This window comes from Vulpes vulpes, chromosome 12 (assembly GCF_048418805.1).
Source record: "Vulpes vulpes isolate BD-2025 chromosome 12, VulVul3, whole genome shotgun sequence".
Classification (NCBI taxonomy): domain Eukaryota; kingdom Metazoa; phylum Chordata; class Mammalia; order Carnivora; family Canidae; genus Vulpes; species Vulpes vulpes.
Genome location: NC_132791.1, coordinates 143978681 through 144050769, shown reverse-complemented (window position 1 = coordinate 144050769; position 72089 = coordinate 143978681). Strand labels below are relative to the sequence as shown.

Here is a 72089-nt window from a genome sequence, read left to right as displayed (position 1 = left end):
CTGATTCTGATCATGATGCAAGGCAGCGGTGCTGTTTAAAGGCCTGGGGTGTTCAGAGGGCCGGGCATACTGTACTAAACGCTCAGGTTGTAGGGGGAACTCACTTTTTGTAGCCCTTCTCTTCCTTGGCTTGTGCAGCCATCTGCCCAAGCTTAGGCAGCCAGTTCCATGGGATTACATCTACATCATTCTGTACCGTACCTTCTTTCCCAGGACCTCCGTTTTTTTGACAGCTTTGCTTTGCTTTAATATGTGAATCATATAGATGTGATCCTGGATGGCTGGTGGAGGGTTTAGTTCCCAGTCCAGCTGAACAGATGGGCCACAAGCCATGGAGGCAGGTGGCTCACATTCCAGGAGTGACATTCTCTTCATTCTGATCTGATCCTTTCCTTTTAGAGTTAAGGACACTGAGTGGTCTGGGTTGTTTTTTTGTTTGTTTGTTTTTTGGTATTTTTCTCTCTTGGAAAACTGCCTTCTGGCCCTACTGTGTGGTAAAAATGTTTCTTTCCTCCTGGTCTGGATGAGCCACACAGGTACAGCATCCATACCCATCTCTATGTGTGTGGGTTCTCCTCAGCTGGCTACCAGAAGGTGGAGTCGTGCACGCTTGGGCCAGATGTTCTGATCCCGAATATTGGATATTGCAAGTTAAGATCATCTGCTGGAGTTCATCCTCTTAAGGCACGAGTTTCCATTTTCCTTGATTGACTTGAGCAGTCTAGATTCCAGCAACAATACCTCGTGCCTCAGTGGTATAGTCCTTTAGGTCACATTCCAGCTCAGACCCAACTTTCTGAAGAAGGGCAGGATGATCTTGTATGCAGGGAGGGGAGGAGGAGGCCAAGGCCAGGCCTGAGTTTGGCTTCTGTGTCCTGGGCCTCAGGGAGCAGGGGCAGTGGGAGGAGGGAGGAGGTACTCCACAGAGTGAACACCCAGGCATCTCCCAGCTGCCACTGATGTTCTGTCTCTGTTGCCAGCAGCAGTGTTACAGGCCATGGAGTTCTTAGGAAAGCCAATCATCACTTAGTAGAGTCGGAAGAGTCCTTTAGCTCAGGGCTATTGAGTTGGATTTTCCGCCATAATGGAAACATTCTGTATCCATGCTGGGTGTTCTGTATCCATTAGGGTAGCCAGGAGCCACAGGTGGCTGTGGAGTGTTTGAAGGGTGGCTCCTGCTCCCAAGGAACTGGATTTTTTACTTTACAATTGTAGTTAATATATACACGGCCTCATGGCCCTTACACTGGGGTGGTACTTTGCAGCTGTTGTGGTTGGCAGAGCCCGCCCCATTCCACCCTCACTGCAGCACTTGGTAAGAGCCAGGGCCTTTGCCCTGTTTGACATGAGGCAACCTGGCTTAGAGCAGCAAGGTCTTTTGTCCTTGGATACAAAGCCAGCGAGTAACTGAGAGGGAACTTGAATCCAGGTCTCTTGACCTCCCACATGTGGTGTGTTGTGTTCTTTTTCCCCACAGCAGAGCTGCCCAGTTAACCAGAGTGCCCGGAAGGAAAGTGTGCTCTCCTGGATATGGCTTTCTCTGAAACAGAGCAAAATGCCGTGTGCCTGTGGAAGTTCCTTGGCCTCTTTGGAACCATCCTCAATATTTGGGGCTACGTGCCTCTGTCCTAATTGGCCTTTACATCCACAGTGTAGAATCCTACTGCTTTCTTTGCTTCCCAAGGAAGCAATTTTTGATTAGCCAAAGGTGTGTTCACCTAGATTGGGGGCGGGTGGGAGGGGGTAGAGGTAAAGTCCAGCACCTCACATATCGTAGGTAATGAAGTGGCCACATGCTTACTAGGTGGAAAGCAACCTGACATATGGACCTAGTTTAATTTTTCACCCACCAGCTCTCTTAATTACTATAATTGTTTTTCTCCTGCCACTCATTTCAGATGAGCTTCCACTAATGTCTGTTGCTAACCTATCACAGTCAGGCCCAGTGCTAGGTGTACTATGGTGAAAACACAGAGCTCCAAATTGACCTCCTTGGTATTTCAGATGGGAGTTCTTACCCTGGCCTGCCTGGGAGCCCAAGGCCCACTCCAGGCAATGGGCCTAAAGCAGGTGCCTCTGCTATAGTTAGGTTAGGTTCTTCTGGTTCTGCCATGACCAGAACGTTATGGTGGCTTGCACGGGGGCCCCTTGGCCAGTGCTGGCTTGAGCAGACAGGGAAATGGATTTTTCCTCCCACTCACTGGCAGGACTGCTGGGGTGTGAGACCAGCGAGATATCTCAGCCATGAGATGCTGCCTATGCCCAGACTCGCAGTGGTGGGCTTATTCCCTGGTATTGTGGGCTTCTCCGCAAGCTTGGAGACACTTTAGAGCCAGTTGGGCTCCTTCCTGCTCACCTCGGCTGTGTGGTCTCATCACCCCATGGGATCCAGGGCTGTTGAGTTTTCTTTTTATGAAAAAATTGAAAATTTTCCCATTATAAAAGAAGCACATGCTCATTTGTTTTCTTCTTTGGAAAATACAGAAACGAATGAAGGAAAATAAAATTTTAGTCCCCTGCTAGGCCACCATCCAAAGAAAACTACTGTTGACCTTTCTTCGTGTACAGCATCTTAAATACTTCCCTCCAGATGTTCTATTTTGGATTTTTAAAAATTGTATGTTAAATATATCAAAAGTATGTTTCTGACATGTGAAAAGCTATAAACTTGCTACCATATGTCTGACCCTTGAAAACATTACACTAAATGAAAGAAGCCAGTCACAAAAGGCCCCAACATGATCTCATTTAATGGAATGTCCAGAATAGGTGAGTCCATCGAGTCAGTAAGCCCCAGCTTGCCAGGGGCTGGGAGGGTCAGGAGAAATGGGGAGCAATGGGATTTCTTTTTGGGGTGATGGAAATACTCCAAAATTGATTGTGGTGTTTGTTGCACAAGGTAGTGAAGGTGCTAAGCCCCTGAATGGTACACTCCAGATGGGTGAATTGTCCGGCATGGACTTGTCTCAGTAAAGCTGTTACTGAAAAGTACTCATCAAAACCACAATGAGATGCCACTTCACACCTGTCAGGATGGCTGCTGTTCAAAACAGACCATTATAAGTATTTATGAGGACAGGGAGTGGTTGGAATCCTCGTGCTCTTTTGGTGGGAACGTAAAGGGATCCAGCCCTGGTGGAAGATAATGTGGTGGCTCCTCAAACAGGTCAAAGTAGAATTACCACATGGTCCAACAATTCTACTTCTAGATGTATGTTTAAACGAATTGAAATCGGAAATTTGAGCCGATAATTTTATACCGTCTTCACAGAAGCATTATTCCCAATAGCTAGAAGGCGGAAGTAGCCCAAGTATGATCGATGGATGAATAAGTGTATAGACGTACGATGGAATATTCTTTATTCATCCTTAAAAAGAAGTTCTGACTCATGCTGTATAGCATGATTGAACCTTGAAAACATGTCAAGTTGAGTGAGCCAATCGCAAAAGGATAAATACTGTATGATGTCACTTATGTGTGGTACCTAAGGTGGCCAGATTCACAGAGACAAAGTAGAAGCATTGGGGACAGAGTTTTTGCAAGGTGAAGCCATTCTGGAGATGGGTTGCACGATAGTGTGAAGGTACCTCGCACTACTGAATGTACGCTTACCTGGTTGGGACAGTGCATTTTCTGTGTGTTGCACCATGATTTGAAGACCGTTAATAAACCCATGTGCTCCCTGCTAAGCTTAAGTAGAAACTAGCATTATCCTGGCCCCATGTTCCCACAGGCACCCTCACTCATGACTTGTCATTTCCTTGCTTTTCTTCATAGCACACAGGAGAACATTCCTAAGTATAGCATATCCTTTGGTTCTGTGTGCTACTGAATGTGTATGTGAGGTGTCCATCAGTGTGTTCTGGAGCTGTTTTCTCCACCTTACAAGTGAGGGATTCAGCTGTACCTCCATTTCCCCTCTGGTGGAGGAACAGCCTGGTTCATCCATCTCCTCATACGGTGCTGCTCGGAACATTTTTGCACCACTCTGACTTTTGGGAGGTATCTCCAGACCTTGGGGATCCCATGTTTGAGACCACTTTTACAATTTCAGATTCCTGGGAATCCCTGGGTGGCTCAGCGGTTTAGTGCCTGCCATTGGCTCAGAGTGTGAACCTGGGATCGAGTCCTGCATCCGGCTTCCTGCATGGAGCCTGCTTCTCCCTCTGCCTGTGTCTCTGCCTCTCTTTCTCTCTGTGTCTCTAATGAATAAATAAAATCTTAAAAAAAAAAAAAATTCAGATTCTTCTGAGACCAGCTTCGCAGTCCCCTGTACAGGGGACCACACAGCTACATGTTGGGCAGGCTGTCAGGTGCACAGAGGGCACCCACATCCGGGGAATGGAGTTCAGCAGGTTGATTCTTCATTATGGCCACCTTTTCACCAGAAAGCCAGTGTTCTGATGACAGTTTCCAGACTACCATCAGCGTGGATACAGAGGAGGAGAGGGGAAGGTCTCAGGCCCGCTCTCGTTGAAGGCAGGGGAAGGGAGGTTGATTCAAGAGCCCTACTCACAAGTGCCCATGATCCTGAGGCAGCATCCACAGCAGCCCCTCCAGCACAGATGCCTTGATGCTCTGCTCCATAGGCTAGTTAAGGGCTCAACATGCAAACTGATCTCAGCACTGGCAGAGGGAGTTTAAGAGCATGACTCTACAGGGGTCCATAAGTACCATGGATCGTGCTAAATTCAAAAGGTTTAAAAGTTATTTGGTAAAAGAGACCCCTTTTCTTTCTGGAGCCACTCCATTCTTCTCCCCAGCAATAGTCCTAATTTTCAGGTCTTTGTATTTTCAGAAATGTTCTGTGCATGTAAAAGTGTGTACCTTTTTAAAAGTACACTAAAGATACCATAATATGATCACTGTCCTGTACTTGTCTTCTTCACTTTATTTCTTGGATACTTTTCCATCAGTGCTCTTTCTCTTTTTTTACATGAACTTTAAAAAAAAAAAAAAGATTGGTTTGAGAGAGAGAGCATGCACGCACACACACCCACACCCACACGCACATGCCAAGTAGTGGGGAGGAGCAGAGGGAGAGGGAGACAAGCAGACTCCGCCCTGAGTGCAGAGCTCAACTTGGCGCTTGATCCCAGGACCCTGAGATCACGACCTGAGGTGAAACCAAGAGCCGGGTGCTCAATTGACTGAGCCACCAGACAGTTCTACATGAACTCTTTTTTATGCACTCTTCTTACTGGTCATTTCACACTTGCTGTGAAAAGCAAAAATACAGTTTCTGAAGAGTCCTTAGGACTCCTATTAGCTTTTTGTTTTGTTTTGTTTTGTTTTGTTTTTGATCTGCATTTGTGTACCATGGCTCTAGTTAGGGCTTGGGTGTTTCCTTCCATAGTTGAGTTACATGTGACCTGGAAACAAAAGCATGCCACATGGGGGTGGGCATTGGAGTAGTTGGGTGGCGGCAGACATAGGTCTCTTCTGGGAGTACTTGCCACCAGGTTTCTGAAGTAACAACCCGTGGCAACCATGCAGACTGGATCCAGTGGTCCAGGCAAATTTAATTTAATTTAATTTAATTTAATTTAATTTAATTTAATTTAATTTATTCATGAGAGACACCGAGAAAGCGGCAGAGACACAGGCAGATGGAGAAGCAGGCTCCCTCTGGGGAGCCTGATGCGGGACTCCGTCCCAGGACCCTGGATCACCTGAACTGAAGGCCGACACTCAACCACTGAGCCACCCAGGTGTCCCTTCAGGCAGCTTTTTTTTTTTTTTTTAAGATTTTATTTATTTATTCATGAGAGACACAGAGAGAGAGGCAGAGACACAGGCAGAGGGAGAAGCAGGCTCCATGCAGGGAGCCCAACATGGGACTTGATCCTGGGTCTCCAGGATGACGACCTGGACTGAAGGCAGCGCTAAACGGCTGAGCCACCCGGGCTGCCCTCGGGCAGCTTTTAAAACGTATGAGACCTCACACCTCAACTGTCAGAGCCCAGATAGAAGGAGTAGATGTTGATTGCTTGATAGGGGAGCCTCTAACAAATTGGGCCTCTGGTGTGTGTGTGTGTGTGTGTGTGTGTGTGTGTGTGGAACTTTTGTGTCTCCTTCCATGTGTAGCATATAGAATCTTGGAAATCTACTTCTCAAGACTTCAGATTATATCCTTTCCCAATTAGACAGTCTCTCCTGAATTTGGGTACAGCAGTTTGGCTTTAAGAGCAGAATTCATGGGCAGCCCCGGTGGCGCAGCGGTTTAGTGCCGCCTGCAGCCTGGGGTGTGATCCTGAAGACCCGGGATCGAGTCCTGCATCGGGCTTCCTGCATGGAGCCTGCTTCTCCCTCCGCCTGTGTCTCTGCCTCTCTCTTCGCTCTCTGAATGAATGAATGAATAAATAAATCTTTAAAAAAATTTTTTTTTAAAAAAAGCACAATTCATGAGTGTCAAGGCAGTGTGTATGGCACTACCTACTGGGCTGGCTTCAGAGGTTGACTTGTTTGAAGTCACCTAGAAAGTTACTTCAATGTGGCTCTTGTTTTTACACTATGGGGGCTGATTCATGGTGACCAGGTGGGAGTGGGGTGACCTGCCCACAGTAAGCTGTTGGGACTTCAGGCAGCTGTGGCATGCTGTGGCAAGGTTGGGAGTATGTATTGGATGAGCACACCTGTGTCTACACATACTTGTCTGAGCTGTGTTGTTTGTGGCTGCCCATAGCCAGAAAGCAGGGGGTGAACAACTGTCTGTGTCTACTCACTGTTCCTGTACTGTTGGGCCTGATGCTGGGCACATGTGACAATAGTGAGACAGGAACCTGTAGGGTACTGGCCTCTCACTGTCAGGCTTGAAGGGGACCTATGGACACACCTACTCATCTGTCTCAACAAGCAGCAGAAGAGTCCCCTGCCCACCATGTCTGCCCCTAGGATGGAGGCCAGCTGGGTTTGCAGAAGGGAGGGCAGCAGGGGGCTGGGGGAGGTGGGGGTGGGATCTGCTCGCTGATGTGTTTCCAGAACGGAACACTCTGTTCCAGACACTAGAGTTTCAACGGGCATTTTCTTTTTCTTTTTCTTTTCTTTTCTTTTCTCTTTTCTTTTCTTTTCTTTTCTTTTCTTTTCTTTCTCTTTTCTCTTTTCTCTTTTCTTTTCTTTTCTTTCTTTTCTTTCTTTTAAGATTTTATTTATTTATTCATGAGAGACACAGAGAGAGAGAGAGAACCAGAGACACAGGCAGAGGGAGAAGCAGGCTCCATGCAGGGAGCCCAACATGGGACTCGATCCCAGGTCTCCAGGGAGGCAGCACTAAACCGCTGCGCCACCAGGGCTGCCCTCAACGGTCATTTTCTTATTGGCCTCAACATACTTTTTCACAACATTCAGGATGGCTACAATCTGCTGGGCAGAGAAGGCACTGTAAACTGAGGTAGATTTTGGGTTTGGGCAGGAACATTCTGTAATCCCAACCTTGACACCCATGTTTTGCTTTAAATGTTCTAGAGGGACTTTGGGGCCAGAAAGGCATCCCTGGCCTCACTTTGCCAGTCAGTGGGACACACACTGACTTGGAAGTGCGTCCTCTTCACAGCTTGAGAGCACATGGGAAGTCTGAGCTGTCTGGGAGCGAGTCCTCTTCTTGGCCCTGTGCACATGGGGGCTGTCAGCCCATTACCAGTACTTCATTTGTTCTGTGACTTATCTAGTCAGCGTGAGACTGTGCCTCTTAGGTTTGCTTCTTTGCTAAAGGTGGCTTCTACAGTGCTGAGTCTTGCCTGGAAGAACTGAAACAAGCTCCATCTCCCCTCCCTGAATTAAACCCAAATGAAAGCCTTGAAAGGGAAAATTGTCCTTTTCCTATTTCATCAACTTCTGGTGGATTCTTCCAGAAACAGGTCATTAACTCATCCTGGAGAGGCAGCCCCAACTACTGGCACACTGTAGGGAGCTGCTTTGGCAGTGTCTCATATTCAGGAGGCTTCTTGTCTGACCCTCAGAGAACAGTTTCTCCCCCGTGCACACCGTTTAATTAGGGCCTGTGATTTAATTAGGTGTCTCAGAGCCCAGCTTAATTACAGTTACTTTTTCAGGATAAAGAATTCCCTCTGCCCAGGTCCCAGCCAGCAGTGCCTTTTGCTCAAGTAGTTCCCACCTGGGCACGGAGGCCCTCCTGGAGGATGCTTCTCTCCCTGCACTTGAGGGCACAGTCAGCCCATTACCAGTGACTTCATTTCTGATGTGAACACAGGAGAGTATTGACCAGTTGTTTTTCTGACAGTGAAACTCTGCCTCTGAGGTTTACTTATTTGTTGTCTAAAAGTAGTTTTTATCGTGCTGAATCCTGCCTGTGAGTGATAGCTGGCAGTGGTGCTCAGTGGTCTCACTCTTTGATCACCTGTCCTTTCTCCTGGAAGTGTGCCCACAACAGTCCAGTTTTCACCATACTTAACATATAATTTCATCTTTGAAGGCAGGCTAGGACCTAGAGGTTCTGGAGGTGGCCTTGTTTTAGAAGCCTTCACTTGTCCTTAATGTGTGCAGTCAATGACGAGGAAACAGCCCAGCTCCCCGTGGCTTCACTCTGCCTGGTGTGCAGGCCTGGGATGTGTGGGGCCGGTGGGCCTCGTGTCCTTGAGCACTTCGGGCTGTGCTACTTGGATAATCAGACCTCAGGTGCGTGGGCTGCCTTCACCTTTGTATGGCTCTATGGCTCAGTATGCCAGTCCAGAGCCCCAGTTAGAGGGGGTTGGTCTGGGGTGGGGGGAGCAGTGAGTACCAGGAGCCAGGTGGAGGGGGGGGTCTCTTTTGTGGTGGTCTGACCAGCCCAGAGACCAGGGGTCGCTGAAAGGAAGGGGCTACTTTTCCTGAGGCATGGGAAAGGTGCTCTGTGCTGCCTGGTGTGTTGGCTTAAGTGGCTTGATCCAGCTTCAAGAGCTGTGTTTAGCGGTGTTCCCCCTCAGAGGCTGGTATGAAGGCTTTTGACCAGATGAACTAAGAACACAAAACTAGGAGAAACGGTATATGTTGGATGACGGTATGGAAATTCAGAAGGATCTGGACAGGCTGAAACAAGCCAAATGGAAATGACAAGGCGTGTACAGGTCTATATTTAGGTTTGCCCATCAGGGGTGTGGAAAGATTCTGCTTTGGATGCAAAGTTTGCACTGAAGAGGCCTCAAATAGAATCCTGAAACCACCTAAAATGCCCCCATGGCCCATGGTCACAGCTCACTCGCTGGCCTTGATGTGCAGCTGAGTCTCTGGCCTCCAGATTTATCTTCCACCGGTGAGGGTCAGGTCACCCATCCCTAGTCCTAGGAGTTGGATCAGCTCAGCCAAGTGAAGTGGGTCTTTGTGAACAGTGTTTCTTTTGTGTGAGAGAGAAACATTTCCTGGCAATCCATACAGAGAGTCCTGGTGGTACAGGGTCAGTATGGGTGGGAACCTCTGGGGGCACTAAATTCCATTGTCCCTGTTCTTGAGGCATCGTCTTTTCCTAGTTGAATCAGAGGGCTTCTTTTCCTAAGCTGTGTGCTGGTGTTCTTGGGGCTGCTGGCCTCGGGTGTTTTCTGCAGCTTGTCTTCTCATGGTGGCCAGAGGAGTTTTGTTCTCTGTCATCCAAGGAAAAGACAACCCTATCTGTCTTGTGTTCTGCAGGCCAGGGATGACTACTTTTGAGCCTTGCAGAGGGTAGAGTGTTTGGCACAGCTAGCCATGGGTCTGTTGGTTTCCATGGAAGATTACTCCTCCACCTGCTCTGGTTAACCAAGACCACGTTTCATTTTCCAACCTTAGGCCTCTGTGTTAACAGGATGCCAGGCAAAACATTCTTCCTCTGGGCTCCTTTGCAAACTTCACTCCACACTGCCTTGGGCTAATCGCCAGGTTTGGTACACCTTGCAGGCAGTCATCATAGAGATCTGGGTACTCCTTTTCCTGTGTCTTTCTACATTTCAGTATTTTACTCTTCCAGAAAAAAAAATTTTTTTTAACTGAGTCACCTTGTGTATTGGGTTCCAAGGAAGATAACATAAGCGAGACATGGTGCCCTCAAGAACTCAGACTCTCTGGTGCCCTCAAGAACTCAGACTCTCTGGTGAGCCTGAGGCCCCAGACTTCAGCCATGGACTTCTCCCCAGGGTCTCAGCACAGAAGTGCGGTGAGTGCTTCTCAGCCTAACTGTCTCCTCTTTCTCCTCCCACCCCCCCAACCCCCAAGGGTGAGCTTGTCGGCCACAGACTGTTACATTGTGCATGAGATCTACAATGGGGAGAATGCCCAAGACCAGTTTGAATATGAGCTGGAGCAGGCCCTGGAAGCCCAGTACAAGTACATCGTGATCGAGCCCACGCGCATTGGTGATGAGACGGCCCGCTGGATCACTGTGGGCAATTGCCTGCACAAGACCACCGTGCTAGCGGGTACCGCCTGCCTCTTCACCCCATTGGCGCTGCCCTTAGATTACTCCCACTACATCTCCCTGCCCGCAGGCGTGCTCAGCCTGGCCTGCTGCACCCTCTACGGGATCTCCTGGCAGTTTGACCCCTGCTGCAAGTACCAAGTGGAGTACGACGCCTATAAACTGTCCCGCCTGCCCCTGCACACACTCACTTCCTCTACCCCGGTGGTGCTGGTCCGGAAGGACGACTTGCACAGAAAGAGACTGCACAACACGATAGCACTGGCCGCCCTGGTGTACTGTGTAAAGAAGATTTACGAACTCTACGCCGTATGATTTCAGTAGGACAGGGAGAGGAGCAAACAGCCCAGCCCAGGAGAGACAAGAGTATTCAGATTGCCACAGTAACATTTTTTTGCTCTGTGAGGCAGCAGAGCCTGGGAAGGTGTTTGGTTTAATATTTGTTATTTTAAAAAAATAACACAGGTCACAGGTGTACCAAGGGTTTTTCAACTCATTACACTAAGATGTGGATTTCCATAACCCACAGGGGGTCTGAGGTGTGGAAGTCTGACCAGGCAATGGAATGTTGATGGCAACGCTACTGAGGGGGTGTGAATGCGCTTGCGGGGTGGGTGGGGGGGGGAGGTCTTTAAGTATATCCTTTAACTGTACCATCCAGAGCCAACCAGAAGCTATTGACCATTAAAATTATGAGAATTTCAACTTCAGGTGTCTTCTCTTTCCGTTACTGCCTACAGCTGCTGCAGTCAGCTCCAGGTGGTAGCTGGCACATGGTAGCCGTGGGCACCATGGGTGCCGCCCTGTTCCTTGTTGCGACCTGGGATCACCATTCGCAGCAAGAACAGTCCTTTGAACAAGGCGGGCCCAGACCCCTTCCAGAGCAGTCGCACAGCTCATGCCAGCCTTCTTTTCAAGGCCAGCACTGCTAAATGCTATTTGGGGACATGGTAGGATCAGGTGATGAGGCCTAGAGGTCACTGGATTTCCACATGGGTCCATGTAGAGTGGAGGCCTGGGACCTCCTGTCCAAAGATTCTCATTTAGGACACACAGGTGGAACATCTGTATTTTTTTCAGAGCCTCGAAGCTCTTCCTGATGTGACCTGGAGTTCAAGCCCACTGCCTCTCCCAGATCTCCCATTCCACAGGAGCCAGCTCCTGAGCCCCTCCCTCATAGCAAAGGGCATGTTACACACCATCCTCCATATCCCCTCTAAGGTGTTAGATAAATGAAAAACCTTCCCTTCCACAAAGATGTCAGGTCCCCTGTCTTACCAGCAACCTTCCTAAGACCTGCTCTCATTCTTCCCTGAAGAACTACATGGCACTTCCTTTTGAAGGGCCCATCTTTAAGAAGCCACCTAATTTTAAAGGATTCGTTGGGAAGATCTGACACCAGAGAATAATGAAGGGGTACATGGAAAGGCGTTCAGGAGGTCGGGGGCGATTGATCCATTTATTACAAGGGGAGATCCAGACCTTTTAAAAGACTTCAAAATGGACCATGGTCTGCAATGAGTTTGAAAAACTTTAATTCCAAGGGGCCTAAAAATACTAATCACTCAGCTGAATGCTGGGTGGCAAAATGGTGTTGGGGCACACTACTGTGTACATGGCAGTCTGGTCATCTGGAACAATGATAAATCGGTAGGGACCCTAGACAAACACCTGGAGTCGCCTGTGCAGTGCACACTACCCTTGGGTGTCTGACTGCTGGCTCCCAAGCCGGCTGGGCAGGAATGGTAAGGTGCTTTTGTAATAAATGGCTCAGATTTGGAAAGGGAGCCCTGTGCTCTGCCTGCAAATCAGACTTTCAAGGGGGAGGTGGCTGGAAGTGGACAAGCAGTAGCCATCTCGGTCAGGTCAGCTGAGAAGTCCTCACCAGAATAGAAGCCAGTGCAAACAGGCTGGCTCCAGCTGCACTGAACAAAGAGATTTTTGTCAGGTGGACGAGCCCAGATTCTGAAATAGCACCTCAGCTACGTGTTCCCTGCCAAGGCGAGGCCTTAGGGCTGCTGTGGAGCACAGGGCAGGAATTTGATGTTCCAGGCCTCTACATGAGCAGTGCCCCAAGTCAGCTGGGAAGGGGAGCGGCAGGACCACACCTGCGCCTGGAAGGCCTTCCCTTCTCTGTGCCACCTTCCGATTCACACACGTCACTGATGAGTGGGATAGCTCCCTGGTGATGTGCCACAGTGCTCTTAAAGAAACAGCCTTAACTGCCAACTGGGAAACAAAGGTCAGGTCAGCTGGGCCCTTCTCTGCAAAGTGTATGTACACATGACTCCTGCGTGTGCCCACATCCATGAATGCATTATGCCATTAATCTAATTACACGAGTCTTTGAGCTGCCCAGTGTCTCGCCCCAATTTCAGAGAAGAGCAAAGAGCCTCTCTAAAAGCTCATCAGGAAATGCAGAGGAGCAGACCCCTATAAACACTTACTCTCTCTTGTTAGCCTATCAGTTCCCTCCAAAGTGTTCACATCTGGTTCAGTAGCTGTCGTCCCCAATGAAAAAGGGAAGGGAGAGTGCTTCCTTGGAGCCTGCTGGGTGCCGGGCAGTGTGCCCAGGCCGCTGTGCACTCACTGCTCCGTCTAATCACTCGAGCTGTGGCCACTCAGCAGTGCACAGATGTGCAGCACTGCTGTCTGGAAACTCGTCTGGTTGTGCTTTACTGACTCTGGTTTGGGCACGAAGCACAAAAGCGCCTGCTTCTGCCCTGGGGCCAGTGAAACACCAGGAGGCCTAAAGAGCAAAGAGGAAAGTGCCTTTGAACGTTTATCTGCAGGCAGGACAACCCAGCGTTTCAACCCTACCCCCATCCAAGGATGAAAGGGGAAAACAAACCCGTGAGGACAGAAAAGAGAAACTGGAACCACAGCACCACCACTAGCCCTGGAGGCAGATGTTCATATTCAAACACTTGTGTGAAAGCAACAGTAGGGTCCTGGCCAGGACACCATGTGGGTGGGGGCCTTGCCCTCAGGGAGGGACCTGGAAGGCTCGGCAAGCCCCATCTTGACCCAAGCAGCACTCTCTCCAGGGAGATGCGCCCAACTCCAGACGCACCCCAGATGCTTTGGGGGCTGCATGGACTTGAAAGAACACTCAAGTTGCTGACCCTTTTTAGTCCTCAACTTCATTTCTGAGGCCAAAAAGAGCATATGTGTGGTTCAAGTGCAGCTTTAATACCTCTCTGGTGTTGCCAACTCCTCAAGAGCAGCTGGGCCTTGGCCTCTGCCAGCCAGCCAGCTGGAGGTAGCTAGATTTTAATAGTTGTGTGAAATTATTTGCTATTTATATGGTAGAATATAAAGTTTCAAGAGTGAGTTTAAGAAAATGAGTTTGAGTCTTTGAAAACGTGAGGTAAATGAACATCCCGTGGCTTTGGAGCTGGCTCAGGTGTCGTGTCTAGGCTGAGACCCTTTGTGTCTGCTCCAAGCTCTGCATGTCAACCCACACCAGAGTCATGGCTTGGTGGCTCCCAGCTGCTACGATGGCCCCCAGAGCAAGAACTGCAACAGTGAAGTTGGTGCCGTCTCTTGAGGACCGACTGTATGGCTGCTAAACATATGTTTAGAGGGCCGCAGGTCACAGGGGTCTCCAGCTGCTGCCCATTTTGTTTAGCAGGGTGAGGACAGCCCCTGGATACGGGCCCTGCTGAAAGTGCCAATCAGTAAATGTCCACGGAGACATGTTCTGTCGTTCCCATTTAAAGGAATAGCTTCCCCTGTTGCTGCCTTTTCCTGAGGACCTGCTATGCACTTGGCAATCATTCAATCTCAGAGTAGGCTTTAGAGGGGCTGCTACTGCTGTCCCAGGTCCAGCTCTTCCCTGCCTCTAACAACCCTGATGTGAACAGTAAGATCTTTCTCTTCCATGTTAGGAGGGAGGGAGACAGTTTATGTGGAAAATGAAAAGCCAACCAGTATATCCATATCCATATTTCAACCATGGGCCCTGGAATGTTCAGGCACTTTTGAGAGCTAGGGAAGATCACCAGGTCTAATGCCCCACTCCTCATCCTTCTGTGCCCAGGAAACTCGAAAGCCTCAAACACTAAGCATAGGTTGGCTTTGGTCATTTTTATTTCAGGGATTGCTGTTTAAAATACAAGCTCCATAGGGCCAGGGTTAGGATATAGTACAAGATGCCAGTAGGATGTGCCAGGACATTTTTATTCCAAGTCTGGGAAGCCATGTAATATACCCACAATTTCCACTTTCAGCCTAGATAATAGGAAAAGTTTCATCCTAAACTTCAGATATGAAGTTGACTTACTCACTGAACCTCAACCATGTATTTTTAATAAAGCAAAGGTGGAAGCAGGAGTCCTTTCTGGCTATGTTCCAATGGGCATGGCTAACAAATGACTGCTCTCACTGGGGGTCCGCTGCTGCTCTAGAATCCCTCTCCACCTGACTGGGCTTCTGGGTCTGGTTTCCTAGAGGATATTGGGACCGTGTGGGGTTTTCTTCTCCCTTTTGGCTGCTGTGTCCTCTGTAAATTCATCTTCTGCTTGGAGTGGGGTCTGGTCTACAGGACTCCAGCTGAGAGTTCACAGGGAAACCAGGGAATTCCTTTTAGTTACTAAAGCATCACTTGGGTTACGTGGAAAGATAGAACACATAGGAGCCCATTTGTTGTGTTGGATGATGGACTGCAGGATCCTGAAAATGGATATGAGTGACAGCTTCTTATGATGACGGCCTTTTCCCTTGAGTACTGCAGGTGACTCTGCCAAAACCATTAGGTGTGTGGTCCAGATAAGTCAAATATGAGAACCAGGTCAGGTGACATTAGGAAGTCTTCTGTCTTTAAGACTGAAACACTTTCTAGGAGCTGGCTAAGGCTGGAATTCAAAGGCATGGTGCTTTCAGCCCTTAAGGACTACAATTCTTACCATTCATTCATTTCAGATTCTTGGTTTAAACCTAGCTCCACACTTGTTCCTTATGGTTTACCCCTCACCCCTGAGAAGGCTATTGCCTTTTCTGTTTCTCATTCTATCAGCAGGGATCTTTAGAAGTGTGTGTTCCATCTTTCCCACCTGTATCTCAACAAATGCAGCTGTCCCCTGTCAAGCAGCTGCATTCAGGCAAGTGCTGCCCCCCAATCCCAGCTCAGATGCACTACTAGCAGTTCTTGGATTTCCGCTCCTTTCTGGCCCTGGAGGCCATGAGGCTGAAGAAGAGCCCAGGAGCCAGAGTTCGCAGATAAATGGCCAAAGAAGGCAACAGGTCAGCCAGGATCACATCTTTCTTTTTCTTCCCCACAGCAGCCAGAACATCTCGGGCCACCTCCACAGGGCTTCGGCCCTGAGCCGTGGTCTTGTCCATAACTAAAATAAACAAACAAAAAAAGAAATACATGAACTAGAAGCAGAAGTCCCTCTCTCAAGGACTTGAGCTGACATGGAGCAATGTCAGCTGGATTTGCACAATTTCCCACCATGAAGCTCTTCCTGCTATCTGTTGGGAGGCAGGTGGTATGCCACCATCCCTGACTATTCTGTACTCCAAAGACATGAGGAAGCCATTGGCTCCGTGCATGTGAGCAGGGAAAGGGGGGACGTGGGTGAGACGTGGTAATGACGTAAACAGGGGTCCCCCACAATGCTTAGGATCTGGTGGCCCACGACAAAGGACAAAGGCCAGCCCAGATGCGGTCCCAAAGGGTGAGCCCTTCACACATACCAATTCCAGACCTTGGTAATTGTCTATTGGAACAAACAATGAAGGATGGTGTGGCACTGAACTTGTTTCGCGTAGCTTGGCCTGAGGTCTGCCAGATGGGGGATGGGAGAAGACTATGACCCCCGACTGCAGCAAGAGTGAAGTGACACAGGATTTGATGTCACAGGTCCCCACATCATGTGTTAACTGGATAAGGACCAGGAAGAAAGCCTTGGTTTGTTTGAGGTGTTACATACAGCTGCGGGGAGTTTAGGAGATATTAGGCTGGTTAAGACCAACCGCCGTTCCTTCTTTTCTGGTAATCTGACAATTTTGCCGACAATGTAGAACCAGCTGGCAGGTGGAGAGGAGAGGCCACTAGCACAGGCCATTTGAAACCATCAGTATGCTGTCCAAACTGCAGGAGCTTCCTCACCAAAATCGGTTCTCATTGTGTTTTTGTTAACACAGAATAGGAGGTTTCTGATTATTGCCTATTTTAAAATGCCACAAAGAGAATTTTTTTAAAAAAGATTCTTCTGGGTATAAATAAGTATGAACTTCTCTGGCTCTAGGCTACTGTATGAGTGAGCTTGCTGAGTGAGCAACTATCCAAGGCACACGCACTCATGGTTCAAGGCTTCCTGGGGTGGAGCAGAAGGCCTGCAGGTGCCCAATGAACACCACAGCACAGGCCCAGGAGGGCACATCCAGGGAGGCAGGACATGGCAAGCCACTTTTCAAGAGGTGGGGTCATGCAAGCAGGGGAAGGTAGTGCCAGTTCCCACAGCAATGTCACGCACAGGTCAGCTGACCTGGAGCCAGGCTCCGGCCCACTAGTGCTGACTCTGACTCAGCTCGCCATGTCATTGGCTGAAGCAAGGAGACTGAGCCTGGCACACCTGACCGCATGCCAGAAGACTGTGCACTTCTGCTTTGAGCGCTCTGAAATCAGTCATTTCTCAAACACACGGGTGGGGAATCTTTTGGGTCAAGCAACCCATACTTTCCATGAAGTTAATCCACTTTAATTTTACTTTAATTTGGAAGCTTGGCCTCAGGACTCCAAGTCCTGGACCCTGTTCCCACAGCTGCAGTGGTGACACTCAGGCTAAGAACGGCTTGTAGTAAATGACCACCATGCAACAGTATGTATAACCAACACTCACACATCACGGTTTTTAGTTTTAAAAATTACGTTCCAAATGAAACTGACCAAAGAATCATCAGATAAGAGAAGCACATCTCACTGTGGCCAAACAACAGCTTGTCACGGAAGGAAAGACAAACCAGGGCCTCACCTCCGTATGTGGACCCGTCCGCAGTGACGGCATTTAGAGAGAGGTTGGTGTGGATGTAGCCAGGGCTGATAACGGTCACCTCAATCTCGTACTGCTCCATTTCGGCACGAAGACAGTCAAAGAATGCCTGGGTTGCATGTTTGGAGGCTGCATCTGCAAAAGTTCGTGGCCAGACAATGCAAGTGAGGGAGAGGGCCTGGGACAAGCCCACATATTCATTCCCTTTCATTTAAAAATTGATAATACAATTTAAGTTACAGTATCATGGCAATGTTCATTTCCTGATTTAGAGAAGTGCACTGTATCCTTGTTCTTAGGAAATACCCTGAACTGTATAGGAGTAAAGGAGTGTTGTATCTCCAACCTTCTTTCAAGTGGCTCAGGAAAAAAAAATTATAAATTATATATTAAAAATTTTATATATACACATAGGTACATACATACACACAGCACACATAGACTAGGATAAAGCAAATATGGTCAAATGTTAACAACTGGGGAATCTGTATGAAGGAGACAAGGGAGTTTTTTGTACAGTTCCTGCAACTTTTCTTTAAATCTGAAATATTTTTTTTTTAAAGATGTATTTATTTATCCTAGAGAGAGAGAGAGAGCCAGAGAGCACACATGTGCATGAGTAGGGGGACAGGCAAAGAGAGAAGGAGAGAATCTCAAGCAGACTCTGTGCTAAGAATGGAGCCCAATGCAGGACCTGACCTCACAATCCATGAGATCACAACCTGAGCTAAAATCATAAGTCAGTCACTCAACTGACTGAGCTACCCAGGCACCTCGGAATCTGAAATTATTCCAACGTTAAGAGTTAAAAACAAAAAACAAAAAACAAAAACAAAAACACAATTTAGTGCCTAGTGGGTAAAACATTCACACAGGACAGGATATGAAGTAAAAAGTGAAAGTCTTTTCTGGCTTCCAGCTCCATTCTCCAGAAGGTAACCTATGCTAATGGTTTCTTAGGATGTACTTTTTATATATCCATGTATATATATGTGATTTTACACTTACTGTTTTTTTCTACAGAAATGAGCTCATAGTGTTTATATTTTTCCTGCAAGTAGCTTTCTTCAACTAGTGACACAGACAAAAAGTCTCTGTGCTGGCCATGCAGGTCCGTCATGCTCCCCATGGGTCATGAGACCACTGAACGGACCCCATCAATAGAACTTCATAGGTTGTTTCCAGGTTTTGTCACTGAAACGGTGCTACCAGTGAGCATCCCTGCATGCATGGGAATGTGTGTATAAAATCCATACTCATTTTATTATGTATTTTGTTTGACAAACTTCCATGAAGTGGCTATTCATCTGTTTTTATTTTATTTTATTTATTTATTTATTTATTCATTCATTCATTCATTCATTCATTCATTCATTCATTCATGAGAGACACAGAGAGAGGCAGAGACATAGGCAGAGGGAGAAGCAGTCTCCCTGCAGGGAGCCCGATGCAGGATGTGATCCCAGAACCCTAGGATTATGACCTGAGCCAAAGACAGATGCCCAACCACTGAGCCCTGGGGGCCTGCTTCTCCCTCTGCCTATGTTTCTGCCCTTCTCTCTGTCTCTCATGAATAAATAAATAAAATCTTAAAAAAAAAAAAAAAAGGAGCTATCGAGCTTGTTCCAACTTGGTAGAAATAGAGCCACAGCTACTCTTCAGTCACAGCTCCACAACATGGGGAAAGGTGCTCTGAGTGGGGACACTGTGACCCGACAATGACATTCTTGGAAAACACACAGCATCTCCACTGAAAGTCAGTTTCCTCCAATTCAGAGTTCTAAATGTTTTGGTCTTAGTAAAGGGGCATTCATCAGCCAAAAAAACAGGAAGAGAAGAAGCAAGGAAACGTCCCAGCAAGTCACAGTGTTGGAACTCACTGCAGAACCTTTCTGAGGCCAGCAACTTTGGTTTGGGCCAAGTTTCTGGGGGCTGGATGAGTAGTTTGAGGGTAGGCAGGTGGACAGAGATTCTGCTATCAGCTGTGGTCTGCTAGCAGCTATCAGCTGCTATCGGGTACAGCCCAGGACCAAGGACTGAGAAGAATCATCCTACTCCCCAAAATAGAACGCTGCACCATGATGACTGGTCTCCCAGTCTCATGCCGTAGGTCAGCAGCCAAGCTGTGCTGACACCCTCACCACAGCTGTCAACAGTAAGCCCCTATATCCGCAGGGCACGGGGTTCAACACACCACCCAGATCATCTTGCTGGGTCCTCACAACAGCAGTGGGAGGCAGGTAGAGCTGCTCTCCCATTTTGTAGATGAGAAGACTGCTGTTCACCAGGATTAATCCACGTGCTCAGGCGCACTGCCACATTCTGTCTGGTTTTTATAAAGTGTCCAGACCAACTATGTGTGACCTACTGCAGGCACAGGCCCAAGTGGAGAAGAAAATTCACTGAGACTAAATCAAAGTAAAGTTTGGAAGTAACTTAGTAGAGAGCACACCGCAGAGCCTTTACTCTGATGTACCTGTCATTAGCATTGTACCTCACTTGCTTTATCATTTGTGATTATATTTATTCCTGTTACAGCTGCCTTCAGTGGCTGTCCTGCACTGCTGGGAGCCGAAACAATGCTGGCAAACAGGAAAGTACCAACCATAGAAACAAACAGAGATAGAGAGCTTCACAATTCACAAAGGACTCTCCATCTCCAGACGTCTTCTTTTATCTTAAACACAGTTTGGTGGAGCGTGTATAAGAACTGTCAGTCTCTTCACCAGCCAGGAAATGGGGGGTCAGAGAAGCTAAATTACTTGCCCAAGAACATGCAAAAGGCAGAGCAGGGGGTCATATCTTGAGAGAAAGAGGATGTCTTTGTGACAGTTCCAGTTCAGAGAGCTGGCTACACCATGTCATCCAGCTGGGTGTCTGCTACTCTCTTCGCCAAGTGCTGACCCAACTCTGCTCTCTCTTCTATCCCTGCCAAGTCTGCAGCTGAGTGAGGCTGAGGCCAGCACTGGGAGGTGGTGAGAGTAGATGAGGCTGCTACATGTCACAATTGCAGGGGGTGGAGCAGAGAAAGGAGTTACTGGGGAACTTTGTGAAATCACCTTTAAAGTCTTTTCTTTTCTTTTTTTTTTTTTTAAGATTTTATTCATTTATTCATGAGAGACACACAGAGAGAGAGGCAGAGACATAGGCAGAGGGAGGAGAAGCAGGCTCCCTGCAGGGAGCCCGATGTGGGACTCCATCCCGGATCCCAGGATTGCTACCTGAACTGAAGGCAGACACTCAAACGCTGAGCCATCCAGGCGTCCCACCTTTAAAATCTTTTAACAGAACAAGACCAGGCTTCTTTGGTTGCTGGTACAACATGATGGCAGACAGATGAGTGAAATGGTATCTCAAACATCTGAAACATCTGACGCAGTCACTCGTACACAGAGGTGAGAGTGTGAACTGGAAGTCAATTTAGCAGTTTTATTTTTTTGGTCCCATTTACTATTTCCACTTTTTGGAAACCCTCCCATGAGTGCCCAAAGATGTAAGTATTTAAGGATATTCTAAATAGCACATCATTGCTACTGGTCAAGAACTGAAGGGAAAATAATCCTCATGTGCCCAGGGAAATGGCTAAATAACTCATATCACATCTGTTCAATGAATTACTATGTACTCACTTAAAAGGATCATGTAACCTGCATATGTTGATGTGGAAAGCTGTGTTGTCCAGTGGAATAAGCAAGCCATGGAACAGTACATAAAATGCGATCCCATGTTTGTATGTTTGATCACATGATAGAAGTTTGGAGGTGTAGGCTGCAGAGCAATGCAGTGGTAGTGCCTGTGTCCACAGTGAAAACCAATAATGAGACATTAGCTGCCACACACACTGGCACTGCACTTAATGGTGCTCAGACTACCTCCATCTTCCAGCGGCCCTCCAAAGCTGGGACTGCCCTTATCTCCCTTTTGCAGATGAAGACTGGGGTACAGAGCACAAGGAGGACATTTGCACAAGGTCACGAGGAAGGGGTAAGGAGTAGAGCTGGGATTTGAACCCAGGCATTCTGCTCAGGAGAACACATTCTGATCAAGTCCCTTCATATTCTGTGTTAAGTATTTATCTAATGTCTGAATTCTGTATACTAAATGTGCTATTTTTATAATCATGAGAAAACAATAAGGAAAAGCACTTGGGGGAGGGAGAAGGGAGTACTCACATGCAGATCGAAAAGGAATGCTGATCTTGCCCTGGATGCTGCTGATCACAACAATGTGGCCTTGTCGCCTTTTGATCATGGAGGGTAGGAGTGCTAAAGAAAGAGAGCAGAGGCTTTATTGGAGGATTTTTCTTCTGGTCACTGCAAGCTATGCTGAGAGGAGGTGACCTTGCTTATTACAAGCAGTCAGAGCCAGGGAGGTAAGTGGGAGAAGCTTCTCAGTGGGGCGTACCATGCCTGGTTAGAACTCTCAGGCCTCCTGCACCCAGCAGACTGCCAGCAGGAGGGAGGAGGCAGAGAGGGAGGTAGGCAGAAGCCTACCCACTAGGAACAGTCAGGTTGGTCCCCTTTTCTAGGGAGAGCCTCTCCCCTTGAGTGGTATCTGTGCCTGGGCACAAAAATAGCCCCGTTTTGTATGGGTTTCCAAACACCACTGAAAGGAAATGGAGGCATTGCTGTAAAAATAAAGCTGTCACTGAGGAGAAAATCTTGATTTAAGGCTACAAAGCAGATAAAGAAAATGCAAATGAAAGCCTGGAGAAAACAAACACCCAAGCTGTAATGACAACACCTATTCCAAGGTAAAATAGATGGAGACAGACAACATCTACCTAAAAATGAATCAAATAAAGTAAAAAGAATGCCAACATATAGTGCTCTTTTTTTCTTTTAATTCAGGACTGTTACCTTTTGTTAGAGCAACTGGGCCAAAGTAGTTTGTCTCCATGACTTTCTTATCCACATCCGTGGTGGTGTCCACAATGGCGCCTCTGTAGCTGATGCCGGCATTGTTGATGAGCACATCCACATAGCCAAAGCACTGCAGGATCTCAGCTGTTGCTGCTATGATGGCCCCAGGGTCTGCGAGGTCAAAGGTCACCATGTAAGGCTTGTGTGTCTGCACCTGGTCAAATTTGACAGAAACCAAATGCACCTTCAGAGTGACAGGCATGTGAACCACATGTCCCCTGCTTTTCAGAGTGCCAGGAGTGGCCTCCTGGGCATGACATGACACAGGCTCTAGCATTGCTCTTCCAAAGAAATGTGGCCCCAAGGATCCTGCCTACAGTGCTCACAACCTGACCTGGACAACTTTTCCCCTGAATTGAAAATGACTACTAGAGCCAGACTCCCCTTGCTGCCTTATGCCAGAACTGTGCTGTATGTTGTAATTACATTAAATAGTACCCTTACTGAGAGGTGCTATCCTTCTCAGGTTGTCACTTTTGTTCATGAAACATTTTTTACGTATCTCCTACGTGCCAGGCACTGGGGACAGAGCAGAAAGCAAGACAAAATACAGTTCTTCTCTTCCAGAAGCATACTGTTTAGTGAGGAAGACAAATTCCATAACTGTAAAGGATATCATGAAGAAGTAGAAGATGCTAGAGAAATGAATAACTGAGCAATCTAACATATAGGGCTTCCCAATGGAAGTGAGTTTAACAAGAGATCCAAAGGAGGAATGGGGATATGAAATCAGAGAAGATGGCAAGATGGCAGAGTAGGAAGTGCCAGGAATCTGCCCTTTTTTTTTTTTTTTTTTAATCTGCCTTTCTATCTGGATGATATACTGGCAGAAACTCTCCAAAGTGACAATTTTGGAACTCTAGAGTCTACCTGAATGCATGCAGCTTCCAGGGCAATGCTTGGCTGGAAAATTATAGATAATTGTGGTCAGTTCTAGTCATCACCTTGGTGGTAGCTTTCTACCTCCCAGTCCTGCATCCTTGTGGCAGGCAGCTGAGGGAAGGCAACCAACGTTTCTGGTACAGCTTGGGGGAGCCAAGGTAGACAATAAGGATCTTGTCTTCTAAAAATCAGGGTTCTGTTCTGATGGATCACTGAGGGGTGGCATGGAGGCAAGATGCATTATTTTAACCACCACTGGCTAAAATGGGTTCCAATAGATTCGAAGGAGTTACACCTGTTGTTCTGATATTCAAAAATATAAATAAATCCCCAGGAAATATACCTGAGGAAGCCCCACATGATGGACTTACTAGACAAAGATTTTTAAAACAAATATCTTACAAGATCCTCAAAGTTCTAAAGGAAGACATGGATGAAGGCAAGAAATTGATGTATAAACAAAGTGAATATTGTTAAAGAAATGCCATCAAAGGAACAAATTATAAAAAAATTCTGGAGCTCAAAAGTACAATGACTGTAATAGAAAATATACAAGTTCAAAAGCACATTTGAGCAAGCAGAAGAGTGAATCAGTGGAACTGAAGAGAGGATGGCTGAAATTACTGAGTCTGAGAACAAGAAAAAAAATGAAGATAAGTAAACAGAGCCTAAAAGATCTGTGGGATACCATCAAGTGGACCAATAGACACACTGTGGGAATCTGACAAGAAGAACAGAGATAGGGGAAGAAAGAATATCTTGGGCAGCCCTGGTGGTGCAGTGGCTTAGCACTGCCTGCAGCCAGGGGTGTGATCCTGGAGACCCAGGATCGAGTCCCACGTCAGGCTCCCTGCATGGAGCCTGCTTCTCCCTCTGTCTCTCTTTCTCTCTCTCTCTCTCTGTCTCTATGAATAAATAAATAAAATATTTTTTTTAAAAAAATCATAAGAGGGATCCCTGGGTGGCGCAGCGGTTTGGCGCCTGCCTTTGGCCCGGGGCGCGATCCTGGAGACCCGGGATCAAATCCCACATTGGGCTCCCTGCATGGAGCCTGCTTCTCCCTCTGCCTGTGTCTCTGCCTCTCTCTCTCTCTCTCTCTCTGTGTCTCTCATGAATAAATAAACAAAAATCTAAAAAAAAAAAAAAAAAAAAGACAATCTACTGAATGAGAAAAAATATTTGCAAATCATAGACCTGATAAAGGATTACTATCCAGAATATATAGAGAACTAAACTCAACAACAAAACCAAACAACCTGATTTAAAAGGACAGAAAAGGGACTGGAAAAGACATTTCTCCAAAGACATATAGTCAGTAAGAACATGAAGAGATGCTTGACATCATTTGTAATTAGGGTAATGCAATCAAAACCACAATGAGATACCACTGTATATCTCCTGGATGGTTACAATTAAAAAACAAACAAAAGAACAAGTGTTGGCAAGGATGTGGAGAAAGCAAAACCTTTGTGTGTTGCTAGTGGGAATGTAAAATGGTACAGCTGTTGCAGAAAATAGTTGACAGTTCTTCAAAATGTTATACACAAGACCCAGCTGTTTCACTTTTAGGTATATATTCACAAAAATTAAAAGCAAGGACTCAAACAGATAATGTGTATAGTTATGTTCACTGTACCATTATTCACAATAGTACATCTACACGTACACATGTACATCTAGTGTACATCAACAAATTAATAAACAAAATGTTGCATATATGTACACTGGAATATTACTCTGCCATAAAATGGAATAAAATTTTGATACATGCTACAATAATGGATGAACCCTGAAGACCTAATGCTCAATGAAATAGCCAGACACAGGGGGATTTCAAAACTTACTGCAAAGCTACAGCAATTCATGGACTGGAATGGCTGTAGTCCTGGGTGGCTCAGCGGTTTCGCGCCTACCTTTGGCCCAGGGCGCCATCCTGGAGTCCCGGGATCGAGTCCCGCATCAGGCTCCCGGAATGGAGCCTGCTTCTCCCTCTGCCTGTGTCTCTGCCTCTCTCTATATATATGTCTATCATAAATAAATAAAAATAAATCTTTAAAAAAAATAGCCAGACACAAAAGACAAATATATTTTCTACTTATATAAGGTATCTAGAATCAGCAAATACATAGAAAGTAGAATAGAGGTTTCCAGGCACTGGGGAGAGGGAAGGGAGAGTGAATTATTAATAGGTACAGAATTTTATGGGAGATGATAAAAAGGTTTTAATATAGAAAGTAGTGATAGTTACACACATTCTGAATGCGTTTAATGCCACTGAATTGTATACCTACAAGTGGTTAAAATGATTAATACTGTGATATGTATATTTTACTTATATGTATATCTTTATATGCACATAAGTACTATGTTATGTACACTTTTCCACAACTAAAATTTTAGAATTCATGGTCAACCTCCTCCCATTTCCCCACCATAGAAAGATGAATATGTATTAGCCAGGTAAAGAGGGAGTGGAAGCATTCACGGAGGGAACTGCCTAAACTCAGTGACTCAGTGCCACTAAGTGGCAGAGGTAAGATCTGAACCTTGTGACCATCCCCTATCCTCAGGCAACGGAGATCTGCTGCCTCTGCTGGCACAAAGTGACCATGTGAATGCCCCATATGTGCAGGACTGGCCACTATCTCCTTGGACACATGCAGATGATGGACTGTGCCTCTGGCCCACAGAAAAACACCCCTGGGCTCACCTTGGTGGCTGGAGAAGCTGTAAGTTCTTTGGTGAGCTCTTCCAGGGCCTTCCGGTTTCGGCCACAAAGCACCAGCTTAGCACCCGCAGTATAGAAGACTCTGGCACATTCTATAGAAAAGAGAAAAAAATCTTGACAGCTGAAGAAATTCAATGCCTTTCTTCCCCAGTGCAGGTCAGACCAAATTCATTTGATGTTTCAGAGTATGAATTTGTTTCTTTGTGCACTGTGCACGTGTGTATTTGCCCTTGCTGTGGACCAGGTGTGGAGCTAGGAGACAAGCCTCCAGTGATAAATGAGCCCTGTTGTAGCCCTAGGAGAGTCCACATCAGTGGTATGGCAGACGCCAAGGCAAGAGGAAGTCTGGGACTGCTGGACAGGTTTATTAGGTACCACACTCAGCTTTTCCACAATGATCTTTAGCTCTGAACAATGCTGGGAGCATTACCCCCTTTTTCACAGCTGAGGAAGTCAGAAAGGTCAAGCTATGTGCTCAATGATCGGGCAGCACCGGCTACTGTGAGGCTGGGGTCTGCCGAGGCCTGCGTTCTGGCACAATCCAGGCTGTTTGCCAAGGTGCTGCAATGCAACAGGTACAGATCTACAAGGGTAGGTGAGTGCTTACATGGTCTGTACAAGCACAGGGGACACAGGGCTCTGTTGAGAAGGGATTGGGGGCTCCAAGGAGCTGTTTCTCTGGAAAGGGCTCGAGGCTAAGGGAGCGGAGTTTACAAAACGCCTGAGGGGCCATGGACAGATACATCTGGGACACAAAGTGGAGAGTCTTGTAGCCTTGCTAGGCTGGGAAATGACAAACAAGTTTGAAGAGTTGAAGCGTACGGAGTGCCCACAATGGTGAAAGATCAGGGTTTTTTTTGTTTTTGTTTTTTATTTTTTGAAAGATCAGTTTAAAAGGCTGGGGATGGTAGAGAAGGAAGGGGACTGGTGGAGATCAGGCTCTGGTGAACCCACTCCAACTAAAGGGCATCAACTGGAGACCAGGGTAGCTCTACCACTCAGTGTTCTTTTGGTGGCAATAAAAGAGACACAATTCACACTGGGGCAAAAAAAAAAAAAAAAAAAAAAGAGATTTATCAGGAGGATGCCAGAATTAAAAGCGCTAAGTGGCTAAGACTTGGAGGGACAGGCATGGTGGCTGCCCAGGGCCGCTGGCAGCAGGAACCAGGGTCTCAGCGCTGGCATTGCCTTTTCTCCACTTCATCTCCCTGACCTGGCTTCCCCCAAGATGAGAACAGGGCTGCGGGCAGCTCTGAGTCACATCAACACAGCTCCCCTGCCAGACAGGAGAGGGGTCACTTAGGCAAGCTCTGCTGTCAGAATCCCAGGGTGTGACTGTGACCTGCCATTGTGGGGTGGCATCTCGAGGACTAGCCCAGCAAGGGTCACAGGCAAATCCCATGAGGCCCAGGGGGAAGGGCAAGGAGGGGAGACCTCCAGAACTGGGACTTAACCTGTGGGGGAGAGGGTAGAGGAGGATCTCTTGCTTCTTGCTTGCTCTGAGCCCAGACATGGCCTAACTAAATGTTCACTGCCCTGAAAACATACAGCTTGTGAAAAGCAGTGCAGCCCAGCGGTCAAGGGAATGGACTCAAGCTAGATCTCCTACACCCAATGTCGACCTCGGTCACTTCCTGGTTCTATGATCTTGGGTAAGTTATAACCTCTGTGCTTCTCATTTTCCTCTTTTATAGAATACAGGTAGAAATAGCACTGGGACTGAATGAGTAAAAGTAGATATAATACAGTAGAGAAAAAGCACTATAGAAAAAAGTACCATAGAAGTGTTCATTGTTTTCATATTTCTAAGCTGCCTTTTTAAAATGTTCTAAAAACTGTTGGAGAAAACTAAAACCCAAGGGTTAAAAGAGGCACTGCCTGTCCACACCTGAGGGTTGGTCTCCCTCAAACACCCACAGGCAGATTTGCACAGACCCCTTTGGCCCCTAGCCAACCAAACAGCCAGTACTCCACCCGCTGTGTCCTGGACTGAATCTTACAGGCTCAAGCAGTCATGTGTGGTCTAGTACCCAGGCTCAGAGAAAGGACAGGCCTGCCCTGGGAGCTGTGCAGCAAGTGGTTGAGGGATTAAGCCTATCACTTCCTGGCTGGGAGGGGAAGACATTGTAGGGTCCAGTCAGGATGTGCTGGCCTGGCAGCCTTTCCCCCACAAAAGTGCCAAAAGCTAGAAGGGTTCAAAACAGGAGGGGAAAATAAACTCCAGCATCCTTCAGGAAAGCAGAGAAGAAGTTCTTTGATGTCTGCCCTGTCTCATGGTGAGAAGCCCTCTCTGTGCCCTCTACAGCTCCTCCTTTAGCTCCTCTTACAGCTTTCACTTAGCATTCCCAGACCGGCACCTCCTGGCATGTATCCAGATGGAGTTTTCTGGAAGGGCTAAGGAGACTAAATCAAGACATTTTCAGGTGTCCTGTATCACCTTCTTTGAAGATTTGGTTGGTGTGTTCAGTGGCTCATCCTGACACAGAGCACAAACCCAGACAGAGCTGTAGCCCCTGCTCTGCTTGTCCCTGGATGGTCCAGTAGAGGTCCCAGCCCCTGCCCAGTCTGCCTTGCTGTACTTCCTCAGCAGAGCAGCTCATGCCTTACAGGGATGGGGGTGGTGCCTGCACTCAAAGCCAGACACCGGCATTCCTGAGGCTACAACTGCTCATGTGGTTTACTAAATCATTCCCAAAGAGGAGGAATCTCAGGCACTGTTGGCCTCCTCAACCCATTTCATCCTGACCTGATACAATGGACATTTTGTGAGGTGTCACCAGAGTGCAGAGACGCAAAACCCAAGGTGGGGAGAGGCACACTAGCCTCTAAACGGCTTCTGGAAAATAGTCACGTACATTCTGCTTAAGCTTTACTTCCTAGCACAGCCAAAAAAGGGAGGAAATTGAAGTCTGTGTAGGGAGTGACAGAAATGAAAACAACAGATTGCAAGGATTCCATTTTCATTTCTTGAAAAAGCTGACACAGGGAGGCAAGGGTCAAGGGAAAAAGGAAAACAGTCCCAAAGTACCATTTATCTAGCTAGGTCTGCCAGACGATTCTCCAGGGCTGTCGGCATCCTGGCTTGTTAAATCAAGAGAGTTATTCACGCCCTCAGGGCTTATGCTGGCTAAAGTGGGTATCCAGAACATTCTGTTCCTTTAGTCAATGGTCTTACTGTTTTACAAGGATAAGCCCATGTAGCTTAAATATACAAAATAAGAGACAAAACAGGAGAAATACAGAAAGCTATCTGAAGACTTATCACATAATCCAGGCTTTCACAGCCGCTGACATGGCAGGCAGAGCAGAGCCTGGGCAACTCACACTCTTCTGCGGAAAGCTGAGGTGCAACAGCGCCTCCTCAGCGGTCACCCACAGAGGCATTTGCACTTGAGACGGCTAGTTAAGAATCTGTTCCTATTATATCTGGCCAAAGGGGAAAGAGATCCAGTCTCAGATGTTAAACAGGGAGCATATAAGCAGAGTGATTTGGAATCAGGAAATGGCGGACCTAATATATGACATAAATACACACACACACACACACACACACAAACAGGTTTTGTTTTTCTTTCAATTGTATTTTCTATTCCCCGCACAATCTTGGTTTCCAGAAGAGGAAATGTAGAATGACGAGGACAGTGTCTTTCTCCAATATTCACGTATTGAAGCCCCTGCAAGTCACCATCTCCGCCAGCTCTCAAATACTCTTCAAGGACTTAAAAAAAAAAAAAAGCTTCTCTCTGAGATCAAGAGAAGTGGCTGCTGACTACCCTATATATAGTAGCTGAGTAAGGTCAGAGGACTGACCATGGCAAAGCTGGAGGCAGCTGTCCCCATGCAGGTCTGGGTATCGAATGACAGGCCCAGGGTTCACCCCCGGAGCCCTCACCTAAAACATAAGAGTGGCGTATAAATGAATCTGTGCTACGTAAAGCCTCCCCAGGCTTCCCTTAGCCAACTGCAAGCAGACAAGGCCTCGTCTGTTCTTTAAGATCTTGTGACACCCAAGTGCTTTCCAGCCCTGCATGACCGTGTTGCTCCCTGCCCTGGGCTTGTCTGCTATGCCCTCCTTGCTGGACCATGCTTCTCCTTTCCCTGACCATCTCCCCCAGAGGGGAGATAATACTGAGTCCTGCAGTCAGATGTGGGGCTGGCTTGAATCTAGAAGTCCTAGGGCACATCTGCATCATAGCTGTGAGAGTTCAGTGAGATAAAGTGTAAGCCCCCTACTGGGCCTGGATGGAACACCCATTACTGAAATATCAATATACTGACATAAGTCCTTGCCACTCCCCCTCAGATGTGAACTCCCTAAGGGAAGGGACCCTGTCTTTCCTTTGTGTGTCCCAGCATTTGGCCCAGAACCTCACAAATGGCCCAGATGCTCAATCAGCATTGGCTGTGGTACTACCAACCACAAGATGCAGCAGGGATGGGTTTACTGCAATTCTGGGTGCCTCTCAGCTTTCTTCCATGGCACCAAGAGCCAGTGTGGATGGAAGACCAGTCCTAGTGTGGTGTGGGATGGAAGCAGATGCTGAGGAGGAGGAAACTCCATTTGACGCGCCTGCATTGGCCCCTGGTACTCTGCCAAAATCAGCGTACGTGTGTGGAAGGGAAATGACAGCAGCTCTACAAACCCACCTGGATAAGGTCAGGGGTGGTGACTGACTCTGGGCCTGTATTCCAGCATACAACCCCAGGACCAAGAGGCTTGACATGTTTACTAAAACAGAGAGAACTAGTGATGCCTGGGTGGCTCAGCGGTTGAGCATCTGCCTTCGGCTCAGGGTCTGATCCTGGAGTCCCAGGATCAAGTTCTGCATCAGGCTCCCTGAATGAAGCCTGCTTCTCCCTCTGCCTGTGTCTCTGCCTTTCTCTCTCTGTGTCTCTCATGAATAAATATATATAAAACTTAAAAAAAAAAATAAAACAGAACTAAATTGAAGAAGTGAGGTAAGGAACAGCTGAAATGTCACTTACTCTGTTTCCAACCTTGCCAAGGCCAAACTCAAGGTATAGCTGAAGGCAAAGCCCCAGGGAGAGGAAGGTGAGGGGGAGGGAACGCCAAGGCCATGGACTGGGGATGCTGACTGAGTCCAGGAAAAAGCATGCTTTGGCCCCTCAGCGGTAAAACTGTTTTTTAAATTAGTGGCCATATTTGATAATTGGGAGCCTTCATATAAAAACCCCTATTTCGTCATCAAGACAGTGTGGTACTGGCACAAAAACAGACACACAGATCAATGGAACAGAATAGAGAATCCAGAAGTGGACCCTCAACTTTATGGTCAACAATATTCGACAAAGGAGGAAAGACTATCCACTGGAAAAAAGACAGTCTCTTCAATAAATAGTTGCTGGGAAAATTGGACATCCACATGCAGAAGAATGAAACTAGACCATTCTCTTATACCAGACACAAAGATAAACTCAAAATGGATGAAAGATCTTAATGTGAGACAAGATTCCATCAAAATCCTAGAGGAGAACACATGCAACACCCTTTTTGAACTTGGCCACAGCAACTTCTTGCAAGATACATCCATGAAGGCAAGAGAAACAAAAGCAAAAATGAACTATTGGGACTTCATCAAAATAAGAAGCTTTTGCACAGCCAAAGAAACAGTCAACAAAACTAAAAGACAACCTACAGAATGGGAGAAGATATCTGCAAATGACATATCAGATAAAGGGCTAGCATCCAAGATCTATAAAGAACTTATTAAACTCAACAGCAAAGAAACAAACAATCCACTCATGAAATGGGCAAAAGACATGAACAGAAATCTCACAGAGGAAGACATAGACGTGGCCAACAAGCACATGAGAAAATGCTCCACATCACTTGCCATCAGGGAGATACAAATCAAAACCACAATGAGATACCACCTCACACCAGTGAGAATGGGGAAAATTAACAAGACAGGAAATAACAAATGTTGGAGAGGATGTGGGAAAGGGGAACCCTCTTGCACTGTTGGTGGGAATGGGAACTGGTGCAGCCACTCTGGAAAACTGTGTGGACTTTCCTCAAAGAGTTAAAAAGAGATCTGCCCTACGACCCAGCCATTGCACTGCTGGGGATTTACCCCAAAGATAGAGATGCAGTGAAATGCCAGGACACCTGCACCCCGATGTTTATAGCAGCAATGTCCACAATAGCCAAACTGTGGAAGGAGCCTTGGTGTCCATCAAAAGATGAATGGATAAAGAAGATGTGGTTTATGTATACAATGGAATATTACTCCGCCATTAGAAACGACAAATACCCACCATTTGCTTCGATGTGGATGGAACTGGAGGGTATTATGCTGAGTGAAATAAATCAACTGGAGAAGGACAAACATTATATGGTCTCATTCATTTGGCGAATATAAAATATAGTCAAAGGGAATAAAGGGAAAAGGAGAAAAAATGAGTGGGAAATATCAGAAAGGGAGACAGAACATGAGAGACTCCTAACTCTGAGAAATGAACAAGGGGTGGTAGAAAGGGAGGTGGGCGGGGGGTGGGGTGACTGGGTGATGGGCACTGAGGGGGGCACTTGATGAGATGAGCACTGGGTGTTATTCTATATGTTGGCAAATTGAACACCAATAAAAAATAAAAATAAAAATAAAAACTATTTTCACAACTAGCTGGAGTGGAATAAGGTGGCCCCCTTTGATGAAACACTTGAGTCTTCAGTTTGCCACAGTCCTCCTCAGGGCTTTTGCTTCCCAATACTGATGCTGAAAGTCAGGGGCCATTTCTCATTGCCCTTAAGCTCTCGCCTTTTCCACATGGACCAGAGGCAATAACATACTCTTGTTCCAAGTTACTTAGCCTGTTGCACTTATTTGCACACATGCAGCGGAGCTGCTCCTGGTACCTGGGCTCAGTTCCCTGCCCCCTGGCAGCACTGCCCCCAGGACCTACCTCGCCCCAGGCCTGAGGTAGCACCCGTAATGACCACCACAGCGTTCCGGAGGTAGGCCCTCATGCGGATCCGTTGCAGCAGCTTGAAGAGGCTAAAGATTCCCACACAGCCAAACAGCAGGGGCAGGATGGCCGTAGAGGTAATAAAGTCCATGATCCTCACCTTCAGCAGACTCTTCCTGAAAGAACCCAAATCAAATAATTTTGTGACAAAACAGAAAAATTCCAGGGACTTGCCAGCCCTCCTCCCTCTAGACTAATAATACAGAGCCCAGAACTCTCTTGTGTGGACTTTAGCTCTTAGCCCAGCACTATCTTTTTAGGCCTGTTTTCTATGCCAACGGCTCAGCACCATTGCTTTCTCTCACTTTGACTGACATGAGCAAACAGCAAAGCCACAGGCCTTGAGATGCCTCTGAGGCGCCCAGCGACCCCAGAACAAACAGAGAGTCATTCAGTGAGGGACCCAGTTACCTATGAGTGTGACAGGAGGCTCGGGTATAACCACACTCACCTGATTCTCCTTCAGAAACCTATTTAGGGAGACCTAAGTACATCCATTATCATTTTCAACCCCATTTGTGAAACTAGAAAACATTTTTTAAAAAAGGATAAAGAAAATCATGCCAATCCTTCTGCTCTTCCCTAAGCAGATGGAGGTTTCTGGGTGGGGTGTGCCCTGGATGGTCTCTGTGATGGCCTGTAAATGTCCTCCTGGCCATAGGCCTCACAGTCACCCAACGGGAATTCAGTGCAGAGGGGAGCTGCCCTTTGCCAAGCGTAGGCGCAGACTCAGGCTGTGAAGCAGGATGCCCTGCCATGCACTGTGGCGTATTCTCACTTAGCATTCGCCACAGATCCATGATCAACCAGATGAAATCAGAAGTCTACAGGAGCCGTCTATGTGACAGCGGCAGTCAATTCTTAGGATCCATTCCTTCCACGACTGTCCCAAATTCCCTTACTCTCCCAAGCTTCCTGATTCCTTGTCACTCACCCATGCCTCCATTGAACAAGGTAAGCTAAGAGAGGAGGGAGACGAAGGATTAAAAGAAGGTCAAGGATGAGCCAGTAAGGAGCAACACCATGTCTGTCACTTTGAAAAAAAATGCCCTGTAAGGCTATTTGACAAGTGGGCTGAGTCTATTATACAAAAGGCCCTACACCCACAGTCCTCCTCCAGGACTGAGACATCATGAGCATAGTAATCTTGTTCAGGAAGGAAGAGGCTGGAAACCAAAAGCAGAGCTCCTATGAACCAGCCTAAAGCTTTCAACGCTTCATCAGATTAGGAGTAACTATGTCAAATCCTTGCTCATCTGCTGAATGTACCATGTCCTCAACTTCCTATATTAAAAAAAAAAATTTCTGCTTCCTTTCCAAGACAACATCAACTCTGTGGGTATCACAAAGCCAGAAACCCACTGAACCCCAACAAAGATCCACTTACATGTTGAGCTGCTTTGATCTTGAACCTTAGAATCAGGGTGAGCTGTACCGATCTAAGTTAAACTGCTTAAGTGCAAAAGGGTTCTGCTCAGATTTGAACTGCCAACTCAACTATTTATTTATTTCATCTACCTTTCTAAATATATCCAATTTCTTGGTCACCATAAAAAATTAACATTCTTAGACCAACGTGTAAAAATGAGTTTCCCATCAATCTCCACTTAATCCACTTCTGAAAAATCCCCAACAACTGTCTGCTAAGTGGTTACATTTCTCTCTCACCCTACATTGTGCCAAGCCTATACTCAGATGAACTGGCAATTAAAGTGGCTTCTAAAGTGCCAAGCTCTTTACCTGGGTACTATTGGCACCACCCCCTGCCCACAAATGGAAGCTAAGGCCAACTGTTCTAGCCTACAGGAAGGGCCGAGTCCCAGGGGAAACATTAGAACTCAAGGACACCTGGGAAGTACTCAGAACTGTGTAGAACAGGTACCAGTACCTCTGCAGTTCTGTGGGTCTGCAGGTACTGCCTTGAGGCCTTCGTAGGACCCACCCTCTGAAGACTGCAGGGTATAGGAGTATTTCCCAGGGGTGGGAGGGTGAATTCTGGGGAACAGGAATGATTGCTAGTTTGTTAGTATAGCTTTAGCAGAAAACTACAGCAATTGATAGAAAACACAGGTAAGGCCCCAAGGTAATTATAGCTCAGAACTTTCATGTAATGAACTTGGGGGGTAGGGAATTTTCAATCCAGCAGGATGGCTATCTAGGAAGAGCTTTAGCCCACTGCAATCCCAGATCCTTATACCAGGCAGGTCCCAACGTGGATCACCCTGCTTGGCACAGAATCACATGGGGCCCGGCCACTGCCCAGGATGACCAAGGAGGTGAGGAAAGGACTCTGAAGGCACAACAGGCCTCAGTCCCTGGGTGGAGGTGCAGAGCTCCATTAGATCAGCTGGGTGGAAACAGCTCCACACACTCCTCCACAGGCCCCCAGAGACCAGAGCTTTGTGGAACCTGCCTGTTTCAGACCTTCAATCTGGGGCTGAGCCAGAATTCCACTGAAGGCTACAGGGGTGTCATGTACTATGCAGCCTATTGCCCCCCCCCCCCTTCAAAATTCAGAGGTTGCAGAGACAACAAGGAAAACACTAACTGTAGCCAAGTGACAACAGTGGAGGAGTTAAGGATGAGCCCTTGAACCAGCCTGGCTAGGTTCACATCCTGGCTCAGCCACTAACTTACCAGCCTGGGTAAGGGACCTCCCCACACTGGGCCTTCGTGTCCTCATCTATAAAATGAGGGCATGTGAGTACCCACCTCACATGTCTGTTATGAGGTCAGATGAATTAATACATGGAAATGTGTGTACAGTCCCTAGAAAAGTGTAAGCACTCAGTAAATGTAGTTGCTATTGGCATCATCATGACCCAGAGAAAAAGTTCCTGGCCCAAGAATTAGTTTCCCAACAGTTAGATTTCTAAGGTTGTCTGAAAGAGTCCCTGGTTTATGAAAACTGGTTTCTTCCAAATGAAGCATAATCATTAAACATAGTTTGCTGGTGTTTAATTTTTATACCTTCATAAACCATTTGGTTGAATTACATTAATAGGAAAAAAAGAAACCCCAACTTTGTCAGAAGGAGTCAGAATCTCATATGCCACAGTGTATATCAGAAAATGTGGCCACCAGAACAGTCATCGAAGCAAACACAACAAGGAGAGAGTAGACAAGTGCCCAAAGTCCCTGCTCCCCTTTTTTCACACCCAGTGAGGAGCAGGATGAAAACAAACCCACCTAGCAAGGATCCCCCACCCCCACCCCCTGGGGAAGACAATGACAGCTCCCAACAAACTGCATTTTCATGCACCTATTTCCAACACAAGCCAGCAATCTAGGACACGAAGAAAAGAGAGAGATCTACACACCGTCTCGTATACTTCTGGGATTCCTTGCGCACCTGACACAACAGCGCATGCCAGCCTTGGTCTCCTGGCCCTGGGGACCACTTTGCCTGAGGCAAATATGGCACCAGGTTAATGGGATCCATCCTCGGCCCGTGGGCCGGCTTTCTGTGGGGAGAGCGCACATCTGCATTCAGTCTGGCAAGTTGTTAACAGAATCAGAATGCAAAGTAAATTAGAAATCAGCACCAACTGTGCCCAGGTAACTCAGGATGATGATGGTGGGAAAAGACATTCCAGAGCAAGTCGTTTATTTGAGAGTATTATGCTCAGTTTCAGGGTAGGTATTCAGGTCACTTTCCTGACCAGGTGAAACTGGTCATATTGACAATCCCAATTTTCTGGGAGTTTCTCAAAATTCCTAAAGACTTTCCCCTTTTAATCCACTCTACAGTGCACATGGGCATACAGATGGGGTCCTGGGCTGCTAGGCCTCCCCTGTCTCTGAATGCTAGTGGGGCCAGCCCCTCTGTGTCTCAGCTTCAGCAGCGGGATGGCCAAGAAAGCCAAATATGAAGGTAACGTAGCCCTATCATCTTGCTGTGGTATCTGGGGGCATTCTCCAAGCAAATAGACAGGTTCAAAGTGGAAGAAAGGAATTGTGTCCTGACTGGCCACATTTCCAGATTAGAAAATAAATCTCCTATGTAAAAGAAGATCAAGGGGGTCTGTTTTCTTGAAAATGGAATATAAGAAGGACTTTACAATGTTTACAAATTTTGCATTTTATGTTGAAATGCTTAACTGCTAGTTTCAGATAGAACTGGGAAGGCAAGATTGATGGTATAAAAAGGCAGTGGGAAAAAAAATTTAGCTCACGATTTCTCTCATTTGGAGATCACTTATACATAGAAAGGACAGCCCAGCATCACTGTGAGCTACAGCAGAAAGTAGGACAAGTGACAAAGAGAGAGTGAGATCAGAAAAGGAAGAAGGTGAGAGAACCCCCCTCAAATAGAAGCCACAGTTCACACGGGGTCTAGAAGTACAAGTGCACTGCGTAACAGAAAAGTGTGCACTCACAGTTGTGTCTACTCTCGTAACTGACAGGGAAGTGACCTGAAGCATGACCTTACACTAATAAGCCACATCAAGTGGCGTGAAGAAGTTAGAGTTCAGGCATTCACACACAAAGCTTGTCTGCTTGTATTTTCATATACCACAGACTATGGAGCTCTAGACCTAAGTTAAAAGAGGGTAAAGGGTAGAAAAATCCCTTCCTGGGTGAGGGTTACTTCAGTCTGGACAGCCAGAAAGTTCATGGGTTCTCACTGTGATTTTGAAATTCAGCTGTTCCCTATTTCCACTGAGAGGTTCTTTAAAAAGACTTTTGGAACCTCAAACTGGAAATAAGACTATTTCCAAGAAATCAACTCTGAGCAGAAATGTCACTTCAATGTTATTCCATTCCTCATCCTTTAGCTAAAATTCTACATTGCATTTCACAGATGGAATCTGTTCCTAAGATTCCTTTCTTCTCTCAACCAATTACAAAAAATAAAGTAAATGGAACCATCAATAAAAAAAAGGTTATTAGGAATCTACTCAGAACCACAGAAATTAAACCATTAACAGCCACACCCTAAAATCACCAGAGGGTATCTGAAAGCCCTTCACAGTTAAAGAATAAAAGTGATTTCAGGTCTGAAAGGAGCATTAGTCACGAAATAATTTGTCATGTTATGCACAAGAAAATCAGGCTAAAGGGCAGAGTAGAGTTCCAACTGGAGGGCAGGTTGCTGAAATCATGCAGCAAGGAGTGGCTGAGTATCACCAAAAGCAGTTAGGATCCCGTTCCCACAAACCTATGCCTCTTCTTGTATTTCAACTGATGACCAGCTCTATTTAAGAGACCAGCTGGTCTATTAAAGGTGACATAAGCTATGGGTCACGCTTATGACCCATATCTGAAAATACATATCTATTTTCAGAAAGTAAAAGCAGAGTAAAGCTGCTCTTTTTTGGTCTCAGGCGTAGGAGAAGCAGCAGCTAAGGCCGTCTTTGACTGGAAAGAAAGAACAATATCCTACCTCAGATGACAGCTACTTTGCCAGTGGTGGGTCCTGGTGCCAGCGTCTTCTCTGGGCTCTTGACCCGGGGCAGTGTGACTACAACTAGAGGCCAGAGGACACCTGCAGGTCAGCAAGCCCTCCCTGGACTGCTGGAACAAGCCACCGACAAGTGGCTTCGAGGGTGTATTTCAGGATGCCTGCCTTAGGGCCCCCAGTTGAAAGGAGTGCAGGCTGGCATTAGGAAAGCTAAAACCCAAAAGCAGTCCTGAAACTGTTTCAGATGGAGCTCCTGAGGGCCCACTCCAGGGAAGAGCAACTACACTGAAGCAAGCCCTGCTCTCCAGTGAAACGCTGAGCACACACTGCAGAGCAGCCCCAGCCAGGGAGGGCGGGAAGAGAGATGCCAGCACAGCTCCAGACCCTGCCGTGCAGGCTCCCCACACAGGAGCTGGGCACCAGAGTCTAGTTGTTTATTGTGGGCCAAAGGCTTAGCTCTGCTTTTAAAGACAGCACTCATGATGTCTACGTAGCACCTTGCCACAAAAGAAACAATTCTGGTTTCTAATGTGCTTTATAGAATGAATTAAGTCTTACTGGAAGATGCAGGGGTGATCTCACCCTCTTTCCTAGGAAACACACAAGTAGCTCTGACAGAAATCAAATGGCACATTCACTGTGACGGTGAAGCAGAAAAAACACTACATTGGCACTTGGGGAGCTGGGTTAGAGTCCACTATATCATGTATTTGCTGTATGGTATAGGAAAATTTACTTATGATCTGCAAATATGTGCCCTGATTTCAAAATGTGGATGATTATTCCAATGACAAGACACAAAGGAAGCACCTCATACATGCTGACATCCTGAACAAACATGCTACTGATTCCTAAACTCACGGAGGAAAGGCAGTTCTGAGAGGATCTGGGAAAGGAACGAAGCATGGCAGCCAAGTGGGTGGCATTAAGGGCAATTCATGTTTAAGCATGTTTGGTAAAAAGACCAAATGTATTACTTTATATTCACATTTCATATATCAAGTGCCATCTGCTACCAGACTCGGCTAAAACTGGGATGTAAGGCAATGAATGAAGTAGACATGGTTTCTGACCTTGTGGAGCTGACAGCCTACATGGGGAGACTTACAATGAAAAAACACAAAAATTAAATGATTAGAATTGTGATAATGAAAGAAACAATCATGGTAAAACCACATAGAGGTGGCCTGTCTAAGGGACAAACCGTTCCTCAAGCTTTAATCCAAAGTCAAAACAATTCAAACCACTATGCTGGCCACACAACACACAACCTGGCCTAGGGCAGCTACTAGTTTCTGACTCCTGAGTTTTAGATTATTACCTTAAGGTCTTACATATAATAATGAATATGACAGACGAGATACCCATGTAAATGTAAAGTCAAGAATCCAGTATGTTTATGATTTTTTAAAAGATGTATTTATTTTATTTTTAGAGAGAGAGTGGGAAGGACAGAGGAAGAGGAAGAGAGAATCCTAAATGGACTTCGGAGCCCGTCAAGGGGCTGGATCTCATGACCCTGAGTTGAAACCAAGGGTGGGACACTTAACTGACTGGCGCCCCAGGAATCCAGCGTGTTTAAAAGAAGCTGGTAAGGCCCAAACCAGAGTATCTAATAGTAACTGTGTATGGGTATCAGCTCCAAGAATAAGCAGAAAACATAGTAAACAATATTTGTACTCAAACGTGGGTACAATCACGTACTATATCTCCTATAGTATAAATTCATTCCACAAACATTTACTGAGCACCTACTGTGTGTCAATTTTTCCAGTTTCTGTGGTATAGTGAACGAACAGTAAGTAAACTGCTGTGTTCGTGGAGATGACATATCAATGGGAGAGACAAACAATAAAAAGGATAAGCAAATAAAATGTACATTAAAAGGGCTCTAGGACAATGGTGGAATAGGAGGAACCAGGAATCTATCTCCCCGCCTACTCAGTAACTGCATTGGCAGAATCTGTCCCCTAGAACTATGTATTTTAGAACTGGGCAGTCTTTTAAAGGCTTGCAAATTCCCAGAAGGCTTGGCTGGGGAGTTGTGGTTAATTTCTGTCAATTTCGGCTGTAGGCACAGTAGCAGCAACACAATCTCCACCCTAGGGGAATGCAGCCATGCACCAGATCCTGGAGCAATTTACATATAGCTTGCTAGAATGAGGGTGGGCAAAAAAGGCCCGCCCCTCTGATTATCAGGGATTTGTGCCTGACTGCTTTATAGCTGCTTCTGATCACAGAGGTGCAGACAGAGGTGGGCAGCCAGTGTGGCTGCAGCTCCCTCCATTGTAGCAAGCCTCTCCACCTCTGGATGAGGGGGCCACCAGGGTGTTTATAGGGCTAGCAGCATTTTATCCTCCCTTCATTTTCCTCTTTTTCTCCTTTTGGAAGCCAGTAATTAGAGTAAGACATTCAAAAGCAATTGAATACATGGGGAAAATTAGAAAGTGACTGAATATCCAGGAAAAGGCACATGCTCAGAAAAGACCTGAGAAGACCTTAAATTCAAAGATCGTGCTGATCCTCAGCACAAAGTCAGCCTATAAAAATAAATACTTGAATTAATTAATTAACAAAAGACAGCAAACACTAGGGAACAGAGAAAATCTGATTTCAGAGTTACCATATTATTAGATTAAAATGTCCAGTTTTCAACAAAAAAAGTCAAACAGCATACAAAGAAATAGGAAACTGTCTCATTCAAAGGAAAAAAATAAACAACAGAAACTATCCCTACAAAAGAACTATAAATTTACCTGAAGAAGATATTAAAACAATCATCTAAAGCTGCTCAAAAAACTAAAGATGTAGAGAACATCAAGCAAATAATGTGTAAAAATAATGGAAATACCAATAATAAGACAAAATCTAAAAAAAAAAAAAAGGAAAAGGAAATACTGGAGTTGAAAAGAATAACATAAATGAAAGTCACTAGAGCCATTTAAAGGGAATTTAAGCAGGCAGAAGACAGAATCAGTGAACTTGAAGATAGGGCAATGGAAAGTACTGAATCTAAGAAACGGGGAAAAAGACTGAATAAAAGTGAACAGAACATAAGGGACCCATGAGACACATCAAGCCAACCAGCATATACACTGCAGAAGCTTCAAAAACAGAAGAGAGAAAGGGGCAGAGAGAATACTTGAAGTAGTGGCTGAAAACTTCCCAACTCTGCTGAAAGACATGAATATAAACACCCAAAAAACTCAATGAACTCCAGGTAACATGAACTCAAAGAGACCCATATGAAGACATATTATCATCAAACTATCTAAAGGCAAAGACAGAGAACCCTGAAAGTTGGAAAAGTGACTTGTCACACACAAGAGCTCCTCAATAAAATTATCGACACATTTCTCATCACAAACTTTAGAGAATATAACACACACACATACACACACACACACAAAAGAGAATATAACGCAGTGGGCAATATATTCAAAGTGCTAAAAAAAACAAAAACAAAAAACAAAAAAAAAAAAACAAAAAAACACCAAAAAGCTGTCAACCAAAAATCTTGTATCTGGCAAAACTGTCCTTCAAAAGTGAGGGAAAAATTAAGACATTCCCAGATAAACAAAAGCTGAGATAGTTTATCACTACATTTACTCTGCAAAAAGTATCACAGGCGTCCTCAAGGTGAAATGAAAAGACACTACACAGTACCTCAAAGCCATGTGGAGAAATAAAGATTTCAATAAAGATAAATACATGCAAATTATTATAACAACAGTTTGTAAAACCACTTTCTGTTTTCTACATGATTTAAAAGGCTAATACATCTTTAAAAAATAATTTTTAGTTTAAAAGCTAATATTATTTTAACTTTGGTCTGTAACTCCAAATCTTGTTTCCTACATAATTTAGGAGACTAATGCATTTAAAATTAGTATTAGTTTAGTCTTTGGGGCATGCAATGTATAAAGATGTAATTTTGCAACATCAAAACCAAAGGGATGGGGACAGAGTTGTAAAGTAGAATTTTTGTCTGTTATTGAAGTTAAACTGGTATAAAATCAAATTACAATGTTATAATATTAGGATGTTAAACATAATCCCAATTGTAACCATAAAGAAAATAACTAAAAAATAAATAAATAAATAAAAATAAATAAATAAATAAAAATAAATAAATAAATAAATAAAAAGAAAATAACTATACAACGTACACAAAAGGAAATGAAAACAGAATCAAACATTTCACTACAAAAAAAAAATCAACTAATGTAAAAGACAGTAAAAAAAGAAATGGGGGGGGGGGGACAGAGAACAAATAGCACAACTGCAGAAGTAAGTCCTTTCTTACCTGTAATTACTTTAAATGTAAATGGATTAAACTCTCCAAAGAACAGAATTTGGCAGAATAGATAAAAATCACATGATTCAACTATATGCTGCCTACAAGAGACTCACTTGAGATCTAAAGACACAAACGGGTTGAAAGTGAAAGGATGGAAAAAGATACCCCACGCAAACAGCAAAAGAGAACAGGGTGGCTACATTAATATCAGATAAAATGGACTTTAAATCTGCTTTTGGTTTTTTAAAGATTTTATTTATTATTTATTTGACAGAGAGAGAGGCAGAGAGGAAGAGTGTATGCACAAGTAGGGGGAGTGGCAGGCAGAGGGAGAGGGAGAAGCAGAACCCTGGGATGTTCTCAAGTACACATAGGACAATTTCCAAGATATACATACATTAGGCCACAAATTTCCAAATTAGTCTCAATATTTAAAAGACAGATATCATATAAACTATCTTCTGTAACCACAACAGGATAAAGCTGAAAATCAGTAACAAGAGATATTAGAAAATACTTAGTGATAAATAAAAACAAAAACATAATATATTAAACTAAAATATACAACAAAAGAGTGGTAAGGGGGAAATTCATAACTATAAATATGCACATTATAAAACAAGAAAGACTTCAATGACCTAACTCTACAATTTAAAAATACTAGAAAAAAAACAACTAAAGTCAAAGCCAGCAGAAGAAAGGAAATAATAAAGATTAAAGCAGAGATAAATGAAACAGAAAATAGAGAAATCATTGAAACCAAAAGTTGATGCTTTGAAAAGATCAACAAAATTGACAAACCTTTACCTAGATGTACTAAAAAGAAAGAAAAGACTCAACTTACTAAGATCAGAAAAGAAAGTGATGACATTACTACTGATTCTACAGAAATAAAAAGATTACAAGAGAGTACTATGAACATTATACACCAACAAATTGGATAACCTGGATGAAATGGACATATCCTAGAAACATAAAACCTACCAAAACTCAATCACTAAGAAATAGAATATCCGAATAGACCAATAACTACTAAAGAGACTGAATCCATAATAAAAAAATGTCAAGAAAGAAAAGTCCTGGGGGTGCCTGGGTGGCTCAGCACATGATCTCAGGGTCATGAGATTAAGCCCATGTCAAACTCTGTGCTGAGTGTGGAGCCTGATTAAGATTCTCTCTCTCACTCTGACCCTCCATGCCACTTCAAGTACACTCTCTATCTCTTTCTCTCTCTCTAAAAAAAGGAAAAACAAGTCTCAGGTCCAATGGCTTTATTGGTGCATTCTACCAAACATTTAAAGAACTAACACTAGTCCTTAAACTTTTCCGAAAAATTGTAAAGAACACTTCCTAACTTATTCAATGAGATCAGCACTGCCCTGATACCAAGGGGAAAAAAGAAAAAACACCATGAAGAAAAAAAAACAAAAACATAAACAAATACAGACCAACATCCCTTTTGAAAATTGATGTAAAAATCCCCCCCAAAATATTAACAAATTCAACTCAGCAGCATATTAAAAAAATTATACACCATGACCAAATGGGATATGTCCCTGAAATCCAAAAATAGTTCAACAAATGAAAATTGATCATTGTAATATGCCACATCAGCTAGAGGAATAAAACCATGTAACCATCTCAACTGATGCGGAAAAAGCACTTGACAAAATTTAACACCCTTTCATGATAAACACACCTAACAAAATAGTAATAGAAGGAAACTGCCTCAAATTAATAAAAACTACATATGAAAAACCCACAGCGAACCTCATACTCAACTGTAAAAGACTGAAAACTTTTCTTCTAAGACCAAGAACAAAAATAAATAAATAAATGAGACCAAGAACAAAGCATGGGTGTCAACTTCCCCACACAGTATTGGAATGAGGCAAGAAATAAAAGGCATCTAAATTGGAAAGGAGGAGGTAAAATTATCCGTTTGCAGACGGTATGATCTTACATAGGAAACCCTACACAAAAATGTGTGAGGATAAATAAATATAGCAAAGTAGCAAAATACAAAGTCCACACACACAAATCAGTTGGTATTTCTACATGCAAACAATGACCAACTGAGAAGGAAATTACAAAAACAATTCTATTTAAGATACAGCTGAAAAAATTAAATACTTAATAATTTTTTTAAAGATTTTATTTATTTATTCATGAGAGACACAGAGAGAGAGAGGCACAGACACAGGCAGAGGGAGAAGCAGGCTTCATGCATGGAGCCCGATGTGGGACTCGATCCTGGAACTCCAGGATCATGCCCTGAGCCTAAGGCAGACAGATGCCCAACTGCTGAGCCACCCAGGTATCCCTAAATACTTAATAACTTAACCAAGAAGGTAAAGACTTGTAAAATGAAAACTACCAAATATTCCTAAAAGAAATTCAACAAGACATAAATGGAATATATCCCATATTCATGGAACAGAACACTTAACATTATTAAAATATCAACACTACCCAAAGTGCTCTACAGATTCAATGCAATTCCTATCAAAATCCCAGAGATATTTTACAGAAATAAAAGAATTCTTCCTTAAAATTAATACGGAATCTCAAATGTCTCCTAATAGCCAAAACAATCTTGAGAAAGAACAAAGCTGGACGACTTCTATTTCCCGATTTCAAAACTTACTACAAAGCTACAGTAACCAAAACTGTGTGGTTTGGGCATAAAGATAGACATATAGACCAGTGGAATACAGCAGCAAGTCCAGAAATAAACCCTTCCACATATGGTCAAATGATCTCTGACAAGGGTACCAAGATCATTCAGTGGGGGAAGGGATGGTCCTTTCAACAGACAGTGCTGGCAAAACTGGATATCCACATGCAAAAGAGCAAAGTTGGACCCTTCCCTTATACAAAAGTTAACTCAAAATGAAACAAGAACCTAAATGTAAAGACCTAAAACAATAAAACTCTTTGAAGAAAACATAGGGCAAAAGCTTCACAATGTTGGATTTGGCAATGATTTCTAGGATCAACTCCAAAGGCAAAAGCAACAAAAGAAAAACTAGATAAACTGAACTTCATGAAAATTTTAAACTTTTTCTCATTAAAAGACACTATCCACAGAATAAAAAGGCAACCTACGGGAGAAACTATTTTCAAACTATATACCTAATAAGGGATCAATATCCAGATTATAGAGAACTCATACAATGCAAAACAAATCAAAACAAAAACAAACAACCCTATTCAAAAATGTCCAAAGACTTGAATAGATATTTCTCAACAGGAGATATACAAATGGCCAATAAAGTACATGAAAAGATGCTCAATATCACTACCTAATGCAAATGAAAACTATGAGATACTATTTCATATCCATTAGGATGACTACTACAAAAAAAAAACAAAACAGAAAATAACAACTGTTGGGGAGGATGTAGAGAAGTTGAAACCCTTGAGGACTGTGGGTGGGAATGTAAAATGGTAGAGATGCTGATAAAACAGTATAAAGTTTTGTCAAAAAATTAGAAGCAGAATTATCATATGATCCAGTGATTCCACTTGTGGATATATACCCCAAAAAATTGAAAACAGGCCCTCAAAGAGAGATGTGTGCACCCATGTTCATCAAAGCATTATTCACCATAGATAAAACATGGAAGCAACCAAAGTGTCCATCAACCAATGAACAGATAAACAAAATATAGTATATATACAATGGAATATTATTCAGCCTTTAAAACAAAGGAAATTCTGCAATATGCTACAACATGGATGAACCTTGCACACATTATGGTAAGTGAAATAAGCCAGTTACAAAAGGACAATCACTTTATAATTCCACTTATATGAGATACTTGGAGCAGTCAAAAACTTAAAGCCAAAAAGTAGAATGGCAGTTGCTAGAGGCTGGGGTGGAAGCAGGAAAGGATGGGAGTTACGTTTTAATGCAGGAAAGCAGGAAAGGATGGGAGTTTCAGTTTTGCAAGATAAAGAGTTTTGGAGATAGGCAGTAGTGATGGTGGGTGGCACAACAATACAAATGTATCTAATACTGCTAAGCTGTACACTTAAAAAGTAGAGGGTTTAGCTGTCTCAATCTGTGGAGTGTGCAACTGTTGATCTCAAGGGTTTTGAGTTCCAGCCCCATGTTGGGTGTTGAGATCACTTAAAAATAAAATCCTTTAAAAAAAGATGGTAAACTTTATTATGTGTATTTTATCACAATTAAAAAGAAAGAAAAAGAAGTATGTCATTCACAAAGAATTAAACACTAAATGTTGCCCAACTTCAAGTAGGCTCATGGTTGAAATCAGATTATCTTAAATTTTAACAAATGACTCGGTTTCCTCATGGATTTAGATAAATCATCTGCCCCTGTCTACTATCTCTCTTAGACAATTTGCCTTACAGTAATTCATTTAGGATGATGCTTCCTCTGAATTCCAAGTTATTTTTAGAATTGAAAAACATTATTGTGAAATTTAACTAGGAAATGCCCTTTATTCTGAAGCAGTTTTTACAATGCTTATTATACTTAAAACTTGTAGTGCCCTGACTTTTATGCCAGAAAACATAAAGGAAGAAATTTCACAAACTGAAAGGGCAAAAGGAGAAGGAAAGCATAATAACCTGAGAGGGGTTTTCCATAGCCAACTTCTAAGCTTTCATTTAAAAATAGCCTAGCGAGTGCCCTATCACTTTATTTTCAGTGTCCTAGCAAACTGCTCCATGAGCATAGCTATGTCTCCTCAGGACAGACCCATGGCAGGGAGCCAACCAAACTATTTCAACCTCAGATTTCCCACTTTTCTCCAAGCATATTTTCCCCCTTATTTCTCTCTGAGACTTTTCGGTCTTCAAAAATATATATTTGGCAAATTCCAGAGTCTATATGAAAAGAAAAAACAGGGACCCCTGGGTGGCTCAGTGGTTGATCTGCCTTTGGTTCAGGGCATGATCCTGGGGTCCCAGGATGGAGCCCCATATCAGGCTCCCTGCACGGAGCTTGCTTTTCCCTCTTCCTATGTCTCTGCCTCTCTGTCTCTCATGAATAAGTAAATAAAATCTTTAAAATAAAATCAAAGTAAAAATTAAAAGAAAAACACTTCCAATTGAAATAATCTTTTAGGGATCCCTGGGTGGTGCAGCGGTTTGGCGCCTGCCTTTGGCCCAGGGCGCAATCCTGGAGACCCGGGATCGAGTCCCACGTCGGGCTCCCGGTGCATGGAGCCTGCTTCTCCCTCTGCCTGTGTCTCTGCCTCTCTCTCTCTCTCTCTCTCTCTATCACAAATAAATAAAAATAAAAAAAAAATTAAAAAAAAATGAAATAATCTTTTATACATACACTGTATTTGTTGGTGGTGTCTAACAGTATAAGGGCTATCTTTTAAACTGCATTTAAATATACAACATCACATAATGAAACTTTTTTTTCTGGTAATATAAGAGTTATTAAAGCTTAGCCACAGAATGAGGTGAAAGCAAACCAACTTTAAAGCCAATTTTAGGAGTCAAGAAATGAAAGATTTAAGTTTCTTTCCTTCCATAGCAAAATGCTGATGGTTGTTGAGGTTGTATACAGGGTATATGGGGACTCACTGTACTATTCTAGTTTTGTGTATCTTTGAGCATTTCCTTAATTTCTACTTCATGCTCAACTTTGCTAAAATGAAGTTGGAAAAGTGAACAATTAGCTATACTGAAAGTATTACTTTGTAAAATAAGATTAGCTAATACCATCAACTAGAACACCAAAAGGGACAAACTGACTAATGTTAAGTTATAGTGGCATCTATGGGGGGCAGCACGGTGGGTGGGGTTTTGATTTGGACCTTTCCTGGGCCTTGAGACCAGGTGACTGACTACAGAGTAAATCACCAGACTTCCAGGCTTCCCTTGCTGATGATTTTCCAAATCAGCTGGTTCTAAACCACATTACTCATCCTCATCTAATCATGACCTACATAAGAAGCACCTCTTAAAATCCAGATCCAGGGCCCCACCCACTACAGACCTTTGAAATCAGTAATCCCAGAAAAGGTGAGATCTGGGAATCTGGACTTTTGATGCCCTCCTCTGATAATTTTTAACAGATACCAAAGTTAAAAGCCCCTGAAAATCTCTTTGTCTACAAAGACAGATGTGCCACTCTGGGGGTCATAAGGGCTATCTGCCAACCTCCATTCACAAGGTCAGGGGTAACTGCTTCTTTTCTAGATTTCATCAACAGGAAAGCTAACAAGGTCCTCCACCGCCACCTCTACCACAAAGACCAGCCCCGCCACCCCCAACTGCCCAGAAACCACCAATCTCATAATTTTTATCCCTGTTTACATCAGTCACCACAGGAAGTCTGGGCCTCCTGAGACATCCTTGGACTCCCAAACCACTCTGTGCACTCCCTTTTCTGACCCCACTTCCCAGCCTTCCTCATATTAACCTGGTAGTACTCTTGATCAGTCAGCAGCAAAATCACTTGCATCTTCAACTCTTGCATTCTCTACTCTGAACAGCCCCTTCACTGTCCTGTTCCAATGATGTCTGGCTCATCCTGAGGACAGATACCCCACAAACCTCTGCCAGTGGCGGCTGTTTCTCCCTCATACTCTCACAAACTGGCTCAAATTCCTCACTATTCCTCCCTTTCTCCCTAAAACTGCCCAGCTTTGACTCTTCCTTGTCAGACTATGTCACTCACTGCCCCCCTCCTTATAATCACCTACTTTCCTCTTGGTCACCACCACCTCCCAAGTCCCCCAGCATTACTTAAAAAGATGTTTAGCTACTTACTGTCATTCCTCCCAGCACATTTCCTGTCATCATAATTCTTAGAGATTTTATATATACATGGGTTCTCCTACCTCTGCCTTAGTTCTGTGACCTGTCCTCCATTATCTTGTCCTCCACCCTACTTCAGCCACTCCCACAGTCAAACAGCAGCCCTTTATAATCTTTGAATTCCACGTTAGGCTTCCCCTGGGAGCCTGCTTCTCCTTCTGCCTATGTCTCTGCCTCTCTCTCTCTCTGTCTCTCATGAATAAATAAATAAAATCTTTAAAAAAAAAAAAAAGAAAGAAAGAAAGAAAGAAAGAAAGAAAGAAAGAAAGAAAGAGGCCTGGAGATGATGTTTTTTTTTTAAGATTTTATTCATGAGAGACACAGAGAGAGAGAGAGACAGAGACAGAGACATAGGCAGAAGGAAAAGCAGGCTCGGAGCCTGCTGCAGAACTCAATCCCAGGACCCCAGGATTACGACCCGAGCCAAAGGCAGATGATCAACCACTGAGCCATCCAGGTGCCCCTGGGCTATTTATTTCTACCTGCAGATACAACACATAGTCCGGAGTTATTTCCTTTTGACCTAATTAGAGGACTTCCCTTTATATTTCTTTTTTTTTAAATTATTGTTTAATTAATTTTTTAAAAGATTTTATTTATTGATGAGACACACACACACAGAGAGAGAGAGAGAGAGAGGCAGAGACACAGGCAGAGGGAGAAGCAGGTTCTATGCTGGGAGCCCAATGTGGGACTCGATCCTGAGACTCCAGGATCACACCCTAGGCCGAAGGCAGGCGCCAAACCACTGAGCCACCCAGGGATCCCCTTCCCTTTATATTTCTTGAAAGATAAGTCTGTAATCCATAATTACCGCATCTTTGTTTACATGAGAATATATTTTACTTTCATTTTGAAGGATAGTTTTAGATATAAAATTTAATATAGAACTTGGTGTTGACAGCTTTTTCATTGAACATGTAACTCCACTGTTGTGTGTCACTTTTTTCAATTATTAATACTTTATTTTGTAGAGCTATTTTAGGTTCACAGCAAAATTGAGCAGAAAGTACAGTTCCCCTATACCTCATATCCTCACAGGTACAGAACTTCCCCCATTATCATCCCCCACCATGGTGGTAAATTTGTTACAACTGATGAACTACATTGATATATCATTATCAACCAAAGTCCATAGTTTACATTATGGTTTACTGTTGGTGCACATTCTATGGGTTTTGAAAAATGTATAATGACATGTGCCCACCACCATGGTATCATATAGAATAGTTTCACTGCCTTGAATATTCTGTCTGGAACATAAAGACTCCTAACTCTGGGAAACGAACTAGGGGTGGTGGAAGGGGAGGAGGGCGGGTGTTGGAGGGGAATGGGTGATGGGCACTGAGGTGGACACTTGACGGGATGAGCACTGGGTGTTTTTCTGTATGTTGGTAAATTGAACACCAATAAAAATTAATTAAAAAAAAAAAAGAGATGAGAAAAAAAAAAAGAATATTCTGTCTGTTGATTCATCCCTTCCTCCCCTGCTAACTCCTGTCAACCACTGATATTTCTAATGTCTCCATAGTTTTGCCTTTTCCAGAATGTCAGATAGTTGGAATCATACATTATGCAACCTTTTCCGGGGGCCTCTTTCACTCAGTAATATGCATTTAAGGTTACTCCATGTCTCCTCATGGTTTGATAGCTCATTTCCTTTTCACATTGAATAACATTCTTTTGTACCACAAAAAAAATATAGTATTCCTAGATGTACCACAGTTTATTCACCTATTCCCCTACTGAAGGGCCTCTTGGTTGCTTGCTGGTTGTGGCAATTACGAGTAAAGATGCTAAAAATATGTTTGCAGGTTTTTGTGTGGACTTAAGTTTTCCATTTATTTGGGTAAATTCCAAGGAGTGCAATTGCTGGATCATACAGTAAGAGTATGTTTAATTTTGTAAGAAACTGCCAAACTGTCTTCCAAAGTGGCTGTGACCTTTTGCATTCCTACCAGCAATAAATGAGAGGTCCTTTTGATACATATCCTTGCCAGGATTGGTGGTGTCAGAGTTTTGGATGTTGGCCATTCAAATAGGTATATATATCAATATCTCATTGTTGTTTTAATTTGCCATTCCCAGTGACATATGAAGTTGAACATCTTTTCATGTTTACTTGCCATCTGCATATCTTTTTTGCAGAAGAGTCTGTTATTCTTTTGCTCAAATTTTGAGCTGTTTATTTTCTTACTATTGAGTTTTTCTTTTAAGATTTTATTTATTTATTCATGAGACGCACAAAGAAAGGCAGAGACACAGGCAGAGGGAAAAGCAGGCTCCCTGGGGAAAACTGGATGTAGACTCAATCCCAGGACCCAGGGATCATGCCCTGAGCCAAAGGCAGATGTTCAATCACTGAGCCATCCAGGTGCCTCACTACTGAGTTTTAAATTAAGAGTTCTTTGTTTATTTTGGACAACAGTCCTTGATCAGATAGGTTTTCTTTCTTTTTTTTTTTTAGATAGGTTTTCTACAAATATTTTCTCCCAATCTGTGGCTTGTCTTCCCCTTTTATTGACATTGGTCTTCCCAGAGCAGAAGTTTTTCATTTTAATGAAGTCTAGTTTCTCAAGAATTTCTTTCATGATCATGTCTTTGGTGTGGTATCTAAGAAGTCATCACCTCCCCTCAGATCATTGAGGTTTTCTCCATCATTATATTTTAGTTTTGTAGCTTTGTGTTTTACATTTGGGTCTGTGACCTAGTCTGAGTTAATTTTTGTGAAGGGTATAAGATCTGTGTTTAGGTTCATATTTTGGGTGTGAATGTTCCAGCATCATTTGTTGAAAAAACTATCTTTGCTCCATTGTATTGTCTTTGTTCCTCTGTCAACAAACAAGTGACTATAGCATTATGTGTCTATTTCTTGGCTCTCTATTCTGTTCCATTGATCTGTTTGTCTGTTCTGTCATCAATACCACACTGTCTTGATTACTGTAGCTTTATAGCCAGCCTTGAGGTTGCATAGTGTCATCTTCCAACTTTGTTCTTTTTCAGTCATCACATTGGCTATTCTGGGTCTTTTCCCTCTCCATATAAATTTTAGGATCAGTTTGCTAATATCCACAAAATAACTAGCTAGGGTTTTTATTAAGATTATGTTGAATCCAAAGATCAAGTTGAGAAGAACTGGTATCTTGATGATATTAATTCTACCCATGAACATGAAATATATATTTAGTTCTTTTATTGGTAGTTTCCCTCATATACATCTTGTATGTATTTTGTTAGACTTATACTTAGGTACTTCATTTTTGCTGGGGGGTAAGGGAGGATGCTACCAGAAATGATAGTCTTTAATTTCAAATTCCACTTATTTATTGCTGGTATACAGGAAAGTGACTGACTTTCATATATTGAATTTGTATCTTGTAACCTAGCTATAATTGCTTATTAATTCCAGGAGGTTTTTTGCTGATTCTTTTGGATTTTCCACATAGACAATCATGTCATCTGTGAAAAAACACCAATTTATTTCTTCTTTCTCAAATAGTATAATCTATTTCTTTTTATCTTACTGCATTAGTTAGGACTTCCAGTACTATGTTGAAAAGCACTGGTGAGAAGAGTATTGCTTTGTTCCTGATCTCAGCAGGGAAGCTTTGAGTTTCTCACCATTAAGTACATTAATGGTGGTTGTGGGTTTATTGTAAATGTTCTTTGTTGAGTTGAGGAAGTGTTCTCTTCCATTCCCATTTGCTGAGAGTTGATTTTTGTGTTGTTGTTGTTTTTAATCATGAATGAGTATTGGATTTTGTCATATGCTTTTTCTATATCCATTGATATGGTCACATAATTTTTCTTCTTCAGTATGTTAACGTGATGGATTACATTAATTGATTTTAGAATGTCCAACCAGCCTTACATGCTGAGATAAATTCCACTTGGCCATGGTGTATATAATTCTTTTTATACAATGCTTGATTCAATTTGGTAATATCTGGTTGAGGATTTTTGTATATGTTCATAAGAAATATTGGTCTATAGTTTTATTTTCTTATAATCTCTTTGTTCAGTTTCAGTATCAGTGTAATGTTGGCCTCACAGAGTGAGTTGTGAAGTATCCCCTCTGCTTCTATCTTTTGGAAGAGATTGTAGAGAATTGGCATAATTTTTTTTTTTTTTAAGATTTTATTTATTTGTGAGAGACACAGAGAGAGAAGCAGAGACATAGGCAGAGGGAGAAGCAGGCAGAAAGCCCGATGCAGGACTTGATGCCGTTACTCTGGGATCACACCCTGAGTCAAAAGCAGATGCTCAACCGCTGAGCCACCAGGCATCCCATGAATTGGCATAATTTCTTATTTAAATGTTTATCAGAATTCTCCACTGAAGTCATTCAGGTCTGATGCTTCCTACTTTGGAACAGTAATTATCAATCACATTTCTTTCATAGATATTGGTCTATTCAGATTGTCTATTTCCTCTTGTATGAGTTTGACAGATTGTGTCTTTCAAAGAATTGGTCAATTTCATCTAGGTTATCAAATTTGTGGGCACAGAATTGTTAACAGAATTCTTTTATATCATGTCTCAGGATCTGTAGTGATGTCTTCTCTTTCTCTTTTGATATTAACAATATCTTTTTTCCCCCCTGGTAAGGCTTATCAATTTTATTGCTCTCTTCAAAAAATCAACTTTTGGTTTTGATTTTCTTTACTGATTTCCTATTATCAATTTCATTGATTTCTATCCAATTATCATATTATTCTGCTTACTTTTGATTTAATTTGCTCTTTTTCCCAAGGTAGAAGCTTAAATTACTAATTTTGGATTTCTCTTTTTATAATAAATGCATTCAATGCAATAAATTTCCAAACACAGTTTTGACTACATTCCACATATTTTGATAAATTAGATTTTCTTTTCACTTAGTTCAAAATATTTTTAAATTTCAGATTTCTTTTTTGACCCATATGTTTTTAGAAGTGTGTGTTTAATCTCCCAAGAATTATGTGGCATTTTCCAACTATCTTTCTGTTACTGACTCCTACTTTAATTCCAATGTAGACTGAAACCAGACAATGTATGATATCTATTATTTTAAGTTTGTTAAATTGTGTTTTATGGTCCAGAATGTGATCTATCTTGCTGAATGTTTCATGTGAAATTGAGAACAATTTTTAATCTGCTCTTGTTGGATGAAATGTTCTATAGATGTTAATTTTATCCATTGATTGATGGTGCTGTTAACTTCAAATATGTTCTTACTGATTTTCTGGTGGGTGGATTATGTCCATTTCTGATAGAGAGGTATTAAATTCTCCAATTGTAATAGTGGATTCATCTATTTGTCTTTGTAGTTCTATCAGTTTTTGCCTCATGTACCTTGACACACCATAGTTTGATGCATACACATTATGGAACATTACATCTTTTGGAAGTATTTTTTACTCTATCGTTATGTAATGCCCTTCTTTATTCCTGATCACTTTCCTTATCCTGAAGTCTTCTCTAAGATTAATACAGGTACTACTGCTGTCTTTTCATTAGTGTTAGCATGATATATCTTTTTCTATCTCTTTTTTTTTAAAGGTATATGTATCTTTATATTTAAAATAGGTTTCTTATACACAACATTCTGTGGGGTCTTGTTTTTTGATCCACTCTGACAATTTCTTTATATAGACCTTTGACCTTTACAGTGATTATTGATATAGTTAGATTAATATCTATCATTATTTGTTGCTGTTTTCTCTTTGTTCTCATCATTCTTTGCTACTATTTTTGTCTTCCATACTCTTTCTACCTTTTGGAGTTTTAACTAAGCATTTATATGATTCCATTTTCTTTTTCTTAGAATATCAATTATACTTTTTAAAAAACATTTTTAGAGGTTACCTTACAGAATGTGGTATATATATTTATAACTAATCCAAACCCACTTTCAGATAATACTATGTCACACTTCACAGATAATGCAAGTGACAAGATACTCCTAATTCCTTTCTTCCATCTCTTATATCATTACTGTCATTCATCTCACTTATACATAAGCATATACACAGAAACACGCACATGCCCCCCCTCCCCTCCCCACACACACAAATTGATACATGTTTCCCATTATTATTCTGAGCAAACTATTACCTGTTAAGCCAATTAAGCATAGGAAAAAATAATTACTTTCACCAATACTCTTCCTTCTTTGATATAGATCTGAGTTTTTGACCTATACCATTTTCCTTCTCTGAAGAACTTCTTTTATCATTTCATGCAAGGCAAGTCTACTGGCAACAAATTTCCTCAATTTTCATCTGAAGAGTTTATTTCCCCTTCGCTTTTGAAAGATAACTTCCCAAGGTATAGAATTGTAGGCTTTTTGGGGTGCCTGGCTGGCTCAGTCAGTGGAGCATGTGACTCTTGATCTCAGGGCTGTGAGCTCAAGGCCCATGTTTGTTTGCTTAAGTAGAGATTACTTAAAAAATAAAAAGTAAAAAAAAAAATTTTTTTTTTCCAAATTCTAGGCTTTTTTCTCCTAATACTTCAGAAATTTCATACCATTCTGTTTTTGTCTGCACAACTTCTGAGGAGAAATCAGATGTATTTCTTATCTTTGTTCCTCTATGGTAAATTTGCTTTTTAAATTTTTTGTGTTTGTTTGTTTTTGTTTTTTTACTTCTTCTAAGATTTCTTATCTTTGATTTTCTGAAGTTTAACAATAGTATGCCTAGGGGTTGTGAGGTTTTCTTGGTATTACCTTACTTGATGTTCTCTGAGCTTCTTGGATCTGTGATTTGGTGTCTCAGATTAATTTGGGGATATTCTCTATCATGATTACTTCAAATATTGCTTCTAATTTTTTTCCTTTTCCTTATGGTATTCCCATTATGCATGTTACATCTTTTGTAGTTGTTTCAGGTTTTTTTGTTTTTTTGTTTTGTTTTGTTTTGTTTTTTTTATGATAGTCACAGAGAGAGAGAGAGAGAGAGAGAGAGAGAGAGAGGCAGAGACACAGGCAGAGGAAGAAGCAGGCTCCATGCACCGGGAGCCCAACGTGGGATTCGATCCCGGGTCTCCAGGATCGCGCCCTGGGCCAAAGGCAGGCGCTAAACCGCTGTGCCACCCAGGGATCCCTGTTTCAGTTTTTATATATATTTTTCTGCCTTTTTGCTTTTCAGTTTTGAAAGTTCCTATTGTCATATGCTCAAGCTCAGAGATTCTTTCCTCAGCCATGCCCATCAAAGATATTCATTTCTCTTAGTGTTTTCTATCTCTAGTACTTTTTTATTCTTTCCTAGATTTTCTATCTCTCTGCTTATATAATCCATCTGTTCTTGCATGTTGTCTGTTTTTTGTTCTTTGAAGTCTTTAGCATTTTAATCATAGTTTTCAAGTTCTCAGACTGTTAATTCCAACTCTCCTGCCACATCTGACACTGGTTCTAATGCTGTTCAGTCTCTTCAGACTATGTTGTCTTTTGGTATGCCTTATAGTGTTTTGTTGAAAGGCAGAAATGATGTACTGGTTAAAAAGAACTATAGTAAATAGGGCTTGAGAGATGCAGATATAGTCTTTTGGTGAGCTTATCTCCTGAACTGTGAACTTCATCAGTGACTCTCAGGGTTTTATCCCCCTCCTTAGATAGGACAAGACAGGATGACTAGAGGAAACTGGAGTTGAGTATTTTCCTTTCCCTAAATTCCTTGGATAAAATAGTTTCTCAGAGGGCAGGTCTTGTTAAGAACAGAATGATCTGACATATTTCAAATCAGTTGCTTTTCCCTCCCCATACCAGAAGCACAAGGGAATTTTTCTCTAATATTTATTGCAAGGTCTTGGTAGAGCTCCTGGAGTCAAAACTCATGAAACTGTGGGGCCTCCCTGAGACTGGGTCCCTCCAGATTTTAATTCTCAGACTTGTCCATATGGAGCCTCCAGCGATTTGTTGATTACAGTTCAGGTTTTCCTGTAGGAGTACTGCTCCAATTAATGTCATTCTCTCTATCCACCTGTCTTGCCAACTTTGATGGCAACTGTTTGCTCTATGATCTCATGACTCTGATGGATCTAAAAAGCTGGTTGATTTTTCCATTTGTTCAGCTCTTTACTTGTTAGGATGTAAAGGAAACTTCTAAGCTCCTTACATGCTAAATAAGCCAGAAGCTCAAACATCATTCTTTAAGATTAGAAGTTAAGCCATAAATCATATGGTTGTTCCTTGTATGTGATGAGTAATTTTTTTCTTATTATTTCTCAGTCTTATCTTTGGCTTTCAACAGTTTTACTGTGATGTATCTAGGTGTGAATCTTTGTGTTTAACCTACTTGGGGTTCACTGAGTTTCCTGGAAATAGCTATAGCTATAGATATATATTGATGTTTATGGGTAGCCTAAGTAAAATTCCCCAAAGATGTCCACATCCTAATCCCTTGAACCTATGAGTATATTATCTTATTTATATGGTAAAAGAAACTTTACAAATGTGATTAGTTAAGGATCTCAAGATGGGAAGTTTTTTGTTTTGTTTTTTAAGATTTATTTATTTATTCATTCAGAGAGAGCGAAGAGAGAGACAGAGACACAGGCAGAGGGAGAAGCAGGCTCCATGCAGGAAGCCCGATGTGGGACTTGATCCTGGGTCTCCAGGATCACACCCAGGGCTGCAGGCGACGCTAAACCGCTGCACCACCGGGACTGCCCTCAAGATGGGAAGATTATCCTGAATTATCTGGGCAGACCCAATACAATCACAAGAGTCCTCATAAGAGGGAGGCAAGAGGGTTGAGTAGATATGACAATAGGAGTAGAGGTTAGAGTAATATGAGGAAGGGACCCTGAGTTATGAATGTTACAGAAGCTGGAAAAGGCAGGTAAACAGATTCCCTCCAGAGCTTCCAGCAGGAATACAACCTTGCTGACACCTTGATTTTAGGACTTCTGACCTCCAGAACTATAAGATAATAAATGTATGGACTTTTAAGCTATTTCATTTGTGGTAATTTATTATAGCAGCAATAGGAAACTAATACAATATTCTTTATCAAGATTGGGGATTTGGGGATATTATTTCTTTAAATACTTTTTCTGCCCTATTCTCTCTTCTCCTGAGACTCCCAAATGATAGTATACCTGATATTATCCCACAGATTTCTGAGGCTCTAATACTCTGTCTTGAACCTTTGTTCTTTTTGCTATTTTCCCCTAGGTATGAATCACACTTTCCTATTTCTTCAACATGGCTTATAAATTTTTTATTGAAAGCTGGTTATTTTAGATATTACATTGTAGCAACTCCAGATTCTCATTTTCCCCTCTGGAGACTGGCAGAGTAGCTGACTTTTAAAATTTGTTTAATAACTTGTCTCTACTAAACCTATGTATTGATTTTGTTTCACCCACAGTGTGTAGCCATTGATGTCTCTGCTTTTTTTTTTTTTAATTTTTATGCTTAGATTTCTATTGGTGATAAACTCTGTATCTGAATATCTTAATGGTCAACCATTATATGTCAGTGTTTATGCCCAAGCACCTCAGACAAGTACAGCTCCTATCCTTTACAGATGAATCTATGTGTGGTATGGGAAGTACATTCAAAGTTCAAGCAATTTTCAAGTCTTCCTCAGCTTTTACTTTTCATCAAGCTTTCTCCTAACTCCTCTGTATTTGCACACTGTCATCTAAGGATGTGTGGATAGCTTGGGCCCTTCTCTAGTAAACTATGCTCAAACATGTAGCTTTCCAGTCATCCAGGATATGTGGGGGTTTATCAAGCCTATCTATGGCTGTCTTACTTATAGGACCTGTCAAATTTCTAGGTAGTTCTACTGGTCTACTGCTTGCCCAACCAGGGCAACCATCTAAGACTAGAAAGCTGCTGGTCTTCCCTACTAACTTCCCAACAAGACTACTAGCTTTACTGACAAAGCTGCTGGGCATGGTTTTTTGTTTTCTCTCTATTCCACATAGTTAGCCCCCTCAGACAATGAGACAGCTGGTCACCCAGTTGAACTACTGCACTAACTGAGCTGAGGGAATGGGATGGGAGCAGCCCAAACAAGACCACCACAGATTCCCATTGGTCTCACCTAATGTTCAATGCTTTTTCATGAATAAATGCTTCTCAGATGGTTGTGTGTCTTTGGTCAATTTCCAGACCTCTGAAATTGTTGTTTTTGAGAATTTTGTCCTGTTTTATAGTTGGTTTTTTTGGGAAATTTGCAACCTCTTTACCATACTAGAAGTCTTCCCACCCCATCCCAAGAACTTAATGAAATTTTTTCTACCCCTAGAAATTAAAACTGAAGATAATTTCAAATGGAAATTATGTCTCTCAAATAATCCTGTCTTCATAATCAAACTTTCAGAAAAGATGGCTTATAAGATATGGTATGTGGCCAAGTTAAATTTAAAATGTTGAGGGAGGGCAGCCCGGGTGGCTCAGCGGTTTAGCGCTGCCTTCAGCCCAGGGTCTGATCCTGGAGACCCGGGATCGAGTCCCACATCGGGCTCCCTGCATGGAGCCTGCTTCTCCCTCTGCCTCTGTGTGTGTGTGTGTGTGTGTGTGTGTGTGTGTGTGTGTCTCATGAATAAATAAATAAAATCTTTAAAAAAAATTAAAATAAAATGTTGAGGGAAAAAAAGAAATTTAATTTTAACTTCAAGTTTACAGGAGGAAAAAACAATACTACATCACTGTGAAATTTGCTTCTTGTTGTAAGAATTCACATTTCCTCACTTTATCCAGTATCCCTGGCCTAGTGTCAGTTGCTATAGTTGTCCAACCACACTTTTCTTCTGATACAATTCAGAACCAAATTTTGTTTCTTAAAATTCAGTGGGTTTTTTTTTCCAATAAATAATTTCTCTTGGTTTTTACCTAAGGTCAAGTTTTCTATTGAGATATAAGTGATAGGTATGATGATAATTTCAAATTATTTATATGATATAGCAAACTGTCTTTGGAACCAGGAAGACCTAGATTCAAATACCAATAATCAAAAACAAACAAACAAATACCAATAATCAGACTAACTTGGTAAATATCTCTAGACAAGTTACTACTTCAGTCAGTTTCCTTATCTGCAAAATACGTATAACATGGGACACCTGGGTGGCTCAGTAGTTGAGTATCTGCCTTCAGCTCAGGTCATGATCCCAGGGTCCTGGGATTGAGTCCACATCAGTTTCCCTGCAGAGAGCCTGCTCCTCCCTCTGCCTAAGTCTCTTCCTCTCTCTCTCTGTGTCTCAAATAAATAAATAAATAAATATTTTGAAGGGAATCCACAAATCCCCTGAAGTCCATCTGGACACCACAAGTTAGATTACCTACCTTTGCTAGAAAATTCTTCTACAATGCAAATATTCACCTCTTAAACCTGACTGAAGTAGTATATCTGGATCTTCATAAGTCTAGATTCCTTAAACAGAGGCAGTCCAGCATTAAAAATGAAATGCAAATCACTGTAACTACTACATGATGGAGCAATGTTGCCACCATTTACTTCCTATTCTACAATGGAACTTATTTTCCACGTTGGACCCCAGCTTCCCTACCTATAAAATAAGGAAATAATCCTCATCCTATACATATCTCAAGACAATTAAGAGATAAAGAGGTAACAGTTCCTCATATATTATAAAGTGATGAGTGGGGTCCATTGGAATTACTTACTCCAGCTGCTAGAAGGATCCTCTGCTGTTACATATTTACCTCATGTGAGTGTTTCTCAACCTGAAAATCAGATCAAGAAAGCTCAGAAATGTCTGGTTCCTCATGCCAGAGTCCTTGGGATACCTGGTTGTACTTGCTCTGTCCACATGTGGACTCCCTCTGGTAGCCTAAGCCTCTCAATTTTCTATGTTTCTTGTGCCAGACACAAAGTGTATGTTCAATAAATATTGTTCAATGAATAATAAACAAATGGACAGCATACATGAAATAAGCAAACTGAATACCGATAGTGCCCTGGGCTCCCTCAAGGTACTCTTATTCCTAATTTTCAGGAGCTGGAACTTCAGGCCCCAATCACTATCCCAAAGAGTCAGCGGAGAGCAAAAACTGTAACGCTTTTGTGCAACCTACTGGATCAGGCCCTCGGGAGGTGCATGCACAGTATGTAAGAACTACTATTTGTCACAATTTCTAAATCTCCAGGTCAAAAGAGAAAAAAGCTTACCCTTTGTAAAGACCAGGCAACTAACAGGAAAAGAGGAACAGTGCTGCTTTCAGATACTTGTTATATATTATAGAAGGCTACAAGATAGAATGTCACAATCCTTCAATCCCTGGAAAATGTGGTAGAAATTACTAGATGTCCCAACTCCTCAAACCAGACGTATATTTGTTTCTAATATAATTAATCTTTTACCTATTCTGTGACCCTTTCTAATACACATGACAACTTTAATGGAGTAAAACAATAATATTACACAAATGTCCAAATTACACTTTAAAAAAGTAACTTTTAGCTTGTTACCATATATGGCTATTGTGTAAAGAAAAATATTAATAACAATTACTAACTTTTTTTTTTTAGTGTTTGCAACATACTGGACTACATACTCCATACCAATGATCTCATTTCATCCTCATAGCAATCCTATGAGGTAGGTATGATAGTTATTTCCATTTGCTAAATGAGAAAAGCACTTGAAGTCACATAGCTAGCAAACAGCAGAATAGAGATTTGAACCAGGTATTTAGACTCTAAAGTCCATATTAACTGTTAAGCGCATCAAATAGGGGGCAAACAATATTCGTAATCCTTTAGTTGGAGCTTTAAACAGGAAGAATTTTAATACTGTCTAGGAGATGAATAGATCCCCATATTCAGCTGCAATCACCCAAACAAAATACAAAGGCTTTTATGCAAGAAGTGAATGTAAACAAGCTAATCGCTTAACAGGAACTCAGTACAATTTCCTTGATTCCATTTAGCTAATGTTTTAGGCCTATCTGGACTATAATACCACACTCCCAGAGAATTTTGAAGCAATAGTAGTTTCCTAATACACTCTCCAATTTAACAGCTGCTAAGTACTACTCACATAGACTTGGAAAATCTTACATCTCCCTTCAAAACTTAGTGTTCCTAGTACAAACATGACCTTACTTAATGAAGTAAAGCTCTAACTACAGCAAACAAGTTCAAACTACTGGTAAGCAATGTTCCATTAATTCAGCTGCTATCAGCAGATCTCTCCCTCCACAAAGTAGATGAGTAGACGAGTCTCAAGTTACCATAAACTTAAGAAGATGGGAGGGAGAGCTCAGGCACAATGTAAACGAATTTACTCAATTTCCTATTTTGGTGGGTGGCAAGAAGCTTTCAAGCTAAATTTACATGCCATTCAATCTCAATTTCCATCCTCATGTTTATAGCTTTCCAGAATAGATTAATGGAGAGTTCATTTCTGCATTAAAATCTTAACATGGGGCGCCTGGGTGGCTCAGTCGGTTAAGGGTCTGCCTTTGACTCAGATCATGGTCCCCGAGTCCTATGTAGGGCTCCCTGTTCAGTGGGGAGCCTGCTTCTCCCTCTCTCTCTGCCTCACCCCCTGCTTGTGCTCTCTCTCTTGCTCACTCTCCCTCTCTCAAATAAATAAAATCTTAAAAAAAAAAATCTTAACATTACCTGGCAAAAAAAGGTTTCATATGTGTATAACTGGGGTTAAAAACAGGACAGTAGACCCAAAACAGTCACATATGCTAAGCCCCACATCACTGAATCAAGTCTTAGCTTAATTACAGTCTCAGACTCTGCCAGAAGTGGAATCTTAAACCAGTCAATCAGGAATCACTAATCAGCATTAGTGAGGTAATCTGTCTGATAGACCCCTGTCATCCCCTAAACGAAAGTGAACTTGCCAAAAATCAATCCTCTTTTTGCTAGCATAACTTTCTTGTTCCACTCTTATACTTATAAAAGGCTTTCACTGTGTACAGTTCCTTGGAGCTCCTTCCTGTCTACTAAATGGGATGTTGCCTGATTCATGATTCACTGAATAAAGCTAATAAAATCTTTAAATTTTACTTATTTGAATTTTGCTTTTTAACACCTGGTAGACTAAGAAATGACAGTACTGACATTAAGAAGGATAAGACAAGCCCTGGAAGGGCTAACTACAAGAGAAAAGAGTTTTGGCTGGAAACTACTGGCAGGACCCAGATCTACATTTTTCTTTAAATCAATGTACAAGAAATTATGGAAAAAAGAAAGAAAGAAATTATAGAAGTGAATGTAATGGGCTAGATTTGACCATTTGAGGGCATTCTAACTATGCAAAACTACATGGAACTAACTTCCATGATGTTCTGAAGATGACTATCTTCAGAATAATCCCCATTCTGTGTGTGCTCCTCCCCAACATTTTACTGTACCGTAAATATAAGTAAATTTTAAAAATTGACTTTTCCCTGTTGCCAAAAGGGAAGGAAAGAGACTGTTTTTCCCTCCCTCCTTTTTCTTAAAGCATTTCTTTGAATAATCTAGTATTTATAAAATTTTCCTCTCTATCTTTGATATATATGCAAATCTTTTTAAAGGTTAAATAAGTTAGCTGCAGAACTCAGGAGTATTTTTCTAAAGGTCCTAGATGCCATCTTAAATGCCATCTTAATGTAAATGCCATCTTAAATGTAAATATCAAGGAAGCCAGCCCCCCACTCCCAGTCGCTGTAGGAGTTTAGCCTACACACCTCATTACTTGCACACAGAGAATGGAGAGGTTTTACTTTTCCTTCAGATAAAGGCAATTAACTAGTACAGGTGGCCACCCCAATTACCATTTGTATTTAGGAGGAACAATGAAAGCATGTACATCAAAAGGTGCTGTCAAGTCTTCTTACAAATTACCATCAATCTTGAGACTGTATGTAATGGACTGTAAATGGTAAAACCTCTTTTTTTGTTTTTGTAATCTCAATAGCCGATTATTTGTGATGTATTTCAGTCTGGTTTAATGCTTATTCAATAATAGAACTAGTTTCTTTCATTCCACATTTGTGAAGAGCATTTCTTAGGTGAGCAGATCTTAACTTTTCCCCAACATAAATGTGGAGAAATTCAACTCCCTGCTGGGCTACCTCACTGTCAAGCCAGACCTTGATGCCTCCCTCAAGATAAGAAGAAAAAAAAAAATCCCACCCTGACAAGGGTTTTTTTAAGGGACTTAGCCCATTACTGTTATCTGAGTACCAGATCCTTCTATACTATTCCCTTCGTGACACTTCCACTTGGATTTCAAAGACATCTTTTTCAAAACTGAACTCATGTTCTTCCTCCAGAATTTCCTAACACAGAAGCACAAGCCAGAAAATGAAGAATTGGCCCTACCACATCCCTCTCCCTTCTCACCCCAAAGTGAATATATTACCAAGCTCTATTGATCCTACCTCCTAAATAGCTCTCAAATCCATTGACTTTTGCCTCCATTGAGGAGCCAAAGTGATCTTTTAATAACATAGACCTGCTGATGCTACTCTCATGCCTGAAATTCTTCAATGGCTTCCCACCATTCTTAGGATAAGCCTTAAATCCTTGGCGTGACCTATGAGGCCTGCATGGTCTGATCCCAGCCTACCTCTTCAACCTCATCTCCCTCTCTCCCTCCCTCTCTGCCCTCCAGCCCCAAATGGGAGCTTAAGCTCCACAAGGACTGAAACCATGACTATCTGCTCATGCTATATCCCTAGCCAGCACCTACCATATAATAAATGCTAAATAAATATATGTTGAAGAATAATGTTGATAAAGCAACTGCAGCATCTTAGGAGCACCTGGGTGGCTAAGTTGGTCAGGTGCCCAACTCTTGATTTCGGTTCAGGTCACGACATCAGAGTGGTGGGATCTAGTCCAAGTCAGGCTCCATGCTCAGCCTGGAGTCTGCTCATCCCTATCACTCTGCTCCTCCCTCTGCTACTCCCCCTGCTCATGTTCTTTCTCTCAAATAAATAAATAAAATCTTAAAAAACAAAAACAAAAACACCCTGCAATACTAAATAGAAGGCAAATAAAACATTAACTAAATTAATGCATGGTGAAGGAGAAGAATGTCCCTATGCATCCTAGGTGCATCCTAGGTGGCTAACATAGGGTGTGGACTATAGTGGGGCTATAAAATGTTTGTTAAAGCATTTTGCAAACCAGAGACAATATGATGGAACAAAATATTGGCACTCAGTGCCTATTTATCTTTGTAGTACAAATCATCAATGCCAATTAAGTCTCTCCTTTAGGTATTTATCACTTCCCTTATCCCCAGCCTCCATCCTGTGGGCAACCAGAGGTCTAACCAACCACATGTTTGAAGGAGGCAGGACTCCAATCAGAGCTAGAAAATAGATATGGTGTGTGGGAGTTGATTATAAATTCTGAGAAGCAAATAATCCAAGACGGGGGAGCAATACTGCTCTTTGGATAAGATCCCTACCTACATTTTGTATTAGACTTGGGCGACATTCCCCAACCCTTGGCCACACAGGACTTTCAGTAACTATAAAACACAACCTCCTCCTATTCTCCAGGCTTCACACATGCCCCTACTTCCCCCTGGTAGTTCTTTACCCTTCTCTTTGCCCAAATTAACTCCAACTCAGTCCTTTTTAAGTCTCAGCTAAATATTTCCTCAGCAGAGCCTTCTTCACTCTCTCCCTCTACCAAATGGTCCCATTATCATTCTCATAGCTCCCTCTACTGTCCTCCATAACATGTGCCATAATCAAAATTAATATTTAGTTTATAATTCTCTAGCTCCACTATTAGACTTATAAACAACCTGACAATAGGGAATATGTCAGTTTTGGCAATTACTATATTCCCAACACCTAGCACACTGCTGGTAGAGTAGATGTGTTCAATAAATATCTGCTAAATGAAGGAATGAATGAAATACATAGATAAGCACTAGCTTTTTTTTTTTTTTTTTTTTAAGATTTTATTTATTAGAGAGAGGGAGGCAGAGACACAGGCAGAGGGAGAGGTAGGTCCCATGCAGGGAGCCCAATGTGGGACTCGATCCAGGGTCTCCAGGATCACACCCTGGGCTGAAGGTGGCATTAAACCATTGAGCCACCCGGGCTGCCCAAGCACTAGCTTTTGGAGGACATAGAATTGGCTCTGTCCTTACTAGTTCTGTGCCTTTGGATAAATTTCTTACCATCTCTGAGCCCATTTCTTTCTTATAAATAAAGATAACTATTCCTACTTCACAGAGTTATTGTGAGAATTGAATAATCCAATAAAATGCTTAGCATTAAGTCTGGCACATTACACTCATTGAATGTTAACTATTATTATTATGGAGAAAAAGAGGAATGTATGTTAGGGAAGGCACATTCCATGCTCTTGACTAGAACACAAACACAGCTCCATTTATACAAACATAGTTTCAAATGTGAATAAAATATTTTAAGTATACTATGACTGTATTATCTCAAAGAATACTGAAGAGAGCACAGGCAAGCAGTAATTTCATTCACATCGGCCATAGCAACTTCTTTCAAGTTATGTCTTCTAAAGCAAGGGAAACAAAAGCAAAAATAAACTATTGGAACTGCATCAAAATAAAAATCTTCGGGCAGCCCCAGTAGTGCAGCGGTTTGGCGCCGTCTGCAGCCTGGGGTGTGATCGAGGAGACATGGGATCCAGTCCCACACCGGGCTCCCTGCATGGAGCCTACTTCTCCCTCTCCCTCTGCCTGTGTCTCTGCCTTTCCCTGTGTGTCTATGAATAAATAAATAAAATCTTTTAAAAAATAAAATAAAATAAAAATCTTCTGCAAAGTGAAGGAAGCAATCAACAAAACTAGGAGACAACCTAATAAATGGGAGAAGGTATTTGCAAATGACATATCCAATAAAAAGTTAGTATCCAGGACTGCCTGGGTGGCTCAGTGGTTGAGACTCTGCCTTTGGCTCAGGATGTGATCCCAGGGTCTGGAATCGAGTTCCGCATCACGTTCTCCGCAGGGAGCCTGCTTCTCCTTCTGCCTATGTCTCTGCCTCTCTCTCTCTGTGTCTCATGAATAAATAAATAAAATCGTAAAAAAAAAAGTTAGTACCCAAAATATAGAAAGAACTTATTAAACCAAAAAATACATAACCCAAATTAAAAAGTGGGCAGAAGGGATCCCTGGGTGGCGCAGCGGTTTGGCGCCTGCCTTTGGCCCAGGGCCTGATCCTGCAGACCCGGGATCGAGTCCCACGTCGGGCTCCCGGTGCATGGAGCCTGCTTCTCCCTCTGCCTGTGTCTCTGCCTCTCTTTCTCTCTCTGTGTGTGTGACTATCATAAATAAAAATTAAAAAAAAAAAAAAGTGGGCAGAAGACATGAACAGACATTTTCAAAAGACATACAGATGGCCAACAGACACGTGAAAAGATGCTCAGCATCACTCATCATCAGGGAAATGGAAATCAAAAACTTCAATGAGATACCACCTCACACCTGTCAGAATGGCTAAAACCAAAAATATAAGATACAAGTGTTGACAAGGATGTGAAGAAAAAGCAACCATCTTGCACTGTTGGTGGGAATGCAAACTGGTGCAGCCACTATGGAAAACAGTATAGAAGTTACTCAAAAAATGAAAAACAGAACTACTCTATGATCCAGTAATCACATTACTGGGTATTTACTCAATGAATACAAAAACACTAATTGGAAAGGATATATGCACCCCAGTGTTTACCCCAGTATTATTTACAAGAGTCAAATTATGAAAGCAGATCAAGTATCCACCAACAGATGAATGAATAAAGAAACATATACAATGGATTGTATATATCATACTCACACACAATATATATATTTTGTCTATATATATAATACATAACATGTATATTGTAGTCTGTGTATATATGCATATTGTACACATATACACTGTATGTGTATATATACATATATTGTATAGTATGCATATTGTGTATATATACAGTTCATTGTGTGTACATATATAGATATGTACACACAATTCAGTCATAAATGAAATCTTGCCATTTGCAACAACATGGATGGAGCTAGAGTATAACGCTAAGCAAAATAAGTCAGAGAAAGACAACTATGGTATGTTTTCACTCATTTGTAATTTAAGAACCAAAATAAAGAAAAAGAGAGAGAGACAAACCAAAAAAAAGGACTCAACCATAGAGAAAAAAACTGATGGTTACCAGAGGGGAGATGTGGGGGGTTGGGTAAAATAGGTGAAGGGGATTAAGAATACAGTTATCTTGATGAGCACCAAGTAACATACAGAATTGCTAAATCACTAATATTGTGGGCAGCCCGAATGGCTCAATGGTTTAGCGTCTGCCTTCAGCCCAGGGCGTGATCCTGGGGACCCAGGATAGAGCCCCACATCGGGCTCCCTGCATCGAGCCTGCTCCTCCCTCTGCCTGTGTCTCTGCCTCTCTCTCTCTGTGTCTTTCATGAATAAATAAATAAAATCTTTTTTAAAAAATCACTATATTGTAACCTGAAGCTCATATAACATTGGGTTAACTATGCTGGGATTAAAATTAAAAAAAAAATTAAATACAAATTAAAATAAAAGAATCCTCAAATAGGTCTGTTCATAAAGCCAAGAATCTTTTTGGATGTGAAGTGATCATGCATTTATGTGGGTTGCACACTCTTGTATAGTGTCAGATTCTTTCAAAGCAAAGTACATCATAAATCCATTACTGCAGGGCAGCAGGGTTCCAGACATGGGCTTCAACACCTAGATGACCTCAGTCCAACTATGCTGATCTTGGCCCAGGATGTGCAGATAAAACAACAGGCTTTTACCTTTAAGATAAGTGCCCTCCCATCCCAGTAAGAAACTCCATGCCTTAATGATAAAACGTTCCTTCATTCCAGTGTTCCCCAGCATCAGAGGGTAATCTTTCTCCTTTCCTGGTGTATTCTACATTCCCCAAGATAGCCCCCTTTAACATTGTTTCTGTCCTTAGATTCTCTAAATCTAGACACATCATTCAACTTCCCTAAGCCTCAATTTCTTCATCTATAAAAATTGAACTAAAATAGTACTTCCCCAGGCACCAGGGTGGTTCAGTCAGCTAAGCATCACTCTTGATTTTGGCTGGGATCATGATCTCAGGGTTGTGAGATATGGCCCCATGTCAGGCTCCAAGCTCAGTGAGGAGTCTGCTTTAGATTCTTTGTCTCACTCTCCCTTTGCTCCTCTCCCTGAGTGCATGTGTGTGCTCTCTCTCTAAGTAACTAAATCCTTAAAAAAAAAAAAAAAAAAAATAGTACTTCCCTCTTGGGCAAATGGCTCAGTTTATGCCATAAAATTAATACATGGTAAGTACTGTTTTAGTGTTTCTACCAAATCCCTAACCAATCTACAATCCAGAAAAAAATGTATAAAAAAGATCCTTTCCAATGGTATAAATGTGGTTTTTTTTTTCAAAGTCTGTGTTTTCTACAATAAAAGAAACCCTCCACCCAGCAATAAAAAGAATGATCCTAAAGAAGCTTCAAATGTTGCAAAGGAAAATAAGAGAACAAATTACGTGGTCTTCTGTTTCCTGGAGAAAAGGTTAATTAAGCAAAAAATAATGTATGCATATCCATTTTTATAATGCCTCCTTTTAAAACGAGCCCTATTGGGACTGCATAGACTACAAGTCAACTGTTAATCTGGAAGCCTCGGGATCCCTGGGTGGCTCTGTGGTTTTAGCGGGGGCCTTCGGCCCAGGGCGTGGTCCTAGAGACCCGGGATCGAGTCCCGCGTCGGGCTCCCTGCATGGAGCCTGCTTCTCCCTCTGCCTGTGTCTCTGCCTCTCTCTCTATCATGAATAAATTAAAAAAAAAAAAAAAAACACAAAAAAAAACTAGAAGCCTCACCACCTTGTCTTTGCGGACACTAAAACGTCATCCCAGAAGATCCCAGCAAGAAGCAGCTCACTGGTGACCCCTGATCAAAGCCCAATCCTGGTCCTTCCTCCCATCTCTGCTCCTTCCCATCATAAGCCTCAGGAGAAACAAAAAAGCATCGTTACCTTAGGCATTCTACAGGTAATCTCATTTACTTTTCACAACCACACAAAATTACTACGGAGTACCCAGGCGCCAAGTGTTTCAGACATTTGCCCAGAGTCGCACAGGCAGGAAGCGGCGGATCAAGGGCTGGAGTACGCTCTCTAGAAGAGCCCCACTCCTGCGGGTGCTCAAAGGTCAATACTCTCCCCAGCCTTGGGACAAGCAGCAGCTCCCTGCCTAATCCCAGGTCTCTAACGCCAGGCTCCGTCGCCAGCAGCCCCCAGCGCTCGAGGCTGGAGGACACCCGGGTCCGAGGGAGCGGGCGGGGGGTAGGGACAGGTCCCTGCCGGGGTGGCAGGGGGCCGCCCGAAGAGAATGCGCCAGAGGCAAGGCTCCAGGGTCCGTGCCGCAGCGGAGCCTTCCCTTAGAGCTTCCCAGAGGCCGGCCCCGGGACGCAGCGTGCCCCTCGGGGTCCGCAGCCTCCGTTCGGCCTCCACAGCCGCTTCCCTCCCTCCGCCTGGGCCAAGGATGCACTCGAGTCGGGATCCACCCGCGCGCCTCAGCTCCGGGCCGGTCCCTCCGCCCCTCGCCCCCTAGGTCGCTTCCTCCCCGGCCCTTACCTGGTCGCCCCAGGGACCATGGTCAATCAACTTCATCCTCCCGCCTCGGAAGTGACGCGAGACTTCGCTCGCGCGGCTCCGTCCAATCCCGGCCCTCGGGCTGCGCATGCGTGTCGGGCGTGCGTCCCTGCAGGTGCAGGTAAGGTGAGCGGGCGTCTGAAGTGTGAAAGGCGGACTCCTACCTGAGTGCCTTCCTTCCAGCTCTGGGAGGCAAAGTCGGAAGGTCGTGGTTTGGGTTTCGCGCACCCTCTCGGTGCTGTGTTGAGGTGGAGTGAAGTGACCGGCCCACTACAGGATGTGTGCACCGTTACCAAGATTTCTTATAAACTATAAAGAATAAAGAGGTCAATGGAAAAGAAGATAGGGCTAGAAACAAACCCACGAGCATGTAGTCACATTCCCCCCCCCCCCAACAAAGGAGCCACCATAAAGAAATGGGAAATTTGTTTTCAGTAAATAGTGCTAGATCAGTTGACTCCTGATGGGGGTGGTGTTGGGTAATGAGCCTTGACTCCCACCTCATACAAAAAAAAAACTCCATTCAAAAGTACACCTAAATGTGAAAGGTATAAGTCTGGAAAATAGCAGCACGATATTGTGACCATGGGATGGGGAAGTACTTTATTTAGCAGGACACAAAAAGTACCAACCCTAAAGAGAAAGGCTGGAAGACAGAAGAGAGTACCATGCAAGGAATAGAGCGGAGAAGATCTTTGCAACACATACGTCTGAAAGTGAATTGATTCCGAATATATAAGTAATTCTTGCAAGTACATTTTTTAAAGTATCTGAGTGGTTGAAGGAGAACCATGAGAAAAGGATGTTGAAAGAGAAACTGAGGACAGTTCTCATAGTTCAAAATTCAAGAGATGGCAAAAATGTGTAAGTTGAAAAATCTCTCTCCCTGTTCTCCAGGTATCCAGTTCTCTTCTCAATAGCTAACAATGCTATTAGCTATATTTGTCTTTCCAGAGCTATCTTATGCATAATCAAGCAATTATGTGTACATTCAACATTCTCCCCACCGTCCCTTGTACTAACATCATACTGTAAACCTGCTCTGTATGTTGCTTGTAATCACTTTAGTCAGTATTTCATAGAAATCCTTGCAAGTACTCACAAAAT

General features: G+C 42.9%; 2 protein-coding genes across 6 annotated transcripts in view; one reads left to right on the top strand and one right to left on the bottom strand.

The window, feature by feature from the left end:
* The window catches only part of TMEM11 (transmembrane protein 11), a 14613-nt gene extending 3526 nt beyond the window's left edge, over window positions 1-11087 (top strand). For both annotated transcript variants that reach the window (XM_026005659.2, XM_026005660.2), the window contains one exon: window positions 10181-11087. In XM_026005659.2, coding sequence (XP_025861444.1) covers window positions 10181-10697 — 517 coding nt within the window. In that variant the 3' untranslated portion in view covers window positions 10698-11087. The remainder of the gene's footprint in view (window positions 1-10180) is intronic.
* Window positions 11088-14456: 3369 nt separating this feature from the next.
* On the bottom strand, window positions 14457-71054 carry DHRS7B (dehydrogenase/reductase 7B). Of its 4 annotated transcripts, none has more exons than XM_072730578.1 (8): window positions 70965-71028; window positions 70213-70336; window positions 32837-33015; window positions 25895-26004; window positions 22240-22456; window positions 21553-21645; window positions 17363-17515; window positions 14457-15727 (listed from the first exon to the last, which is right to left on the bottom strand). In XM_072730578.1, exons 3-8 carry the CDS (start codon window positions 32988-32990, stop codon window positions 15522-15524), a joined length of 933 nt encoding a protein of 310 aa, XP_072586679.1. In that variant the 5' UTR covers window positions 32991-33015; window positions 70213-70336; window positions 70965-71028; the 3' UTR covers window positions 14457-15521. The 4 variants fall into 4 exon arrangements, with proteins under 4 accessions (XP_072586679.1, XP_072586681.1, XP_025861439.1 ...); XM_072730580.1 differs by having other exon boundaries at window positions 70210-70336; window positions 70965-70997; XM_026005654.2 differs by lacking the exon at window positions 70213-70336 and having other exon boundaries at window positions 70965-71054.
* Between the last annotated feature and the right edge of the window lie 1035 nt (window positions 71055-72089).

Bases quoted from the DNA above. Each gene is read 5' to 3' on its own strand.
- DHRS7B (XM_026005654.2), bottom strand. From the start codon at position 70,984: ATGGTCCCTGGGGCGACCAG. The intron at 26,005-32,836 runs GTAGGTCCTGGG...TCTTTTCTATAG, and splicing joins TACCTCAGGCCTGGGGCGAG to AATGTGCCAGAGTCTTCTAT. The intron at 21,646-22,239 runs GTAACAGTCCTG...CTCTTTCTTTAG, and splicing joins CCCAGTTGCTCTAACAAAAG to CACTCCTACCCTCCATGATC.